General features: G+C 39.0%; 1 protein-coding gene and 1 long non-coding RNA gene across 2 annotated transcripts; one reads left to right on the forward strand and one right to left on the reverse strand.

Annotated features, from left to right (window-relative positions):
* Positions 1-5918: 5918 nt before the first annotated feature.
* LOC136370023 (uncharacterized) lies at positions 5919-6137 on the forward strand. The gene is made up of 2 exons (XR_010745114.1): positions 5919-6008; positions 6054-6137. It is a non-coding gene; the product is annotated as an uncharacterized lncRNA (long non-coding RNA).
* A 4038-nt stretch (positions 6138-10175) lies between these two features.
* Positions 10176-57740, reverse strand: ATP6V1H (ATPase H+ transporting V1 subunit H). The gene is made up of 14 exons (XM_066331045.1): positions 57580-57740; positions 56107-56233; positions 47580-47682; positions 46073-46162; positions 40877-40990; positions 38065-38169; positions 36991-37044; positions 34779-34876; positions 33131-33323; positions 29961-30139; positions 29064-29189; positions 26811-26912; positions 21869-21982; positions 10176-10516 (listed from the first exon to the last, which is right to left on the reverse strand). The coding sequence occupies exons 2-14, from the start codon at positions 56208-56210 to the stop codon at positions 10456-10458; spliced, it is 1443 nt and encodes a 480-aa protein (XP_066187142.1). The 5' UTR covers positions 56211-56233; positions 57580-57740; the 3' UTR covers positions 10176-10455.
* Between the last annotated feature and the right edge of the window lie 8618 nt (positions 57741-66358).

The following is a 66358-nucleotide window of genomic DNA, read 5'->3' on the forward strand; positions in this document are numbered from 1 at the left end:
GAGGTCACTGTGGTGGCACTGATGGAACAAGAATACCTGTGTGATGTGAACAGAACATCCTCGCACTTGGATCGAAAAGAAACTACTCAAAGAGGGAAAACAGCTTCAAGGGAATGTATTTTCAGACAACAGAAGTGACTTCCCTATGATCTTCCAAAGAACATTGCCATGGGAATGGACTATAGCAATAGGGTATAATACCTGAATGACTCAGGATGTTAAGAGGGAAGTGAAGATTGACATTTTGACCACTGAGCTCCCCAGAGGCAAGAGAAAAAAATAAATTCAGGTAATGGTACTGAAGTATATTGTCATATCACAGGATGGTTCTTTTTGTGTGAAATAAAGACAAGCCAACAGACTCAGTCACAAGAAAACGATGAAGCACTACACTAACAAAAAGCAGCTTTTCTCTCCCTCAGAAGCAAATAAAAAATAGTTGTGTGAGTAAACAACTTAATTCAGGCATTTTTAATGCAGATCTAACATTGCAACCTTTCCCAGTCAGCCATGATTCTGCCCTGGCAAAGACAATAAGAACATAGCATACCCATGTGGTAATTGAGGCTCCAGTTACACGCCATCTTAGGAGTTCAGCCTGTGCCCTCATGCTTAAGATTTTTCTTTTTGTGAGGAGGCATCAGCTCCATTATAAATAACAGACATACAGTCATGTGTCATAAACCAGTTATTTCTACCATGGATGTCAGGTTTGTGTCAGGATTTTCTGACACCTCTAACGCATCAAGTCAGTGGAGCTCTTAATTTTTGCATTCTGGCTCGAGGAGGAAAGCAGAGTTTGCAATATTATCAGGACCCATTAGAAACAGAGAAAACAGTGTTTCTGAGTGATTTCTCTCTAATTTACTAGAGGAGGTGTCTGGGGCAGAGCTGCTGTCACAAAAGTTTCAGCAGCTGTAGGAAAATACCAGCCCAAGAATGAGTTATAATACCCAGGATGAGAGCACAAACTGAAGTGCAAGAAGTTTCATTAGAATATGAGGAAAAGCTTCTTTATTTGGAGTGGGACAGCACTAGAACAAGCTTCCCAGAGAGGTTGTGGACACTCCTCTGGTGATATTCTAAAGCCGCTTAGGGTGTGTTCCTGTTGTACCTGCTAGGGACTTGATGGTCTTCAGAGAACCCTTCCAACCCCTGCCATTCTGTGACTCTGTGATCCCTTACCATAGCTTCAGGAGATCTGGAAGCAGGAAGGTTTAAAGCCACCAGAGAAGCAGAGTTCTGGTCCAATCTCCCAACAGGAAGAACAGGAGAAAGGATCAACGTTTAAAACAAAGGCAGTTGATATTGCATTCTCTGAGAATGGGGACCCAGAACCAATAAGCCAGACCTTTGCTGATCTTTCATGAAACTCTCTTATAATCACGAGGCAAACCTCTACTTCCACAAATCCTAGGATTCACAGTCCTTCAAGGATACTGGTTAAGCCCTAGGAAATATTAACAGAGAAGCAGGGGAGTGACTTTGCTTCAGAGCCCTCCCAGCTCACAGGGCAAACCTCCTCCATTCCCTGCTGCACCATCACCTCCTGCACAGACACTTGCACGTGCCTGAACCCTCCAGTTCAGGAGAGAGAGGCACCTCTGCAAGGATCTGTCCAGGGAAATCAGATCATTGAATTAGCCTTTGAAAGGAATGAAATCAGGAATCACTTTTATGGCAGGGTAGTGCACCAGAGCAGCTGAACACAGCAGATCCCTGGTGCCCTGCTCAAGCTGCCACAGCAGGCTGGGGAGGATAGACTGACCCAGCAATGCCCTGCACTGCTCAGGGGGTCTGCTAAAAGAGCTGGGCTCTTCTCATGAAAATCTTCCTGCTCGGTACAAAGCAGGGACCTCCTGATGCCATGCCTCAGGAGGGAGGCTGCACAGCAAGTTGGCTGAGGAGCCTGCTCATTTCCCCTGGCATGAACCCAGCTGTTTTCATAACAAATTGCACCAGAACACAGATTGCTTTTGTTTAACCTCTTTGGCTTATTACACATCCTGGGCTAAAACAGTGCTGATTAAACAGCATTCCCAAGCACTGCTTTAATTAAGCAGCATCACCAAGTTATTTATGCTGCACAGGAGCTCCTGATAATGTTGCAACCTTTAGTTTTAATTTCTTTACTCCAAAGTTGTGCTGAAAAAAAGCATTTTCCTCGACTTTGGTCACCCTTAGAACTCACCAGATACTCATTTTCAAAAATGCTAGGAAAAGGGCATGCACTTCAGCTAAAGTAATGTTTATTAGAAGCAAATTCCCAAACATTTAGAGAAGCTTTTTGCAGACCCCATTGTAAGAGCCTTTCATGGCAATTATTGTATTCAAAGGACAATAGCCAAAAGGTACTTTAAATGGGCAGATGAGTTACTACCTGATCTGGAAGCAGAGGTTCTTAAAGCTCAGAAAAGTCAACAAAACCATTAAGGATTTTAGCCTTCGGTCATTAATGAGGAGGCTCTCTGAAAGCAAACCAGAAATGACTACATACTTCAGGTACATAAGGTATCACTTTAATTTGTCCAAGGCCAATACCAGGAACAAAACCAGGATGTTAGGGCTCGGAAAGGTGAACTTACCAAAACAAGAATCCAGGTAGAAGCTAGAGGAAGCTCCCCATTTCCCCCTAGTATCCCCTCACAGAGCCCAAACCTCCCCATCGCACGGACTTGGATTATTACCAAGGATCTTCCAGGCCATCTCCCTGCCACAACCCCCCAGCCAGGCTACAGGGACACAGCAGAACCCTTTAGCTGCACAGACTCTTTGCTGGCAGGTACTTTTGGCTGGACAACCCACCCATCTCCTCCTGTCCCCATTTGGTGAATACTGACCTCTCAGGCATGGCACACACATCTGCCTAAAGGTGGAAACCACAAGACTGTTATTGGCCCTTTGAGTAAGTCTCAGAAGTATCATTTGATCAGGCCTGACTCTATTTTCCTTGCTTCCCAGGCACTTCAGTAGGTAATAGCTTACCCACCACTTCACAAAATGACAAGTTTTATCTGCAATTTCTAAGAGCATCACATAATAGAAGAAAGAATATAATCGACACTGAAAAACAGTAGCTTTAAAGGAAGTACTAACATTTTTCACTCCTGGAAAAGCTGCGTGAAGCTTTTTAGCCATAATTGCATCAGGAGAAAATACCACCTCTCCTGGTTTGGTGGTGTTTGTGCCTCAGGGGGACCAGGTTTTCCTGCAGACATGGTGGAAGAGAGAAAAATGAAGCTGCAGATCTACTTAGGGAAGGGAAGAGATTGGCAGCAATGAAATACATTCAGCATAAGCCATGACACTCCTGCTGCTTTGCCATGCTCCCAGAGAGCCAGAAGGTTAAGTGGGAATGCAGAGCAGTTCCTCCCTGCCCTTGGAGTCAGCACTTGTATCCAGACACAACACTGAACCAGCCAGTTAGCCCAGCCACGTTCAGGGGACAGTGAAACAGCCTCGTGGGCACTGCACTGAAGCCTCAGCACATTGTCCTCAAGGGGTTGAGTTTGTTGCATTGTTTTCTTAAGGCGAGTCAGGTGGTAGCTACAGAGAGAGGGGGGAAGAGTCAACAGCATCAATTGTTGTACCCCTCTTCAAGGCCATACCAGGTTTTGACAGCTGAAGGGCAGCTCGATAGCCTCCACGTGCTGAGCCCTTTGGACATCCCTTTACCTGACAAATACCCTCACTTGGGGACAAGGGAAAAGCAAACAGCTAGAGATGTTCCATCACAGATATTTCAAATTAAATAACATTTGAGACACTTAAACTCTCAGTGGGAGAGTTAGATAGCACAGAGCAGTCTTGACAAAAACTAAGATTTAACTTCCTTTTGTGTAAGTCATTGGTATAATCTACACAAGCTGAATGGAGTTCTATTCAGTGTTTCTCAAAATGTGGCTTACACTTCCCTGCTAATAATTTATGGTAATTAGAAAACTAATTAGAAGAAAAGTTACCTTTTTATTATTGTTGTTACTAATTATTTATTTCAGAACTTTATTGTATAGTGGTAATACATTACCTAATTCTGTCCAGCTACTGAACTCAGGGCACACAGGTTAAATTTCAAGAATCTGTATGAACTGGCTTTTAAAACCATTTTTAAAACTGTGATTTGCTATATCTGCCTACAACAAAAGTTTAAGCTGTAGTCTCAAAGCCAGCAAGAGATATATGTTTGCATCCCCATTGTTCCAGAAAAAAAAAAAATCCCTGTCTTCTCAAAATACAAACTTAGAATCCCAAATTTTCATAAAATGTGCCAGAGATTATGCAAGAGAAAGGAAGGCCAGAGCAGACCAGAGGTCAGCCCAGTACAAGACATGAAAGTGTTCACTTGTTACAGTTGTTTTGCATGCAGCTAACCAGCTAACAGGAAATTCAGACTGTGCATTGAGAAGAGGGACACTGGATGGAGAACCGAAGACGAAAAAATAGGTCAGTGGTTTGATGGAATGATCCACCATTTGTCCTCCATGCTAACTTACAACATCACAAGAGTTCATGGAAGTTATCAATTACTACACTGAATTAGGAAACAAAGCCCATAAAAGGAAGATTGCAGGAATCAACGAAATTCCTTTCATCTCCAGAAAGGGCACAGAGGCATGACAGGACAAACAAACTAATAGGAAGTTACAGTGCCTGGTCCCGGCAGGGCAGTCAGAGTCATAAAGTTAGGCCCAGGCTAAAGGCTATTCAGATAAGAAAGTTGGAGCTTCCATAGACACAAAATCTAGGAAGCTTAATGTATTCTCTTGAAGATTGCATCCCATTCCAGATTTCTAAGAAAAAAAGAAATCCACACAGCGCATATGAAGTCAGAAGTGATAAAATTCAGGACATTCAATGTCTCTAAGTGGGAAAAAATAAAGAGAACAAGCTTGCCAGATTAAGAAAAAGATAGAAGAGGCATAATTAGGCTTTTCTTACCAGAGGAAAGTATCTATGTTTTTGTAAAACATTTCCCTTATTCTAGGTCTCATCCATCATCTGCTTGACATAGCAACAAAACATGTAAATAGTGAAATTCTACCAATCCTAAAAGAAATTAAGATACAGAAAGAATTAGATGACACCTAAGAACTGAAATTTTGAGGTTTGACATTCAGACAAAAACCACAAGGTACAATTTATGCACTTCCTGTCATAGGACTTAGCCAAGGACATCCCAGATGGATTTTAATATTTCACCAGTGATCTTCTGCCCAGACACTTGGATAGAAAAGCTCCTTTCAAGTGCACCAGCTGAGGAAGCCAGATAAAGTGATTCCTTCTAAAGGCATTGTAATCTTTGCAAATCTCAAAGATTGAGATAGCCTGTGATCTTCTAACAGAAAAAAGGAAAAAAAAAGCTGTTGCCAGGATGTCCACACTGACAGACTCATAATCCAAAGCTGCATTTTAGCCACCTACACCTGACAGAACAGGCTTGTTTTGCACCTCTCCTTACCAAGGAAAATTGCCTAGAGAATGATGACCTTTAAGTCCACAATTTACTATGTCTTCTTCCTATAAAATAGTTCGATGTTGTAGCAGTTCTGTGATTTCCAAATCAATAGGTTTTAACTGTCATTGCTGCAATCAGCTGTCCAGTCCTTTGCCCATTCTTGGCAGAGCCAGATTTGTGCAGCCTTTTTAAAATAGTTAATGAATGACACTGAAAAAGTTATTTTCAACTTGACAGTTTGTCTCTGCACAGAATCCAGATATACCAAACTGAAAAGCCTTGGGAAAAGTGTATCACAAATATGCTGAGAAGGGCACCAAAGATGGCTCTTGAAAATCTTAGTTTTTCCCTTTTGGAGATTTTTTTTCCCTCTGTTTTCACACAGAGGGAAAAAATTGTGCTGTTCTGGGAGAATCTGTGAGATTATCAAGTGTATATATATATATATGTATATACATAAACAAACCTTTCTGTCCACTTTTATATGAAGAAGGATTTTTTTTCCCTTTTTCTGGTTTTGCCTCAAAATCTAACTATTTTCCCATAGTACAATGTTCTCTTGGACATTGTTCTCTTGGACATAACACTTATGTCCAAGTGTTATCTTGGACATAACCAAGAAAGAAAAACAGAAACAAAACACTCAAAACAGTCATTACTCCTTTTTTTTTTTTTTTTTTTTTCTCCTTAATTAGGCTCCTTACTATGCAGTAATTTAGGTTAAAAGCAGCAGTAAGGACAAGGGGAAGGCCATGAAGAACTTTCTTAAACAAAGGATACTGGCAGTTTTTAGCATAACTTGTATTCAGCAATGTCTCATGCATCTCAAAACCAGCTGTGCCAATGAAAATGTGCACCCCAAGGTAAAAACAGTTCTGAGGTAACTCCCTAAATGCAGCACCTAACATTTGCAGGACAGGTTGCTGCTTTCTGTGGTATTCGAATGATGATCCCCTTGGCCATTTGAAAAATCTCAATAGCACTTCAGATATTTTAATAATCATTTTGGAGTCTAAGAGGAAGCAAATACAATTAATAACATACCTGGTCATCACGAGAGCACAAGCTCTCTTCTCAGCTCTGACAAAGAGGAAAACTCCTAACTATTCTGCAGAAGCTGCCAAAGGGAAAAGCAAAAGCTTTTGTATGGAGATGAGTCAACAAATTTCCCTCTGAGCCCTTGTCACTTACTGCACTAAACCAAGTATGTCATATTCCTGAAAAAATACAGACCCAGAAGCTCCAAGTATCAGAAATCAGTGACCATCTTCATTTGTTCATACAGGTGCACAGAGGTATTTTTGAAGCTCAGATGAGATACTAAAAAGAGGTGTGAGGTAGCACGGTACACCAAGGGCTTGGGAAACCCATCTCCTGTTCAGCCCCTGCCTGTTTCCAGCAGAGTATCTCACACTGGCCAACAGCAAAATCTGGCCTCCTCTTCACCTGACTGCAGGCCTTAAGATCCCAACCAGCTTGTGGGAAAAACAAACAGTCAGTAAGCACACAATTAAAGGCATTTTCCTGCCTTAGTTCTAGATGTCAGTACTTCATCATGCATCCCTCCTACAATTGTTACAGGTTTAAGTTCTTTTCACAGTTGCTGTGTCTTGAAAACTTACCCAGATTTATTTCCCTTTCAGATTTCAGACCAAAACCAAAGTTCAAAGAAAATCATATAACCAGAAAAGCAAAAGAAATCTCAAATGCAAAACTTAAAAGTCAGTTCATATAAAGATTTCAAAGCCTCTGTTCCTTTTATTAAACTCCCTTTATTGTTGGATAAAAGATAAGAGTGAAATCAGAAGTTAGGAAAACAGTGAATTTCACAAAGAAAAGATTGACGACCCTAATTTGGAGGATGGTGACTGTATCTCCTGGCTTTAGGAGCAGGTTAATCATTTGGTTCTCGGCAGCTCATCTCCAGCCATCTCTAAATCTTCACGCCACCAGAGGGAACAAAGGAAGCTGCTGGCACACATTTCTCTTCCTGACACGGAGCTCTACCCACACTGTCATCACACAGCCTTGGAGTACCCAATCTGCCACCACGGCATCTGCGTGCCTGCACCATGCCAGATCTTGGGAGAAAGAGGCTGAGCAAGTAAAGCGAGTAATGTGAACAGGTGAAGAGTAAAACAATGCTCGGTAGCAAAAGCTACCACTAGGCTTGTGAGACATAAAACCAGATTCAGCAGAAAGTTTTATTAATTAATTAAAACTCAATGAAAAACTTCCAGCTGATTTTTCTGATTCCAAAGGTTAAAAGCTCAACAGCTCTATGCTCCTTTCTCTCTTGGGACCACAGATGAAGGCTTTTCACTGCCAACAAGTATAGGCCAGCCATGGGATGGGAGATGAAGAACCCACATCTGGAAACTGCTCTGCAGCTCCCTGCTATGCCAAGATTCCCCAGGACCTGCAGGACACCATGAGCAGTCTGCCTCCTGCAGAAATCTCAGCTCTGGCAACTTCAGTCCAAATTACTGGCTCCACAGCAAAGTCCTCCATAATACCCTTCCCTGCAGGTTTCCAGGCTTCTTTAAGGTACAATTGTTGGCAGGAACTCACTCAGATCCAGCCTCTGAGCCACCTGAACGTTACCATAGGCAGCTGGAAATCTCAGAGCTTGCAGGCTTTCACGTTTCACAAGCACCTGGGCATCAATAACATACAGGGATATAAGTGAAATTCAGAACCATTTCTTTAATTAGAAAGCTGTTGGACAAAAGTGGTAACTAAATGTCAGAGAATGCCAGGTAACACACAGCTGAGAAACACACCGCATGAGGAAGAATGAAATTATGCACAGGATAATACTAGGAAAGGAGGAGAGGAGAATTTATTTGTGTAATACATGAAAATAATACTCACATATTTCAGGTCAACCCGTGTAAGCAATTTTGTTTCACATTATGAGTAACTTGGTTATTTCTTGTTCCTCCAGAAATTGAAGAGGTTTCCAGTCGTACTTGTCATGCTTACTCCTGTATTTCAACCCCAGATAATTACCCAGCAGTGCTTTAGTGTTCCCACTGGGAAAGGAAACAACAACACACTTGGTTTTGAGGGTGGAGAGATATTTCTTTCCCATTAATGCCACATCACAGTTCTTGGACCCAAGATTACAGTTGTAACCATAGGACCAATCGTTTATGGCAGTCATAGGCCCTGCCTACATTGACAAGTGTGACATGAAAAGCTGATTTGTAGAGCAAGACATTCGGTGCTAATTCAGCATTCACTCTGTATGCATTTCTTAAGGCCATACTGCAAACAAAACCTTAAATTATCCAGTAGACTGAACATTTGCCATGTAGCCAAGACACACAGGATGTACAGTGTGACGTACATAATGCAGGATGTAGATCCTGAGCTTCAGCTTTATTGCAGAAGAACCCCATTCATGGGCTGACACCACCATGCAATGTAAATTGAAGTGTGAAATGCAGGGAGGACTCAGGTTCAAGAGCATTCAACTGACCTGAGATAAGAATGGCAGTGTAGGTGCACCCTTGTTCTCCCAGCTGTTTCCCACACCACCAGTGTTCTCCACCACTGCAGAATATGCAGTGCTGAGTTAAGATCTACTCAGATAAACTGACTTTAGTCGAAGTGAGGGTTAATTCTTTTCAGGCTTCAGCATCTATCCTTGTGATACTGACTGCAATATTAACACCTTCACTTTCTATATGCAAAAGTAAGCAACAGTCATTAGCTACGCAATCCAATTTTAATTAAGTAGACCAAGAAATCATCAACCTGTAGTCCTCTAACTCTCTTCTCTCTTCATTCCAACAGTGGTCAAATTTTAATTACATATGATGAAAATCTAGGCTGGAAAAGGAAAGTTTTCCCAATATGTCTTTCTACTTGATAACAAAGTACTCTAAGCTTCCTTAGAGACTTGTACCTCAAATTACTACCAACTAGATTAAGGATTGAGTTATGCTCACTTTTTTTAAAAAAATTCTAATAATGAATCACAAGAATATTAACTGCTTGGTGTTGCAAGTGCCTGGAGCCAGCCTTCTAACTAAGCAACAAAACTGTTTTCATGTGCCAAGCCAAGATCACCCTAAATTTATTGATTACATATTTTATACTGTTAGAAAATACAAAACACAGAAAATATTAAGCCAAATTAACTGGCTTAATATAAAACAAACACAATAGATTTTAAAATGATTCCAGAACCTTAACATTTACGAGTATTTTCAATAACTCAAAACTCCATGAAATTACAAGTTCAGCAGTCAGTGTACATTAAAAAAAAAAAAAAAAAAAAAAAAACGCCCTCAACTTGACCTCTGATCTAGAGCCTTAACCATTGGTATTATACAGCTGGACTAATAACCCTGAGGTTATGTTTTTGCTGATGTCCTCATTTTCTTTTCCTCTTCTCATTTCCAGATTTTTTTATGTAGTTTCTAATGAGAGAATTACCTCACACAAACCCCCCCCAAAAAAACCACTCCACTCATACATTTGCCTTTTTTATACAATTTTAACACTACTTTGAGACTTGGTATATATTTTAATACTGATAATCAATATTTCTTAGGCTATTGCCCTTTCTATGAAACACTAAGTCAAAGCTTTATTAGTCTGTCTGAGATATAAGGGGAAATTTGCTTTTTTTGGAAAGTAACACTGATAACCCACTAAAAGAAAAGAACAATTTTCTAGGCTAATTATAAGATCCATTATGGAACAGATATCCTTTAATAATAGTCTTTATTATGAGAATAAATACATCAAACAAATGCAATATATTAGCCACATTTCTTCATTTACATTCAGAACAAGAAGCTAGTAGGCATAATCAGCAGAACTAGTTGAACAAACAAATTTTTAGTAAGCCAACAACACTAGAGGAAAGTTGGAATGTTTATGCACCCGTAGACAAAGAGCATGTGATTTCAGTATTTCCTTTGTATTCATTTTAGGACAAACACACTGTAATTGTAAGCACGAACTGCACAAACTGGTGGAAGTGTTTAGCTCCGTGCGGTGGCCGTTTGAGGTTGTTCTGACTGCAACTGCTTCCCAAGGTATTCCCTGAAATACAACAAAAAATTAGATTGAGAAATGTTCTGGAGAGTGAGAAGTGCAATAGTGGTGGGAGTTATGAAGTTGATAAAGAAGAGAAAGCTTTAAGTTCAGAATTAATCCTTCAAATAATGTCTACTGTCAAAAGCCAACTGTAACAACAGTCACAGCACCCAAGCTTTAGATATCCATCATCTGCCTGATGAAAATAAAGTACAAATCAAACATCAACAAATCTATCTAGAAAAGGAAAGAGCCCAGTGGGAACATTTAGAAGCCCTCACAACTGACACAGAACACCCATGAAGCAGATAAATTTTGCTTGTTGAATATGTATTTTAGAAGCTGTGGCAAAACATCTAAAAGTATCCCTTTCCACAACCCAGCTTCAGGAGCACAAGTAACACAAGGGACGTACTGGAAATACATCCCATAGGCAAGCAAAACAGACACTGACTCAATAACTACATATTCAAGTTGAGAAAAAAGAAAAGATAATAAATCCAGGCCCATTGTATACCAACAACAAAGAAGTGTTTTCCTCACCTGCACTTTGAAATACACTAAGCCACTTATTTTCTCTCTCTCCTTTCAACACTGGAATACCTCCCAGATTATCTGCCTTTGCCCTGAGCCATTTCCTAAATTCCATGGAAAAATACTGCACAGTTCTTCTGAATGTTACAATCCTTCACTCTCTCATGAAAGCAGATCAACACTTCACAAAAAAGAACCACAAAAAAGCTGAAAACGGTCTTTAATAATAGTACCTGGGTTGCTGCTTGTCACAGAAAATACAATAATTGTACCACTGTATCAATTGAAAGAGAGGTTTCAGGACTCGTGAAATGTAGGCGTTCTTTTTCTACTGCTGATCACAGACTTAGTACTGTGCTTTCTCACTACACAAATATTTCAACCTACACAGGTTAAGCACTAGAAGCATCTCAAAGAGATGATGTTCAGAAAGAAGTCTCGAAAAAACCCCACCTAATTCAAGGGTATGTGCTTTTGCTTTTTTAAAAAATAAAATTTAAAAGATCAAGTTTTTTGCACGTTTCAAAAACTAGTTTTCAGCTTAGTGTCCTGTTGAACAGTTATTCCTTATGCATTGCAATTCCTATTGCACAATGAAGTTTATTTTAACACCTCAACTGCATCACCCAAAGTCACTTTTCTCAGTTTTAACATTAAGCATCCAGAAAAGCGAAAGTTCCTATAAAACGTTAACTTCAAACACCACTAGCAAAGAAAATAACAGATAATTTGTATGCTGAACCATATGTTACAATTTAGCACCTTCATTTACAGCTTCATCAGGTGGTGCTGTAAAATCACAGTATTTCAATGCTTGGGCTCTACTTAATAGATACAACTCCTGCTCATAACAGGCAGGTTATCACCCTCAAAGTAGAGGCTCCTACCGGCAAAGAAGGAAATGAGCTGCTCTCTTGTGGTTTTGAAGGACTCAAAACTGTACCACCAAAACAAAATTTGACAGTCACCCAAAAACACAGCCATCAGCTATGGAAGAGCTTCCACACTCACCAAACCTTTTTCTGCACCATGTTTATGGTTGTCTTCTGTTTGTTTGTTTGTTTCACACCTATATGCACATACTGACTCTAGTATTTCTTCTCTGATATCCAGCCTTGAAAGCAACTGACACTTGCTGCATATATGGCTCTGCTTGTCATATTACAAGCCCACAACATTTATTTCTAAAGCCCAGACGAACCATATTGAATGTGAAATTCCCACATTATTACTTCCAAGTAGGAAAATCAATCAAGCTAATAATCCATGACTCTATAACTATTGCAAAGCTTGCACTGTTTCAGATTAAAGGCTTTCAAAAAATCCCACCAGAGTGCAGTGCAGTCAGCAAAAATCTCCAAGGCAGCAGAACAGTAGAACATTTTGTAGGTACTTAGTGCTCTCACAGACATTCAGCTTCTACAGTAGGTAGAACAGAATGTTCCCTACAAAACCTTTTGTAGATGCGAAGTTTAAATCCAGGGTCAAAGAAAAGCTCTAATCACATTTCACCATCCAGAATGAGCACCCGCAGTTACTCTTCTACACTGTTATACTGCAAACCCAAGTGAAAATCCCATAGTGTTCCTACCCCTCACCTCTTTTGCCACCACCAAGGGCCATGAAATGCAAAAACCTTGCATTACAAGCTGTTAGAATGATCACCTAATTTTCTCTTTGAGGGTCACTGGTTAACCCAGGAGAAGTTATTCCACCGTCTAGATCAGAGGAACACGGAATCACAAAATGGTTTGATCTTAAAGATCATCTGGTTCCAAACCCTTTGCCATGGGCAGGGACACCTTCCACTAGACCAGGTTGCCGAGACCCCCCTCCAGCCTGGTCTTGAATACTCCACAGGATGGGCATCCACAGCTCCTCTGGAAAACCTCTTCCAGCATCTCACCACCCTCACAGGAAAAAATTTACTTCTGATATCTAATCGAAATGAGCCCTGTTTCATTTTACAGCCATCATCCCTTGGCCTTGTGAGAAGGCCTTCTCCAGCCTTCCTGTAGGCCTCCCGTAGATCCTGCATAGGTGCTCTAACATCTCCCCAGAGCCTTCTCTTGTCCAGGCTTAACAACCCCAACTCAGAGCTCTTCCTCACAGGGCAGGTGTTCCATGCCTCTAAATCATCTTCATTGCTCTCCTCTGGACCTGCTCCAAAATGTTAGGACCCTGTTCTCCCTCTGCTAAAACACATATTAAAAGAATAAGAAGATTCAAATATATTTTATAGAAACTGGTATTTCACCACATTAGGAAGTAGTTAAGAAGCACTGTAAGCTCCAAATTTCACTCCAACAATAGGTTGGACATAAGAGTCCATCCCCATGCTATGACAAATTAAGGGTCTAAGACTTTATCCTGCACTGATACTTAATTAAATCTTAAGAGAAAAACTGGGATTTTAAGATTACTATTTACCTCATAAAATTAAAGTCACCTGTAAGAATGCAAGCATTCAACACATTGCACTGTAAGAGCATGTATGATGAAAGGATGGATCTTGTCATAAGATAACAAATCAGTTAATAAAATATTCAAAGTAGCATCTGAGATTTGTGATGCATGCTACAATGGAAAGTAATGAGGTAGGTATTAGACTTACTGGGGTTTTTTTTATTGCAAACTATAAGTCCTTGAATTAGACCACTACAAGATACTCTAAATCATTTTCCTCGCACTGTAACAGAAAAGGCCAAGTTCAGCCATCTTCTCACTTCCTTCAACAAAAAACTATCCTTATTAAAAGCAGATTAAGCTAGTGCAAACAAGTTTGCATTTACAGATAAGAGCATTCAAACATGAAATAACTGATTCAGTATAAATTTACAAGAACAAAAAAATATTACCTCTGTATTGCAGAAAAGCTTCAAACATGCAACTGTAGTACACCACTTTTGAGACCAACTATAAAATCCTCCATTTCTCAATTAAAGCCCAGAGCAACAAGATTTGAAACATCACACATTTTCACTTCCCTGGTCACCCAAAAGTCTTACAGTGAAGTATAAGTAATTTCCATTTGGAAATTAATCTCTTCATTCTTACTAGAACAACCAAGTGAGATCCTTTCACACCAGAAATTCCATCTTTTTCAGGCCTCTTTTTAAACACCCATTTTCTGCTGTCTCCAAAGTGCTTTTTCCAAGAAGAAAAGGAAGCTCAGAGGCGAATACATGAATTCATTTTATCTCAAATTCTTATTCTAATTTGTTTAATTCTTATTCTAGTTTGTTTCTTCATTTTAATTTAATCAGTTTTTGTTCCTCTGAGAAGAGAAACGAAAGAGACACTGACACCTTGAAGCAGAGATATACTAAAATGTCATAATTGAAACAAATACTTCAAGTTTATTTAGGAAAAGGCACACGGAACAGATCCAACATGTAAACCCCTAAATTCAGTCAATATGGAATAAGAAGATAATTGCAAACTGGCACAAGACACTACCTACAAATTTTGTACTAATATATACCATATACTACAAGATCATTATCAACAACAAACAATCTGTAATAGAAGGGAAAGTTGTAAGATACATACAACAGACCCCTAGAGGCCATGTGTTAAAAGAAACAAGCCTTGAAGTAATAAGTACTGCTTTCAGTGTTATACTCCAAATTCCAGTGCAGTTAGATTTACCCCTCTTTTAAAGGACATTGAAAATTAGCAAAAAAGAGAAGAAAAGTAGATGAAGCACAGAATAAAGGAAGGGTGAAATTTTCATATTTTTTCTTTCCAAACATTTTACTCTTGCTTTAATAACTCCTGGTTATTAAAGAAGTAAGTTATCAAAAAATATTTGATCGTCTTGAATATCTGTAATCTCTAGCTTGGTTTACCAGGCTGAGGATCCCAAGAGACAGAATGCTCTTCTTTAACAAAAAAGAAAAAAAAAAAAAAAATTACTATTTTTCTCTATCTAAACATAAGCCTAGTGCCACATGAACACTGGTGGTGGCTGGGAGAAAGGCAAGTGGAGCTCCACAGGGGCCACCACAGTGCCTTTGCCTCCCAACAGAGCCACAGTCACAGAAGCTAGGAAAGAAAATAAAGAAGTCAGGCTCAAATCAAACCAGGAGTGATGTTAATATTTGGTTCCTGAAATGTAGTATTAACATGTCTTACTGCTGGGTCCGAAGTTACAATATACAAAAAACACATGCTCCTCATTATCATGTTCTATCAGAAGGAGAACAGTCATGAAAGTAGTAAAGTAAAAAACAAAGAGACATCTTCCTAGAGAGCTGGGCTGGGAAGACTGCCAATGCTGGAGTGCTACCACTGGAGAACTGCTGTTCTCTTTTGTCATTTGTTTACTGAACACAATTTTCTTCTTTGACTCGGTGGATTTATGCATTATGAAATATTCCAATTTAAAAATAGTATTAAAGAATATAAAATGTGTCTACTATATCAATGCTTACCATGAGTAGTTTTGAAGGTAAGTCCTTACAAACCAACAACAAAAAAACAAAGAAACAAATGTACGTAGCAGAATCAAAGTCACTTTGATCAAACAGTTTGAGCTGCCAACACATCAAACTGAAGATTTTTATAAATTATCCTTTTCAGTGGAACCACAGTGATTTTCACCATGTATCTCTTTGACCTATAAATGTTGCTGTGATTTCTTTCAACAGAGAAAAGATACTACAAGCATCTCTGCAATTCTTAATACTTAGTTTAACAGATTCCACTTCATACAAACAACTAGAACAAAAGCCAACTGTTAAGATAAACAAAATCTAGGACACTGTTTCCATATAATTATCCACAGCAAGGAGATGCTCAACGTTCTGATATGCACATAAAAACTGAACAGTCTGAATGGTTGTACAGAAGGATTATGACCATTACATGAGAGGTGCTTCGTGTTTCCAAATGGAGCCCTGTCTTCAGCTGTATGCAGTAACAGTAATAGACAATCTACAGATTAGCTTGTGATTACTGAAAACATTACTCTTAGCAAGGTTTAAAGGCCTCCTTAGGACACGAAATGCAACATTAACATGAGTCTTTAAACTGAGACACTACAAGAACCTCCTTTCCTCTCAGCAGTTTCCTTGGTTTTGTCCAATCTTTGAAAGAGCTATTCTAAACTTCCAGTTCACAACTTCAGATACAAGCTATGAAGAAACAGCAGATCAGTTAGCTCTTATAACAAAGCTATTACTTAAGCATTTGATTTTAAAAGAGAACAAACTGAAATCTAATTCAGTATGTGCCTTTCTATCAGGGAGACAAGGCACAAGCTGTTTTTCACTTATAAGATGAACTATAAGCTAACAGGCAGAGCCATTCTGTGAATTTAAAAAACCCACCTGACTAAACCTTGCAATGTGGTTTGAAAACAGTTTTATGTTTAATCAGAAGATTTAGTTACCACGAGAATTTTGTTGCTTATAACATTTAAAGAGCTTTTTATGTAAGAATGATGAACATCAATAGTGTTTAACTGAATTCTCCTACCAGGAAATCAAATTTTTAAAGAACACTAATCAGAAGTAAATTATCAAAAAGTTACTTCTTTGGTGACATGTTTTTCAGCATGTTTTTTCCTTGAAAAAAGAAAAAGCAAACTGAGCAGAATGCCTGATATTTTCTACACTAACACAGGCTCTAGAAATATTAAAACGTGTTTCTGCAAAGAGTACAGATCTCATCACAGACAACATGAGCACACTGTGAATCCCAGAGAGCATATGCCAAATAAAAAACACAGCCTCTACACCTACATGGAATGAAGTTTTACAAGAATACACATCTATGTGCAAATAAAAAGATGGAACACTCCACTAGATATCAAGTGTGTCAGTAGTTAATTGGATTTTTGCCTAACTTGTCTCATTCTAGCTAGGAACTATCCTCTTTAAAAATATTAATTTTTATCAGAGTCACTATCTTCTCAAACTTTTCATTTTGTTAACTTCTGTTAACTACTGAAAGGGAATTGTAGTGATAATGAAGGCTAAGAACCAGGAAAAATAAATATACTGGAAGTCATTATCCTGTAGGTGTTGTTTTCTAGATTTAAACCTACTAAGCCATTAAGCATTCCACACCTTAGTGTTGGGATGGGGGAAAAAATAAGGGGCGAAGGTGGGTGCAAACTTCACAGCTGCCAGTTAACTACCACTACACCCTCCACTTCTCACTCCCAAATACAGGCATTGTAAAGAAGCTATCTATAGAGTAACAGTTTCTAAATATAGCATATTGCAAATCCTAGGCAGTTTTGTGTCCCTGCAGAATTCCTCATTTTAAAAGATGGAGAGCAAGTAATTTTGTCTCGGCTGTGCATTTAGAAAGTCATGTGTGAACCTGTTGCGTATTCAAAGCTTGTCCAATTTGTTGATTCATTCAGTATGCCCTTTCTGAATTCCACTTCCATATCATAATTCATCATGCTGAAGCAATACATCCTAACTCCCCCTGTTTAGCACCTGCCAGCATACTCATACTCTTCATGTTGGTATCAAGAAGGAGGTCAGAGCCCCACACCCACGCAGGTGAATGTCAGAGAGGAGCCTGTGCTGGAGCGAGGTCCTGACAAGGACCTGCACATCCGTGGAGAGAGAAGCCCATACCAGAGCAGGTTTCCTGGTAGGACTTGTGACCCTGTGGAGGAACACACACTGGAATGGCCTGTCCTTGAAGGACTGCACCCCACAGAAGAGTGACACATGCTGCAGCAGTTTAGGCGGGGCTGTTACCCATGAGATGGACTCATGTTGGAGAAGTTCATGGAGATCTCCCATGGCAGGGACCCCATTATGGAGCAGGGGAAGTATTCCTCTGCATAACCAGTGGGAGAAAACAATGTGTGATGAACTGGCCATTACCCCCATTCCATCTCCCTGCAGCCCTGCGGGGGAGGTAGAGCTGGGAAGGAGGGAGGGGTGCAGACAAAGTGTTTTTAAGGTCTTGTTTACTTCTCACGATCCTGCTCTGGTTTTGTTAGTAATAAATGCAATTAATTATCTCTAATTCGAGCCTGTTTTGCCTATGATAGTACTTGGTGAGTGATATCTCCCAGTCCTTATCTCAACTCAAGGATTCTATGTTGTATTTTCTCTGCCCTGTCCAGCTGTGGGGGGAACAATACAGCAGCATGCACCCAGGGTCAACCCACAACACAGGTTCCTACTATCAGCATGGGGTGCCATGAGTAACACAATTCTAGTCAAATTGAAACTCAGGATTAATTCCCATGTATAGGCAGTAAGTGATGCTAAAAAAGATAATTTTGCTCCTTGCTTCATCAAGTGCATGATCATTTTACATGCAAATGTTACTGGAATATTTCAACTGAACTTATCTCAACTGAAAAGCTGACAGCAGTTATTGCTTTTGCCAACATAGCTTCACCATTTAAGAGAATGCCTGACAGTCTCATTTCCCCCCATTAATCCCTGACTTAAAAACCCCTAAGGGAAAGCCAGTTGAGCAGACTGTAATGAACTACTCAAATTACTTCGGAGTTAATTGTCTCGAAGTTGAGCTAAGGGTCGAATGATACAGCTGTGTTTTAGGCAGAATGCTACTTCAGCTGCCCCATGACACTCCCTTGATTCAAGTCCCACAAGTTTTCCTTACTCTGCTGGCTCCAGGCACAGCACTTGTACCAAGCCTCATCGTGGCAAAACTTTATTTTCTAATCCTTCTCTCAGTTAGCCTTCAGGAAAGGCCTGACTACCTCTGTCACACATGTCACAGACAGTTATGCCAAATTGTTCTGTGCCAGTTAAACTCAAGGCAAGAAACACAATTGCTTTGAGTGAAATAACTGTAATTCCAGAATAAGTGAAAGCAAGAGGAAAAATGTTTATTGTTTCCCCAATTCTGAAGAGCAAAGGAAGCAAAACCTTGAAGTTGCTGAATAACATATGACAATGCAAAGCTTAGTAAGCAGGCACTTAAACCACAGTGTGCAGCCATCAGGGGACTCAGCTTGTGTGGTGAGAAGAGACAGCAGTGAAATAGAAGAGCTTCCAACACTCATCAAAAGCCAGATCTACAAAAAGACAGATCTAGCTCCCCACACACAAACAGTAGTGACATTTCCTTTGCTTAAGCTGTAAGTCCATGCCAGGGGAAACACTACTTTGGCAAGTAAGAGCCAAGGACAATGTGTCCCAGGGGCATGTTCCACTATGAATTAAACAAGAAAACATTCCCTACAGAGATGACAACAAGAATGTGGAAGTGGCACTAACTTCACAGATTCTTTTTACTGACACCTCTGAAGATCTGAAACTAGGTACTTTCACCATCTCCCCCTCAGTCTCAAGTCTAAAGGTTCACAAACTGTGAAAAGCAGGCACAGAAATGTTTATACCATTAAAAAACCAAAACAAATCCAGAAAACCAGATGTGATGTTTTTACAGCCAGTATTCTCTCACCGAAAGTGAGGAAAAGCCAGGCTTGGCATTCAGAAAAACTTTTACTACCAGTGAGGTTTGTGCTGAAGAAAGACCAAAGGTCTTCCTACCAGATTTTTAAGACATCAGAAGACACATGAAATAAAACCTGTCCCTACTGCAGAAGGCATGATCAGTAATTAAATTTTCCATGCTGTAATCTCTATCTAGTTGCAGCTGGTTTGTAATACCCAGAATGTTTCAAATGTATCAGAACAGCACAGTGAGAAAAGAAATGTATTAAACTGAGATGCAGGGTGGAGCATAATATACAATAATGACCAAAAATTAGATTGAACATGACCGTGTGTTTAGACTCCATCTCCACACACTCAGAAATTCCACATATCAAAGTACTCCTTACAGGCGGGGAGTACTAGCTGGATTTTTCATAGAAGGGTATTTAAACATGTAACTTAAACCCTTTTATAGAAGGTTCTCACAGTATGTGAGAGAGGGAGTAGGATAAAATGGATATAACATTCATGACAATTAAAACCTTAAAACCCATATTCTTCAGCAGGAAAGCGAGAAAATTAGTTTTGTTTTACCTGTGATACACTGCAGAGAGAGACAATGGGAGCTTTTTGTCAACTTAGCCAGCCATCACAGCAAGGAGATGACTTAACCTGTCAGAAGGTGCTTGATAGACCTTGTCCCCCTTCAAGTGACCTTGTTCACTTTCACACTACTAGCATCACTCCTACTCAGCCTTTCAAAAAGTTTACATTCTGTCACAGGTGAGAAAATTGACAGAAGTTATAGATATGTCCAAGCACTAAGCTTTTCAGAAATAAAAGGTTGTTTAAATTCAAAATTAAATTAGCTTTTTGTATCCCAACACTTATGTCCCAATATACTCAGATGTATTCCTGTATTTTATCTTCCTTTAAGGCAATGCCAGACTGAAAATATAAGCTCTGGTGAACTCATAATTAATAACCAGATTAAAAACTCCTAATTAGTATTTTTAACTCTCCATGCTTTATGCTTAGCATACCTAATTAGTGTGGCAAATTATACAAAGTTGCTGCATGAACGTTGAAGTTTTTCAGAGCTTCAGTCCTACAATGCTTCCCTATAAAGGTCCTGAGTTCTGTTGGAAGTGCAGCAGCACCCACCAGCAAGCTCTGTGGCAGAACTTGCCAAGACTTCAGGGTTATTAAAGAACTACTCAGTCAGCCCACAAACTTCTGCTATTCCACAAGCAGTTCAAATAAATTAATAGAATCATTACAGAACATCCTGAGCTGGAAAGGAATCACAAGAACCATGGAGCCCAATTCCTAGCCCTGCACAGGGCCAGCATAAGAATCACACCCTGTGTCTGAGAGCATTGTCCAAACACACTTTGAACTCTGTCAGGCTGGGGCTGTGACCACTTCCCTTGGGAGCTGTTCCAGTCCTCAGTCACCCTCTGGAGGAAGGACCTAATACCCAACCAAAGCTAAAATACATTGTTTGAGTGAATTACTTGTGTGACATCTCAGGGAGGGTTTCCTCTCCCAAGATTTAGGTGGTTTAAAGTCCTTGGCCCTCTAGAAGCCCCGAGTCACGTCGGTATAAAAAAGCAGAGGCCTCAAGGTCTGTTTTCAGGTTTCTCATGTTGTTCACTATTGGTATCTCAAAATTTTCTCTGCTCCCAGCTGAGGTTTGGACAGCAGCTGGGACACGAGGCAACTGCCTCCCGATGGGAAGTCCCCTTACATTTATACAGATAACTACGTGTCAGTTATTTACTGTTTTGTACCAATACCTAGTGCCCACACCAAAAGTGCCATTTCTACTTTGATCCAATCCACTCTAACTACTTTGTGCCATCACCACCCCAAGAGATGGAGGACAAGGAAGACGGAGAAGTACATGAGGTACCACCCAAATTCCACCATCTTGTCCCCATTTACCTCTATTCTATAAACTCTAAAACTACTGAATTCTGTATCGTCTACTGTAGTAAACTACTGTTTTCACATCCCGGTGGCTTGCAATTCCTCTCTCTGTGTCGGAGGCCTCTCCCATGGACTAAAATCAAACCCGGTGTTTTCCTGGGCTCTGTGCCAAGGTCTCCGAGCCCCCTGGACTGGCTCCACACCCCCCTGCCCAGGGCTCAAATTCCCTTCCTCGGGTCCCAGGTCATCCAAGGGAATGTCCTGGACTCCAACAGTGACATTCAACTATGTAAGGTAGCTAGCTACTCAGTTCAACTGCTTCCAAAATACACAAAATACCTAAGTTCTTACCACAAGTACCATATTAATCTGCTGTTTAAAAAATGCTATCTTCAAACATAAAAATGTTACTTCTCCCCTAAAAGAAATCTACCATCTTGAATCCTCTCTCCACAACAAAGATTTCTCATGGTTAGTAGTATGTTAAATAATCTTCACATACCAGTTGTGAACCATCAGCTTCTGCACAGCCAGTAGTGCATTATAACGAACTTGCTGGTCTTCATGATGCATGTGGTTCATGACCAGCTGCTTACCACCAAGCTGTTCAATCACTCTGAAAAACACGAGAGGAGCAAGTTTTTTGACATTACTTTCAAGTCTGGGTAGCTATCCTATGCAACCTTTTCATGTTCAAGGCATTAAGAAGCTAAGTTTAAATTATATAATATTTATTTTATTAAAATTAATTATTAGCCAAGATACACGTATCACCTGATATGTTACAAATACAGATTATCTCCTGTAATAACTACTGATTTTTTTTATAAAAAGACTTTTTAAGAATTCACAACATCAGAAAGTGCTTACACTAGACTCCTGTTTGCTACTTTGAAATAAATAATGAAGAAAAGAACCCTTTTCAAAAAGGGTTATTTACTTTACAGCTGTCTAAGAGGGTTTGCACAGTAGAAGAGGTAGTGCCATCCACCTCATAAATTGATGACAACCCGGTCACTCCATTTTTTGCAAGAATAAAACCTCAATCTCTTCTGGCACTGTCTAATACAGAAAAATGCTTGTAATCACACCAACATCTATTAAATCACCCACCTCATACATATAGTGCTTTTTGACATTTAAATGGTACTACAGCAACAGCTACTTCCTGAACACGATGCAGAACTGGCTGTTAAGGTACCATTCCCAGAAAAAGGATATGCTTCACCTACATCTTTCAAGACAAACTTCACCACCATAGTCAGCCATAGCTTTTTAACAGCTATACCAAATCCCCTATAAAATACTGATGAAACCTTGTATTGCATGTCATGAATATATAATTTCTTAATAAAAATAGTGGAAGCCAACACACTTAAAACCTGAAAAAGGATCACCATCACTTCACATGCAGCATTTCAGTCTGCCATAACAGTAAGTCTGGAGGGAAATTGCAAGGAATATATAAGCTGATTTACTCATTGACTTTTGTATTTTTTATATCAGTTCTCTCACAGGTCACTTAGTAATTAAACATGCTATCCTGTGAAGACACTATCATTTGCTTCAGGCTTAATGTGATGTTGTCCTGCCATTGTAAGCTTGCATTAGCTATCTGCATGTAGTACTGCTCTTTTCATGGCCAGATTAATGCATCGCTGTTGCACAACGCAATGTCTTTTTGCAAACTACAGAACAGGTATGAAGACATATCATGGAGATAAAAAAGAGAATTTTCAATTTCATAACTCAGTCAAAACAACCCTTAAGACCACAGCGAATATTATTTCCCAACAATATTAAAATATTTATTTCACAAAGCAAGAATGGATTCAGAAAAGTGCAGTTGTTTCAAGCTGGAAAATCCTTGCCAAGAACTCAAGAAGTTATTAGTAATGTTACAGATTCAAAAATACCTTTATGCCTGCCTTATGCTGCCTCACCTTTTAAATGAGTTAAATATAAAACTACTGCACACAAAGGCAAGAGTATGAAACACAAATAATAATTTTTTTTCTTTATTAAAGGATTCACTTAAACCACTGGATTTTCAGGAATTGAAAGGATGTGAAAAAGACATTAAACTCAAGAGCTTCCTTATGCTAGAAGAATGCAAGAGCCAAAATGAAAGGTTAAAAGCCTATAATCACAAATGGTAATAGGCTCTTTCAGATGACAATACATCACTGAAATTATGGCTGAGAACATGAAGAGTTGAAGAACAGCATTACCATTCTTGCATAATGCTGCCTACAGATAGAAATCACTTCCCAGCCACGGGTTTTCAACCCAAAGGTCTAAACAGTGAAGAAGGTTCATAGTGAATAGTGAACCTGAATTCCTTGAAGTTCCAAATGTGTCCAAAACACTACATTCAGTTTCCCCTCTCCTCAACTGCTGCTTACTTTCCAGAAGTAATAGAGCCCAGTGGAACAGTTACATGTACACATCTTCTGCAGTGACTGCTCCCCATAACATCACTGCACTAAGCCAAAATAGTGGCATTTCGAAAAAATTCCTGAATGCTGAAGGTTCAGGTTTTAACACAACCCATTTAGACGGAGAAAGAGGACACAGAAGATAAAGACAAATTAATACAATTTAGATTATTACAGCAGAAAACAAATAAAAAATCCATACTACTTATGTGAAAGCCAGGGTGAAAAAGGGAATGGAAGCTTTTTTCTGAGTCCTGGGCTAAGGAAAAGAATGGCTCTAGGTGTCCATACATGTAAAACACAAAGCCCACATTCATAGCATTCAAGAAATTCTAAGTGTTGATCGTACATAACAATAACCCTCGGGCCACATGGAAGGTGTGCTGGAGGCCTGCATTTATTTTTAGTGACAGGAAGCACCAGTGCTATACTTTATTTCTGCTGCTACATTCTCAAAAATTGCATCTTGGTGAGCCCCATCAGAAGCCCATAGTGCTACTGTCTCAACAATTTGAGCCACAATGTGTAATTTTAAAAGCAACTTAAGATTATTTAAGTGTTGAAGAACAGCCATGCAAAAACACAGTATTTCATCAACAAACATTTCTTTTGTCAGACAAAGGGAGAGGTGAGCCAGAACTGTAGCTCTAGGTCTCCTCTGTGAGCAGCAGGTGAAGTCAAGTAGTTTTAGCATCCAATTAATCTCTGCAACCTTCAAAGGCTAAAGGAGATTCCAATTAAGAGTTGACAGTAAACACTTAACTGAAACAAAACTATTTAGGACACCTGAATTCTTCTGCTCTTCTAAACCAAGCAACAGTATCCATTCTTAAAGTGAGTCATGCAATGAGAGTGTGAAATACCATTCACACGTGGGAGCAGTACACGACTATATAATAGAAAACCATAAGAAATGGACTATTATGCCAGAACAGATACATAATCCATAGGTATTTTAAGCTCTTACTTAGTTCCAAAATTGCTGAAGTCATATTTGGTGAGAATAACTGGATTACAAATTAAATTCTTTAAAAGAAAGAGACTGAAACATTTATTTCAGTTCGTTCAATGGAAGGAAAAGTTAAATAAGCCAAGTCTGTAAACAGAAAGTGGCTAAAATATTAGAATTTGAGATAAGAATGTGGGTTAGAACAGTATCTAGGACACTTTATTTGCTGATGACCACTCCTTTTAAAGACTGGCACATTGCTGAATAGGCTTAACAGCCTGGGAGCTGAGTGCAGCTGTAGTCCTAACAGCTATACATTTTCCCAACTACAGACAGAAGGATACAGGTCTTTTGATTTCATAGCTTTGGTCCAGCAACTGCATGGTCATACTAGCCCACACATTCAGGTAAATGCATGTAAGCTGCTTAAAGATTATGGCAGAATAGAATTATTTCATACAAAGAGTAGCTCAAAGTAAGAACAATCAGTATTAGTTCTCCAGCTTTGCCACTTGCAGGCAGCACTATTACTTTCCACCTTACTGAAGGATATCTTGCCTCTCCTCCAAATACCATTTCAGTTCTTACAAGACTACAAGGGCTGTGAGTATTTCTGGAGTCAACAAATCTTCCTAGCATACATGTGGCCTGAAGTTTCAGTCTGTTGTCCGTGATTCTACTACTGTCAAGACAGCAGTCTGCACAAGAGTGTTCTTGAAATTCCCAACAAGGCTAGAAGGCCATTCTCATATTATCTATTGAGCTGGTTTTAGCTGAGGTAATTAGTTTTCCTCTTTGTACTAAAACTAGTGTTGATTTCATGATTGCTGAGCAGTATTTGCACTGCATCAAGGTTTCTCTGCTCCTCACCCCACCAGCAAGGGGGCTGGAGCTGCACAAGGACTTGAGACAGGATACTGCCATGGCAGCTGACCCTAGCTGACCAAAGGGATATTCTACACCACATGGCAACATGCTCAGTGCATAAAACTGGGAGAAGGGGGTGGAAGGGGGGCACTATTCAAAGTGCTGGCATTTGTCTTTCCAAGTACCCATCATGCATGATTAAGATCTGCTTTCCCTGGGATGGCTGAACACGTGCCTGCCTGTGGAAAGTAGTGAATTAATTCCCTGTTTTGCTTTACCTATTCAATTGTCTTTATCTCAACTCACATATTTTCTCACTTTTACTTTTGTTTCTCTCCTCCATCTTGCTGTGGGGAGAGCAAGTGGCTGTATGAACCCTGAGTTGCCAGCTGGGGCTAAACCATGATACCATACCCTGTGCAGGAACCAGGAACAGACTGCTTCTTTGCTACAAAAATTAAGTCACATGTCCCTCTGTATGAGTGATAAGCCAGATTCCTGCAAAAATCAAAGGCTTCTTCCTGCTTCAGTGGTCTCTCTACCTTAGAGGTGCAATTTAGTAAATATATTTGCTCACAGGTTTTTAAAGCAAGCAAATATAGCAATGTCTGTGTGTATTTCAACAGGAATTTGGGTTTATAATGAAAGCTTTCACCAAAATGTATATTTGTGCAGCTAAAATATGCTTAAATGGAAGAGTGACAACTGAATCTGTGCATCACTGAAAACACAACAGCAACTGTTTGTGGAAAAAAACTTCTCTGTAGTCTAAAGTCACAAAACAGTCTTTATCATTGCTGGAATAGTCCATGTCTATCCTAAGTCAAATAATTGCAGTCCAATTACTCAAAACAGAGAGGAAAAATTATATGTTGATTAAACTCTTGGTAGTTCTTCCAATTTCTTCTGGTGCCTGCCTTATGCTTTAGTCTAAATACAGTGTTCAATATTACCTTAAACATTGGTTGCCTTCACAGTTAAGATACATTGAAACATATTAAGTCAAAGATCCAGTTCACAGTTTCTCATCTGCTCTAGTTTGTGTCTTCTTATCTTCCGAAAGAATAAAACTTAAGCATAACCTGCAATCTCTTTGCAGCATATTTTAATATAAATAAGCAGAAAACGTCACAGGCACAGTCCATACCCCAGCTACTCTCTAGGATAACAACATACTGGCATTTTCCTACCGTTTCCCACGGGGGTAGTGTCGTACATATTCTCCCACATCATGAGCAGCTACAGCCAGCACCTGTGGATCATCAGACACCTCCAGAAGTTTTGTCAGGATTCTAGGGAAGAATTGGAAACAATCAAGTCCCAAGTTTTGGGTTGGTTGTTTTTTTGTGTTTTTTTTTTTTTGTTTTGGATTTCTAATCAGTGATAACTTAAAATAACAAAGCCCAGAAGCACAAAAATGTTTTACAAGTCACCCAAATAGTAAAGCTAGAAGTTCTCCCAAATGTGCAGTTATACTTAACAAAACTGAGAACCGGCCTTAATTAACAGAATTATTTAAAGTATTCACTAGAGTCAGTTTAGTGAGCTACATACACAAATACCTATAACCAAGGATTACAAAAATCTCTCCTTTTTTTATACCTTGGCTTCAAGACCAACAATTCTGAGTTCTAGATAAGCTCCATTAAAAGGCAGTTCTGTCCTAACTCAAAGACTGAGATGAAAGCTATACTAACTTGCAAATTATTGTCACAGGTTATTTTCTTAGCATGTACAGAAACAGAGCTCTATGAAGCAGAAAACAGCTTCTAGACTCTTAATACAGTCTGCATTTTTTAATTAAGTAGTTAAACCACCTTTACTGGAAAACAGCTACAAGTAACACCGTTCTCTAGCCAACAAAGAGAAAGGGGGGGAAATGACACAGATTATGAAGGTTAGGCACAGTTGAAAAGGTTAAACATACAGATCAGTGGAAAATAAGCATACTCTGTGCTTAGTGAGATGACAAATGTGTTCTAATCAGAGAAAGTTAGAAACCAGTTGAAATAGGTAAGTTAAAAATTCGACTGGAATTAAAAAAAAGGAACATTCTGGTAAAATTAAATTACCACAGCCACTGCCTCCCTAGAGGCCAGGAACTGACAGAAAAAGCACTTCTCAAATGAAAAGAACAGAAGTTCTTTTGACAAGAAGAGGAAGCAGAAACTTGAACCGTAACACTAAGCAGAAGATACCAAAGATCCATATATAATGTTGAACAAAATACAAGCCCAAAATAAAAGTAGGCAATAATGGCAGAAGGTATGAAAACAATTCTGTGTAACAATAGTCTGTTTAACAGTAGTGTAAGAGTATTAGATTTAGAAAACTAATAAGCAGGCAGAGAAGGAAAAATAAAATTATATGGCTCAAAGCAAATAAGCATTCTCTGTCAAATGCTTTACAAGGCAAAAAATAAAGTTCTGAGGTGCAAAAATCTCCCCATTATGTTGGGAGGATGATGGGTGGGTTTTTTGTGGATTGATTTGTTTGGTTTGGTGTTGTGGCATTGAGTTTTTGGGGATTTTTTTTTTTGAGAGTCGGGTGTGTGTTAAAGGAACTACTGAAGATCACTGTCTTTGTAGCAGCACGAGCACAAAAAATTAAATCCCAGAACCAGGAGAAATAAATATAGCAAAACATTGTAATTGCTACAAGAAATACTACCTCAAAATCAACTTCATGCCGCAGTTGTCAGCATCTAAAACTTTTAAGTCTATAATCCTACATATTCACCAATATGCATTGGGGAAGAATTTATCAGACAGTTTTGGTGAGGTGTTAATCCAGTTCAAATGCACATAAAGGTCAGGGTCAACTTGCTCTTGCCATGTCTTCTAACATCTCACATGCTCCATTTGACCTCCTGATTCCTGTTAGATCAGGCACTTATTAGCAAGCCCTGAACTGAAAGAACTAAGAGCCAGGCATCATTTCAGGACATAGTTTCATATGCCAGACAGCCAGGCCTTGACTGCAAATAAATATGAGTTCAGGTTTACTTGATCTAACAATCTACATACCCCGAACACAGTCCCAACACAAAATAGACACACTGCAACATAAAGCATTGAGTCACTTTTTTCATGGAACAGTACCACAACTTTCAACTTCCAAATATCCAAGATAGGTACTCATTACTCAGATCAACATCACCACACACTACAAAACTAAAATTAGGATACAGTAAAAACATTTTTAATCAAATCAAACCTGCATGAAAGTTAAGCTAAAGATATTCTCTCTATCATAAATACATTTTGACCATTAAAAGCAAACAAACAGTCTGGTGTTGAACGGAACAAACCATACATTCTAAAATAAGCAGGATATTTTGACTTGCTTTCATTCTTGACACTACTTTGTGTTAAAATGTAAAACCTGTATTAGATTCAGGCTCATTTAAACACAAAATATTAAAGGATCACTCAAAAACTTACTTGAGTAGTTCATAATTCTTCTCATTTAGTCTTACAGCATTCTCCCGCCAAAACTTCTCAGATTTGTGCACAGGACTCCACTCCAGTCTTCCTGACTTCAGCTCAGAGCTGTATTCATCAAAGGAGCTGCAACACAAGACCTAAATGAGATATTGGCCAAGCTTCTAGGAACACTTTGAACCATATGGCCAAGTCTGTCCCTAACAAAGCTGGAACTCAAACTGCTATGACACATTTGGAAGCCCAGTGCTCTGCAGATTATGATAATTGTTCCCTGTCTCACCATTTTTTAAGTCAGAAAATGCATGAGAGGCAAGAAGAAAAAATTGTTTTCAAATACAACCCTCTATCTGCCCCAAAACACCATTCCCAGGAAATAAAGAAAAAATAAAGAAAGGAAAAACTCAAGTCCCACAAATGCAATGTTTTGGAATTTCTCTCTTTTTCTGGGTTTTTCGGTTTTAACTTCCCCTGTCAAGGATTTCAGTCTTTACCTTCCATCCATTTAAACCTTTGACACTACCTACAATACGCACTTCAATTTAGGCACAAGACCAAAAATTAGGTAAGCAGCAGCAAAACCTTGAGTTAATCTGGACAGTAGAACTTATTCTAACCAGGTAGACTTCAGTTTTGACTGGAATTCCTTTATGATCACTTTTGAGTCCTTGAACAATTTCTCAGTTACAATTTCTCAGTTACAGATTTATTTTCTATTCAGCCTCTAAATACTGACATACAATAGGAAACTAACAACCAACACATCTCTGTATGCTCTATCTTACTAATTAGCATTTATAAATCATAATTCTGTAGATATTTTAGCCTTACAAAACAAAAAGTTCTACCAACATTCACATAACTGCATTTTTTTAAAGTGCACACTGCAAAGCATACCTAAGGTCCTGCACGCTCTCACCAAGCTTGTCCAGTAGAAATTTAATATCTTCACTGATGTCTTCATCATCATATTTCTGCTGATCCAAATTCTCTAGCTGCTTTAAAACTTTACACTGAATCATGGCAAGAGCATATTCTTGGCGAGTTTCTCTCTCAGTAGATTTCTCTAACAAATTCTAGGGAAGTAAAGATGTATTTATTTTGTTAAGAACAGACTACTTTGAAACAAAACACTATTTTAAAGACACTTTTACTGGAACTTTTTATTTATTAAGTGACAAAACTGACCATATCCTGAAATGACCTCTTTCTTCAATAATAGCAAGTACTAATTCACCTGTTTTGAATATTTTCCACATGAAACTGAGGTGACTACAAAGACTATTCAAAGAAAAAGGGAAGGTTTATTTCCCAAATACCAGAACCTCCACCATAAAAGACTACTTTTATTTTGGATTATCATTTTAGCTTTCTGTGTAGCAATAGCATAAAGCAGAGAGCCTTAAAAAAATAACATGAAGTCTTATTTCCAATTCAGAATTACCATCTGGATTAGATCAGCTCTTTTCAAGTTTGGGAATATTCCAACTAGACATTTTTATTTAAACAGAAGCTTGTTGGTGAGATTGGAATTATAAGCACAGAATGCAGTAGTCAGGTTCCAATGCCATTTATTCATTGCATTTCTACTCAATTTAATCAGCTTCCAATTACATTTTTCAATCAGAGCAGGCCACCTGCACTTTTTGATAAAGCTGAAAACATAAATTTCATATAAAAGTCAAAGTCCTTAATAAACAGAACATGTGTTCATATAAATAAAATTTAACATCTGCCAGAAATAAGCAGTGAAACTATGTAGAAGGAATTTGACTGCATCACTCTTGTCAGAGAATATTACACTTGAGGTTTCTTAGATATCAGACATTCTATTAGTTACTGAGGCAGAACACTGCAAATCAATTTTGAAAGTTGCAAACTAAAAATAAGTCATATTACTGCTTTTAATGGCCACATACAATTAGCTTTAACGTGCAAAAAAAAGAGCTACCCCAGTTTCTACTTCAGTAAGAGAACTAAAAGGTAATTCACAAAAAGTAATGTTAATTTACTTAGAGTTAAAACTGCTAATGAGAGCAAATGAAAAGATAATGAATCTTAAAGAAGACAACAGGTTCAAGGAGCAGGTGGATAAAGGTTCCAAAGAACTCCTAGTTAAGATAATTGCAAGCAGATGTAGAAGCTATTCCAAATATTATTACCTATCTCATACTATAGTGAGATATTCAAGCTTTTTGTAATGAATTTGAAAGGATATGTTAACAAAGTAAAAACACAAACATGACTATACAGAACAGATCACTAAACTACTCAGTAATAAAAACCAAAATCTGAAGGTAGAAGACTAGTTCTAGGCAGGAAACAGACACAGAAGGGAATAAAAGTGTGAAAAATTAGGAGATAAAATAATAGATAGAGAAAATAGTCGATTCAAAGAGAGAGGAGTGCCCAGTACTTGTTGCTTTATAGAAAAAAATTATTACATTTGCAGATATATACTTCAGACAATTAACTTGACATGAAAGTGAAATATATCAAATTAGGAGAAATCAAGTAGTAGAGAAGACATCCAAATTGCCAAGACTCATGGAGCACCTTCAGTAATTCACAGACTGATTTGGAGAATCATCAAGCCTAGTTCTTTTACTCAATTCCCTTCCCCACTCCACCCCATAAACTGATACTGTGGCATCTCACACAGGAAAAGGACTACTTTGCCTCTGCCATCTATATTAATTTTGCTTCAGAACTCACAGCTCTGATGTCTAATTTCTAATCTATTATGTTCCTGGCTGCCAGCTAACAACTCATCTTCACGCCAACACAAGTCCTTAATGTCGGAGAAAGGAAACAGCTAAGTTACACTCCCCCAAGCCTGTTACAGAAACAACTTATTCTTTCTTAGCCTTTATTTTAAAAAGATAGCTTCATTTTTGTCTCCTCTTGCAAAACACAGTAAATCGAAGAACTAGCAATTATTTCTCCTACTTTTTATGACCTCAGAATAAGAAGAAACTGGATATTAACTGCTGAGCTTCTCAGCTTCTTTTTCTCTTTTAAACTTTTTTTTCCAATTTGTCTTGCTACGTGTCCCTGCTTAATCCTAACATTAAGATCTTTAAGAACCTTACAAAATCTACAGAGTAAGAATAGTAAGAATAGCGTCTACTGAACACTTCATACCACTGCTCTCCTTCAACAAGACAAACAGCAGATTCTCATGATCTGCCTTATCCAGAACTCTTTCAGTGGTAGACGTTTTCAAGATAGAGAGACAGAGTAAAAGTACCTTTACACAGCTTATCATTGCTAATCAGCAAGTCAGTTAGCAAAAATTTCCCTCTCCCCATTCTAATGTGCTTGCAACACTTACTATTGGAACACAATTCAGGTCCAGGAAAACAAACAGCCACAACTTACATTTCCTACACAGGATACCAAGTGCTGCTTGAAAACAGCATTACAAGTTGTTTCCTGTATTACTCAAAAGACACTTGGCAAGCACACACATAAAACTAGTAGCATCCATGAACACAAAATGGTACTCTCACGGTGAAAACATCAAGCCTAGGTACTCAGTTCTTCCTAATTATCTTAAATAGGACCAGAAATTTTCAGGTAATGCAGACACAGTAAGTCAACTAATCACTCTTAGACAAATATTCTCATCTGCATTTACAGAGCCACCAAGAAAAGGTTTTTGGACTAGTAAACAAAAACAATTTCTCAGTTGGACAAACATTATGTATTCAAAATAATACGTAGTTAATTAAAGATTTGTAAGGTAAAATTTATCAGCTATTAGTAACTCCGAGGTTTTACAGTTGTACCAACAGGATAAAGAATCTTGAATTAAAAAAGAGAAATCATTAGTGCCTGTGTTAATACTGTTTTTTTAGTAAATCTTATTTTAGGAAGGCATTGAATAGCAATTATCTATTACTAGTAATAGCCTGTATATTACCTGTAGCAAAAACTCAAGTTTACAGAAAGAAAAACCCAGAGAATTAAGCTTTCAATCAGCTTATTGATATGGTCCAGCAGAAATAGCTGTGCATCATCAACATTTGAGACCTATTTGAGACCTGTAGCCAACAGATACTCACCCGAAATGCTGCAAGGATGATCCTGGTTACTTTCTCCTTGACAGATTCCTGAAGAATATCCGACAGCACAGGCACAATATTGTACCGACGGAGATATTCACACATTTGAGGGCTAAAGGCCAGCAGCCACACGCAGAAAATCATCTGATACTGGAGCTGGAAACCGCATTTGTTGCTCAAGACACCCATGATGCTAAAAATTAACATAGTACACATGTCATTTTAAATAATGACTACATAGGTTGCATTGCTCCAATCTGAAAGGCTAAAAAAAATGGTAACAACAACTTATTGGAAAGAGCTGCTAAGGATGAAAATTCAACACACACTTCACAGAAACCTGCATCACTACTTAGCATTGTATAAGCAGCTTGTTCAGAAAGCCATCTTTTAAAGAGATGGTTATTTTCTTATTAGCCTTAGAGCCATAAAGCAGCTTTTTCCATGTGAACTGATGTGGGACTGTATCCATCTTCTGGTTCACCAAGACAGTTTTTCTACTGGTATGTTTAAAGCATTATTTGTCATTCTGGAAGAAACAGAGAAATCTCAGCTATTCTTTCAGATTTAAGAAGAAATAAACAGAACAAAATCTACACAAATTCATCTTTGTTCCTTAATTGTACTTATCTACAGGAGTGTCTGAAATGAGTGGAAGTATTCATTATTTAATTCATTATTCATCATTAATTATATTTATTCAAGTTCTTAGAAAATGGCTCATAGATACAAATATACAAAGTACTGCTAGAAAAAAAAAGTATCACAAGATCTTCAAGAAGACATCATGCAGAAGGTTTGCTCAACCAAAGTTTTGAGAATTTAATAAGCAATTTACAGGTCAATTTTGAAATAGCTAAGTCAATTTAAAATTTAAAAAAGAATCTACATTCAAAATCATTCATATCAAGTGTAAGACCAGTTCAAACATGGTGAAACACAGACGTATTGTAATGCTTTAATACTTGACTGAAAAGCTTCCTTGGTTTCAGCAGTGTCATCTCAAGCATTACTCAAAATTTCACTTCACTAAGAATTTTGACTTTTCTCCATTTCAGTGTTAAGGGGTATCTTTCATTAAAGTGGAAATTATGTACCAACCATCACCAGTAAAGGCATTGATGGCAGAAAAATTATTTGTAGGCAAGCATTTTTAAATAACATTAGTGCTGAAATCCTAGCCTAATGCAGAGCTATTTATTAGGAGAATTGGAGGAAAGAATGACCTACTTGAAGCCATATGCAGAAAAAAATTGGTCTTAGCTCTAGAAAATGTTTCTCCTTTCACTAATATTTTCAGACAGAATAATTGCAGACTCAAAGACTAGGATGATTAGCAGAAACTCATTTCATTAATCCTTGTTCTATTAAAAAATAAACAGAACACCTTCAGCTGAAGACAAATGGTTATACTCCTGTTCAGATACATATTTGAGCAGTTCTTCTTGAACAGGAAAGTTGCAATAAAGTCTCGACAGTGCAAGTTTCATTTGTCTATTTGACTGGGTTAATGTTTGAAAACAAATCTCTTTTGTATGCAAACAGAACAGTTGTCTATTACAAGACAGTTCTGTTTCACAAAAAGGTCACTTTGGAATGTACTACTGTAACTGGATGTATATCCACATAAACTGAAATAGGTGCTCACCAATTTACTCCATCTGCTTCTACCCATGCAAAGCGGTATTCATTGACCCTGAGCATCAGCTGCAGACATCCAGCAACACACTGCACATACTGGGAACTCTGGGCGAAAAGAACAACACATCACTTCTTACCACAGGAGTCAGGTAGTAAGTGCTGAAGTACAGTTTCCCTAATTAGGCTTTACTGGCATAAAAGAAGAGAGTTCTGAATATTAAAGAAGTGTTATGCAAGTGATACCACTTTACATTATCAGAACATTTAAACATGCCTTCCTTCAGTATCTATGAATGAAAGCTGTCTTCTGTTTGAATAAATTTGCCAGAGCATGTTTTTCTCTCTTCTTGCTCAATTGTCAGCACTACCTTCACTAATACATATATTAATCAGATATGCTGCTGATAAAATGTTGTTTGCTTTTTTCCTCCCTATAAGCCTTTTCCTTGAAAGTCTCATGGTAGCTCACTCACATAATGCAAGATCAAACCTTTCAAACATTAAATGAAGTAAAGAAGTTAGGCAATCCCATATGAAAAGAAAGGAGGCAATAAACAGAATTGAAAATAAAGAGTAACTCATTCTGTGTGCCTCGCAAGAGATTTAAGTCCTTTATATAAAAACTAAGTCTGTGCATCTCGGCTCAAATCATCTAGAACATCAATTTCCCTGTGAAAGTATTCATTTTCACACCCCATGCAAATAAAACAGCTATAAACACACAGACAGCTCTCCCACTCCAAATAATGCATTAATTTATCTGCATCACCAACCAATTGAACTTGAAGTTTTGTTTTTAAAGAGTCTGTCATAAAAGCATTGTCTTCCAACACCATTATAATTGAAATTTCCTAAGAGATTTCAGCTCTCATTTCCTGTATAAAATGCTACAACTGCATCTCTAATATATTCTGAAATTAGCCAGGACTTGCTTGAAAATCCTGCATAAGCTAGATCTGAAATCCAAACACTAATGAAGTTAAGACAATACTCACTCACTTTAATTATCCTAAAGCATATTTGCCCTCTGCTGCTCTGGGACCCTGCCATGACACAGTACATCCATGCAGTGCCTCAGTGCAGTGAATACTGATTTAGGAGCGAGTCAGAGGAGCTCATGGCTGTAGAACTATTTACTCTTCTATGGTTGTATGACAGAGGGTTGTCAGTCTAACAAAACTTAACACTATGGAACACAGATCTGCACATGGAATACTGAAATACTTCCACTCACATGCTCACACCATTGTTTTACACCCTACCCATGCTCATGTGTAACAGTCTTGCATCTTTTCTACCTTGAACCCCAGACAGGGTAATTTAAGAGACTTCTCCTTTACAGGAAGCTAACACTTTAATGCCATGACTACACTTTGAAAAGCAACAAGTTCCAAGTTAAGTCTTCTGAGAAACTGCGACCACTTTCAGGCTGCAAGAGGAACAAAAGACCAAACTGAATTCTACTCCACATTCAAGAACTATGATAAACTGCCTCATCATGCCACAACACCACAGAAAATTCATTTAGGATGATCATTTGCATTTGCTATACTGCCACAGCTCATCTCCAAGCTTACCTGCTATTATATCTACATGAGAACCAATATTTAAAAAAAAAACTAATGCAAAAAAGGACAATCTATTTTCCTCTGAATTCAAGCTATTCAAATATGAAAGGCTTACAGCTTTGAAAGCACTTTTGCAATTTCATGCTACAGTGGTTTAGGAGCAATATCAACTTTAATATCTGATGTGCCCTTTTCTAAGTTCTGCACAGCACGACAGTCAAAAGCTTCTCTGTTTCAGGTTTCTTCTACAAGTCCAACAGCTCAGTGGTAAACAGACAGTACTGAATCACAGAATCATCTGGGCTAGAAAAGGCCTCCAGGATCACCAAGTCAGGGACTTAAAATGGCTTGAATATTAAATCAATTTTTTATAATTTTTTCAGGCTTTAAAAAAGAGAATCCCAGATACATCCACAGCTTTAACAAGACAACCTAACTTGTAAAATATACACTTCCACTGCCAACATTCTATGTGAAATCAGAGTTTAAAAATACTTCTGTTTCTTGGCGCCATCACCTGGCACTCTGTTGTACAGTTCTGATTCCAAGTACTTCTTATCACTGGCACCAGAAGAGATATGGACCTTAATCCAAGGAGTGAACATCACCTGCCCAGAAAAGCAGATTGACAGATTTCAAAGATATACTCACATCACTTGTGGAGACCGCTCCTGTATCCACAGAACCCCCTGTACCGCGTAGTTTCTAGGAAAGGAAAAAATAAGTTTTAAATCAAAGTTGTTCTTCACTCTTAAGGACAGTTGTTACCAAGCTTCTTTTAGGTCTCCAATCTTTCTAGTCATAAAAAAAATTAGACTTTATTAGATATTTTCCTGCCTAATATATTACCATAATATATTGTAATTATTTCCCACACACACTTCATGTCTAGAAGAGCATGCTTGGAGCTGATCTGGTACATCAGTATTTTTAATTACTTCAGTGTGGATTTATTCAAGACATTTATTTATCTTAGAAGTTGCAAACTTGCATCTTTCTGAAGGAAATTCCAACTTTAAGATTCTCATTCCAGAGGAAAAAAACCTCCTTTTTAATAAACCAAATTTAGGAAACTATAAAAATATACCATTAATATATCTACTGAATGTTTCTCAGCTCTCCAGAACCCATTTCTACACAACAATAAGAGAATGAGTGACAAATCATTGTGCTTTGAAGGAAAAATGTCCAGAAATTAATACAAAAGAGAACAATTCATCTTTGAAGGACAAACCAGAAGAAAGTAGTTCAAAGTGAGCTAATACCAAATAAGTTGGAATTTATTCACTGTCAAAACACAGGACTAAAAGTAAGGCTTTGTACTACAGTCAACTGGAAAAAGATTTTGATATTCAGTTTCTGCTGCCATGTGACCTTTCTTCCCAGCAAAAAGCTCCGATAACCAAAATAGTAGAGGAAAGACAAAAAAACCCCTCATCTCATATTTTCTCAGTGTTTAAAAGAAAAAAAGTGGTAACCAACAGAAAAGGCAAAAAGTTTTATCACTAATTTACATTTCAAGGACTGGAGTGAAACACTTAAAATACTAAGGCAAAGACTAAGTGCTTGAACAAAGAACATTTAGCTATAAAAATTATAAAGTAAAATTTCATTTAAAAAGAAACAAAACCAAAAATATACCGCTTGTTTGCATATGTATACATTCGTATTCTTGAAAAGAAATTCCGAAGTTACTGCAAAGTTTAAACAAAAGCAGCTTTTTACCTGTGAACTAAGCTGTGTTTTAATCCAGTTGAAATAGTAATTCAAGTCACTGCCTTCCATGAGCTCCCTCCCCCAAGCTGCCAGTTTGGCAATAATTCTTGCTGCCTGAAAAAGAATGCAATAAACCAACTTTTCAAACCCAGCAATTTCAGAATTCAGTGAGAAGTTCTGTAAACTCTGGAAACCAATTTTAGATAAAAGATAATCCCTTACAGAAATCCACCTATTTTCTACATAGGTGACTCTTTGTGACTGTTATCAGTTACCTGTAGCTGTTGAAGTTCTCAAGGCACCAACAAAGAACTCAGGAGATGGAGGGAAGCTGTGAATGGGCTGGCTACTGCTGTAGGACACCACTACAGTGAAATCAATCAAAAGCAAGACACTTGATAGCCTAATACATGCAGGCTTGATTAAAGCAACTATGACATATGCCACACAAATGGTAACATAGTCTTGAAGGGGTTTTGTACTTAAACTGAAGGAAGTCACCTTCCAGAAGGGAGAAGTTTCAAGCCCAGAAAAAGAAGAGCAGAAAAGTAAAACGGAATGTACAGTTTAAGAATGAATTTGGGGAGTAATAATGTGGCCAGGTTAAGAATTTTCATGAAGCCTATGGCTTTAAGAACAATTAAACAAGAATATATTTCGACATCAGTCTTTCCAAACTATATTTGAAGTAAATATACATTGCAGCCTGCAGTTAATTTCCAAAAGCATTTGAGCCAGCTTACATATAAAGAGGCAGTGTAACCAAGAAATGACTGAAGCAAGGGTTCATTTGCATGCACACAGTTCCATGATGCAGTGAGGACTCTATTCTATTCCAGTCACCTTTCCACATTACTGCATTAACATGTGCAGCACTACCACCACTCATTTCTAGAGAGATTCCAAGTGTGAGTCTGGAACAACAATCACTAAATTGACTAAAATGTATCAAATCCCCTTCTGAATGCAAGTAAGTCACCCTGTAAAATCCCTCCAGCTTTAAAACACAAGATATTAGCTCTCTAGTCAGCCATTCTGGGCCCTGAATGAGAGACCAGTTATGCTTAGCAGAATTTGAGCCTACACAGAGGATTTTTATCTGCCTTGGCAGATGTAATGATGTGGCATCAAAAATCTTCCAGTGTGCACAGTAAAGAGAAAAATAAAATAAACCCAACAAAAATAACACAATCCTAAAACCTGAGTTTGAAAGCATTCATGTCCTTTAAAAGAACATGCACTGAACTAAAAGGTAAAATAAGGCAGTAAACTTAGTGTATCTTCTTTAAGTGGATTCACTTCATGTAAAATATTGTCTTGTTAAATTATTTGTATATTTTTGCAGTACTTAAAGAAAACAATACCAGAATAAAACAAATCTGAGAAGAGAAATGCTGACCATCAAAATTTCTACACCATGTGTTTAAAAACCACCATTCCAGGGAGACTAGATAGTTTGTACTGCAAAGGTCTAAAAATTATGCTTTACTTGCATATTTGGGCAGTCAGCATTGTCTGACTGCTCAAACTGCAGTTTTGCAGGATGGGTCTTCAGTAGCACTACCACAAAAAACCAAAAAACAAACAAAGGAAAAAAAAAAAAAAACCCCAACTCAAAACAAACTGCATTAGGCAAAAAAAAAAAAAAGAAACCCAGCCACCCCTTCCCTCAGCTAGACTAAGAAAACTGATTCACATCCATGCAGTTAATGAATTAGATTAAATAAATAAGTCAATAAAGCCTGACATTTTTCTTGAGACCACGCCAGCTCACTGTTTAAGTTGCAGTAAAGTCCCAAACACAGTTGCACTGGCCAAAACCCAGGGCAAACAGCATGGCTTGCTCAGTGTCCTGGAATCCTTGCACCAGTTTTAGCTCCACAGCCTAATGCAGGCCAGGTTTCTAGTGGTTTCTAGTTTGAGTCCCTGATTTGACTCTACCATATCATTCCAGCACAAATATATGCAGTGTTGCACAATTCGTAGCTGGGCAGTTTTCTCTTCCTCAAGCCATAATATAAGTTTGTTTCACTGTTGGAAACTGTGCTCTCCTCTAGGAATTTACAGGAACACAAACATATTTTTGTTCCACAAGAAAAAGAACCTGCTGAGGCAACATGGCCAGTTCTCACCACTGACAACAGCAGAATATTAAGATTCCAGAAAAGTTACTCCATATACAGGAGCAGCAAACAGTAGTTAAAGTACAGGAGAAACCATACACTGCATACATGGCTGTACTGGATTTGGCTGGGATGGACTTAATTTTCTTCACACCAGTCCATATGATGCTGTAATTTAGATTGGTGTCCAAAACAGTCCTGGTAATATATCAGTGTTTTAGCTGCTCATGAACATCACTTGAACAACATCAAGCACTTCTCTGTTTCTCACTCTACACTTCCAGTGAGTCAGCTGATAAACTGAGCATATGAGAAAATAAGGTTCATCGAGGTAAAGATACTTCCTTTCCACAAGATGAGAACTTAAATTCTAATATTTGTATGGCATTGACTGCCAGTTGTGATAAAAGATTTTCAGGTATGTTTTACTGTACTTATTGTTCTAAAATCCCTGCTTCGCTAAATCTTTAAAACCTGCCCTGATCTCCCAGAAATAAATCAAGCCAAATTAACAATGTAACTTTGTTTTTTAAAATGTGGTTAGGAGAAGCTTGTATTAAGAATGACTCTCTAGGCTGCAAGATGAAAACTTTCCAGTCCATGCAGAAGTTTAGTTTCAAATTCCAAAATCTCCTGAAGAAAAACAGAAACAGCATTTTTCTCTACCATCTTCAGAGACAGGTTCATTTAAAACTTACCATATGCACAGTGAAGAGATCTTGTCGATTCAACATTGGCAGAAAGTAGGACCATGCAGTGTTTTTACCACGTTTTGCATAATCAAAGAAGATGCAAACACGCTGATGATTTTCCTGTAAAAATTGAGGGAGAGGAAAAGATGACAGACTTGTAAAAGCATTTGACATAAAGCAGTTATTTGCTCCTTGGTAAGTTGGCATAGATCCTCAGAGTGTATCCCGGCTTGTAAGAACCCATGGAAATTTTTCAGTTAGACTCAAACATTACTTGTGGATACAGTAATTTCATTAAGCATGGAGATTTGGGGTGGAGGAAACAAACCTTCAAGTCTTAATTGTATCCCTGTACTGCTTGAGTAAAAACACATATATTCTTTTGAACATGCAAATGGAGTTAGGCAAATGAGAAACAAGCTTAATACTGTCATTTTTTTAAGAATAACACTAATCTTCACCTAATCAAACTAATTATGTTTGATTAAAGTCCATACAAAATTTCCAGTGTACTGATACTTCCATACAAGAGTTTGCTGTTCAGCTTCTTCTATAAGTGAAACTTTGGGGGTGTAAATGAGCCTTTCCATTCCTCTCAATGGGAAATGAGCTCTTCTCTCCCAGATGAGGCTGCAACTGATTCAGCAGGCAACCTACATATCTATAAGAAGACACTGCCACCAGTTCTCCAGGGCTCCTACCTTGAGCCACAAGAGACCACAGTTACCTGCGCCTGGGCACTGGGGACAGCCTCCTTAAGTATTTCCCCTAATAATCACAATGCAAAGCAGCTATTACAGCTCTTCTTACAGCAGGCCAGAGAACAGGCCATGCAATCATGAAGGAGAAAGAAAAGTTCTTCTGTTTCCTAATACAGACAGACAACTCAAAAACTCTCACATTTGAGTTCTTGCTTTCCCTCAAGCATTTCCATATGGTTTCCACCTAGGTGGATTGGAAGCTTTCCTTCTGAAGAGATGTCTCCCCACTGAAGTCAAAATATTACCACCAAATACACAACTCCTCTCAAGGAAGGCAAATGAGAAACTCACAAAAAGGACAGTATCTCAGCCTCCACTATCCAGACATTTTAACTTTCAAACCCCCCTAGCTAGAAAGGCTTTTCTCCATCAATTCTGCATCCTGTTATTAACTCTAGGGGTGAAGAACCAGCTATATAAGCTTGATGTAATATGATCCATTAAGCACAAGACGACCTGAGTATACCCATGATTCGAACAGCGGCATCTTACTAAGCCTTAGGGCTTCAACCTTGAAAGTAGCAGTCCTTACCTCAAAATACTAAAGCTAATTTAGTATTAATAATACAAACATACGACTAATAATACAAACATACTAATAAAGTTTTCTCACTTTTACTCCTCTGATTCTCTTCCCCATCCCCCTGCTGGAGGAGTGAGTGAGTGGCTGTGTGGTGCTTAGCTGCCAGCTGGGGTTAAACCACAACAGTATTGTACCACATGGGCTGCAAACTGCTGCCCTGATCACTGACCAGGGGAGCTCAGATGTCACCAGCTATCTGCCAGCCATAACCATTACAGTGATCCATTCTCTACATGGCACGCGTGAAAAAAGCACCCAGAAATGTTCTCAAAATTTGTTGTTCAAACTATGAAATAAATAAAAGTAAGATGTCAGGGACACAGAGCCTTTGGGGGAGAGCTTTTACTCTGTGATGGCTTGCTTGATGAGAAATGGCAGTTCAATCAAATAAATCACTGCTAGCATCTGCATGTGCTAAACAGTCTGGCTAAGAAAGATCAAAACTTACCAGATCAATGAGTTGGGTTTACAACATAACTAAGCAGGAGACAGACAAGTCTAGAAGCAGAAATGCTGAAATAATTTCAACATGCTGTCAGTCAGAAGACTCATCTGGTTTGCTGCTAAGGTGCAGGATCAAGAGAGAAGGGAAGGAGTGGAAAACTTCCTACAGCCCTGAAATAGGCAGTGTAGCACCTTCCTAGGAAGCTACTGACTACACTGATAAAAAGAAAACTCTGAAGCTCTCACATCAACAGCTGAATAATTTAGTAGCTGTCATTTCTGAAGAAGCATAATGAAGCTCGGGTGGTACTGCTACCTGCACCAACTAAAGATTTCACAAGTAACAGACTGTACAGTGCAACAAGGTCACTAATCCAAAGAAATTGTTCCAAGAATTTATCAGATGAAGACAGTAAGAAATGTTTCCTCAAGGATGGCAGTATGCTAACACTCTCCACCTTCAAAAGGAAGTAGAATGGCAATAGTCTTATATGGTAAACACCACACTAATTTTATGTTTGTCAGTGTTCAAAAGCAATCTTTCTTAGAAAGGTCACCAAATCAGTAAGTACTGCTGGAACAATCTTAGACACCCAAGTAAGCTTTTGGTGAGCTCAAAACACAGTTGACATAATTTTTACCACCTCACAAGCAAAGCACAGAAAGATAATAGAAGAACCACAGTCAGTCATTATCAGACAAAAGCTGAATACTGCTGCCTGTGATAGTTTCTAAAAGTTTCAGCTATCAAAAGCAGCTTGAAATATTATTTGTTTGTTTCACAAAACTGCAGTGAACATGCTTTCTCAAGGCAAATTTTACTCAAGGTCACCATGACAGGCCATGTCCTTGAACAATTTCTTGCTTAAAATTTTTGAATGTACTGAATTAAGACAAGTCAGGCAAAGACTGGAGACTTCATATCCACAAGAAAAATGGGGCAAGACTATTCACATGAGCATGTACTGACAGGACAAGGGGGAATGGCTTCAAACTGGGAGTAGGTTTAGGTATTAGGAAAGATCGTGAGGCACTGGAACAGGTTGCACAAGGAAGCTGGGGATGCCCCATCCCTGGAGGTCTTCAAGAACAGGCTGAATGAGGCTTTGAGCAATCTGTTCTAGCTGAAGGTGTCCCTGCCGAAAGCAAGGGGGTTGGAAGCAGATACCTTCAAGGTACCCTTCTAACCCAAGCCATTCCATGATTCTGTGACACTGTGGGTTCTTGTGCCCAGGCAGTCTGCAGAGACCCTGCCCTAAACTCAGAGTCACACCATTACTGGCCAATATGCTGCTTTCTGACAAGCATCTTACACCTTGAAAATGTGCAACCAGGGGTTCATAAGGCACCACTGACTGTGCATGGCCAAAACAAATCCTGTTTCAGCCTTGCTAAATGGAGATGCCACAGGTTAGGAAACTCTGAGATAATGCCATGTGGATGTCTGCTCACAAGCCTTCTATGCCAGCATCCCTGAATCCCTGAATAATGCAATCACACACAGCGTTGCAAAAGTCAGTGCAGCCTTTTAGATACTGAAGCAGAATTTCTAAAGTGAAAAAGGTATTCAACTTCAAACAAAAGAAAATATGTAGTGTGCACCAATATCCCTATTCTACTGTATTCCTATAAAGCCTGAATAATTTAAAGCCATTACATTTAACATTAAGAATTCCATACATGTCACTTATAGAGCAGGGTAAGGCCCAAAATACAGCCATGTCAAAGTCAAGAAAACACATACACTTATGACAGAAACAATAGAGCAAAAAAGAGATTACTCAAAACTACTTTCTGTAGCTACATAGAACTATTCCATGTGTTCCAAAGTGGGACAGTGAAAGCATTACCTGCGAAGCATTAATTCCACAGCACAGGAGACATCATCAGCTATCATATACTGTAGCTGCAGGCTATGCGCTAATGCAAAAGCACTTTAGCAAAACAAGACCTACGAACACTCACAAGTTCTGAAAAAGGGCAAGTGAAATGACAACTTCTCTGGCCACTGATGCAAAAATACACAGAAAGCAACACCCATTCCTCACAAAACTAGCCATAACAAACAGAGTTCTCACACACTGAGCCAAAGTTTGTCATCCAATGGGTAAACCAAAACAAGGTATTCAAATAATGGCACTGAGGATCATTTTCATCTTCTCTGCCTCTCAATGTTTGTGTCACACTTGAACAAAAGTAAAACTAAATGAGAAAAAGTCACCAGGCTACAGATGAGTAAATTGCTGCCACCACCACTATTATCCCATTAGCCTAGATGTCAGGGCACTCACTCAGGGCTCTCTTGTGCAGACAGGCACATGAAAGAACACCATGGTCCTCATGTCACACAAACTGTGGAGAGGTTCATGCTTTTCAACTTGCCTGTTGAAATACTGAATACTCAGAGCTGGAATTGGAACACACATCGTTCACCTCCTACGCCAATACCCTAAACCAGCAGCACTAAACACATTTCACTGTAACCTTGGATCAAATATATCATAAAACAGGAGAAGAGAAACTATCAAACACAGAGAGTTTATGTGAATACTACGAAAAAGCCTCACACAACTCAATCCATCTTGTTACATCACTCCAAATGTCTTCTCTCAGCCAACGTCAGAGCAAGAAAACATAAAAGCAGGATTACCTGATTGAAAGAAGCCTCTTCTTGAGTTGTCTAAATCAGCTCAGCAGTCCTGAGACTAAGTTTAATAGCCTACTGCTGTCCACAGCTACAAAGAGCTGTATGTTACACTGAATTAAAAGTTCCTGGTTAGAATTAAACTATGCAGAATTTCAGAACATGTTGTCCCAAAACAACCTAACTTATGTTGGAAACCTGAAGCTGCAGAAACTACATCTTCTTGCTGAGGGTGGCCAAATTAACACCTTCATATGAAAAGATTCAACAACTTCAAGTGATAAGTCATATCTCCCTATACCATAGGAAAGGGCTGAAGCTACAAGTCACTGAATTTTAGAATCATTTAGGTTGGTAAAGACCTTTAAGATCACCGAATCAAACCATCAATCTAATACTGGCAAGTCTACCATTATATAAGCTGATATATCAAATGTAAAATATTTAGAAAAAAAATCTGTTAATTAAGATCACATAAAACGAAACCACTATGCAACACTACTCTTAACAACCAAGTTTTGAATTAAACATAGTTGAGAACCAACAGACGAGCACAAAATTTTGTTTTACTTCCAGAATTTCAACATATTACAAACTATGTTATCCTTACATCTTTAGGTCTAACATTTAATCTCTGAAGACAGGATCTGAAAATTTAATAGAATATTTTTAACACAGTATGACAAACACCTGAAAATACATTAATTACACTAGGGAAATATTCAAGCATGCATTTAAAGACTTAAAAATAATACAGATTATTGACCTACTTGTAGCATATCATCAACCATAGTCAGAATGTACTGAACAGTCTGTTCCTTGGAGATATGAGTCATCAAGTTTATAAATGTTTTAGCACACTAGAAAAATAAAAGAGACATTAAAATTAATATTAGCAATTGTCTTTGTTCCTTTTGATAATATAAAAAAGGACTTTATTAATTCACAGTTAAGTCTTACATAAGCATTGAGCATCCTAACATCTTATTCAATTGCAGTAAGAGATAAATACATTTGACATTATCTCACAAAACTTTCTGTCACATTGGATGCTATCCTTTATAAATTGTTTTACAGCTTTCAAATTAAATAACTACTTGCTAGTGAAAGTCAGCAATATGCTTGGTTGAAAGTCAGATTAGAAAAGCCTCCCTCAGAACCTCTTTTTTATGGTAGTGAGAAGATCAAGTAAACTGACTGAACAGCTACTAAGAGTATAAAAAGTTTCAACAATTTGAACTGAGAAAGGAAGACTGGTAACTCCTCTGTCCACTTACTATATACCTTGTAGAAAAAACTTTGTTCATGTTTGAAGAATGTTACAATTTCAGCAACAGGCTGAAATAGTCACAACATTACTTTTTACACTTCCTCCTTCCCCTTCACCACATTCAACTAAAACAGGAAAAAAAAATCCAATTCTGAACTGCTACATTGTAATTATATAACAACACATAAGGTACACCACATACGTTTTTGTTACTACGCAAACTATTATCCATTAGATAACAGTAACACAGTACAATTTGGAGAGAAAATAAATACAAACCTAAAAAAACCCAGCCTAAACTTAAAATAAAAAAAATGGATAGAAATGTTTGTGTGTTGAAAGCATCTAATCCTCACCTTCCTCCCTGCTTCTCCTAATTCTCTTGATGTCTGATATTCTGTGCTAGAACCTCAGGCTGAGATTCTACCAATTCAAATATTATTAAAAGTCTCTTTGGGCATCCCGCCTGGACTCCATAAGAGCAAAGGGCTGATTCAGTCCTGAATCAGCTCTGTCCAATGCAAAGGTCTCATATCTTACCATGCCTAAAATGACATGAGACACCAATAACTGAATACACCTCAGCAGTCAATGGACTCCATGCTGTAACTAAATTATAATTGCTTAGCTAACTAAGCAGCAATCTTACAGGTAGCAGCTGTCATCACCAAACTATAAAGAAAAAAGCTCAAAAAAAAGAAGAGACTCAAGCACAAGTGTGCATGATTAAGTAAACTGGGATGAGAGAAGACCTGAGCTATCTTGTCCCACAACAAGTCAAAGTCAAAGATGACAAAGAGTCAAAGACAGACAACATTAAACAATTATCTAGTAGGTTTTAAAAACAATGAAATAACATCCAACCCATATCTAAGGAAAAAAAAATCATGATAGCAAGCTTTATACTTATTCCATAACATCTTAACTGTATACAGCAAACAATAAAACAACAGTTGATATGAAAATTTCCTTCCTCCCCAAAAGAGACTTCATTAAAAGAAAGTTACTTGATTGCCTTCTGTTTGCAACAACTCCTGTTTTTCTTCCGGATTTCTTTTCTGTTCAAATCTTTGAATAAATTCACAGTCTTCACCTGAAATCATCTGACCTCTGAAAAACAAAACATTAAACTGTAAGTAATATGAAGAGTAAGTTGGAAATAACCACCCTGGATTTGCATGGTAAGGTTTTTTTAGCAGGGGACCGCTTGAGTGACTCCTATGAGAAGACACCAGAAGTGACCCCCTTGTCAGACAGAGCCAGTTCCAGCCAGCTCCAGGAGAGACCGACCCACCACTGGCCAAACCCCTGAGCCACTCAGTAACGACAGCAGCACCTCTGTGATAATATATTTAAGGAGTAAAAACTGCCGAGCAACAGCAGCCATGAGACAGGACTGAGAGTATGTGGAAGCAACAACTCTGCAAACTGCCAGATCAGTGCACAGGGAGGGAGAGAAGGTGATCCACATGCCAGAGCACAGATTCCCCTGCAGCCTGTGGTTAAGGCCATGGTGAGGCAGCTCTCCCCTGCAGCCCAAGGAGGTCCTAGGTGGAGCAGAGATCCACGTGCAGTCCATGGAGGACATCCATGCTGGAATAGGCAGATGTGTATGGGCAACGGCAGTCCCATGAAGGTTTTCTTCAGGACCTGTGATCTCAAGGGTGACGTATGCTGGAGCAGTCTGTGTCTGGAAGACTGGAATCTGCAGGAAGGATCCATGCTGGAGGAGTTTGTGAATGACCATAACCCACAAGTGGGACACCTCAGGACGGAGCAGGGGAAGAGTGTGAGAAGGAAGGAGCAGCAGAGACTGAGTGCCATGAACTCACCACAGTCTCCATTCCCCTACACCACTCAAAGCAAACAGGCAGAGAAGTTGAAGCAAAACCAAGCCTGAGTAGAAGGGAGGGGGTAGGAGGTGGGTTTTAGATTTTTTTCCTATTTTTCATTAATCTACTCCATTTAATCAACAATAAATTAATTTAATTTCACCAAGTAGAGCCTGTTTTGCTCATGACAGTAAGTGGTCAATGATCTCCCTGTCCTTATACCTCAATCCCAGAGCTTTTTGTTATGTTTTTCCTCTGTTCTTTTGATGGACCAAAGAGAGTCCTGTCCTAATGGACACCTCGTGACCAATCAATGACAACCCATCATACAAACGTTGTTTTCTTCATCTTGAGCTATCATAGAATCATAAAATGGTTTGGTTTGGAAGCAATCTTGAAGATCATCTGGCTCCAACCCTTCTGCCATGAGCAGGAATATCACATAAAATCAGATTGCTCAGGGCCCAATCCAACCTGGCCTTGAACACTTCCAAAGATAAAGCAGCCACAGCTTTCTGGGCAACCTGTTCCACTGTCTCACCAACCTTACAGTTAAGAATTTCTTCTTAACATTTAATCTAAACCTGCCCTGTTTGAGTTTAAAACCACTGCCTTTTGTTCTGTCACTATATGCCCATACAAAAAGCCTCTCTCCTTTTTTATAAGCCCTGTTAAGGTACTGGAAGGTCTCCCCAAAGCCTTCTCTTCTCCTTGCTGAACAACTCCAACTCTCTCAGCCTGTTTTGGTAGGAGATGTGCTCCAGCCCACTGGCCATCTCGGTGGCCCTGCTCTGGACCTGTTTCAACAGGTCTTTGTTGTGCTGAGGAGCCCAGAGCTGGATGCAGCATTTCAGGCAGGATCTTGCAAGGGCAGAGTAGAGAGGATAACAGTATCAACTATATCACTTTACCAATGTTGCACCCCACAAAAAAAATGTAATGGGCTCCTTCCTGCAAAGGGTCTCATGCAAAAAACAAAAACTAATGGTGGAATAATCTCTCAAAAGTCTTCCCTATGTATCGCCTCTGAACAGCATTCTCTAAATAATTTTTTAAACTTCCAGGAGCTGAATGAAATGTCAGTGGTAAGAACTGAAATATGCACAGCTAGCATGTTATGCCAAAATTATAACACATAACATGAATAACAGCCTAATCCAACCAAGAAACAAGTGCTGAAAAACAAAATTGTTACTTTAAGTTTGCCATAAGCACTGAAGAAAATTGTAAGGAGAACAGAGATCATGGTTCCTAATTCATTTTTAGCTTTCACAAACTACATTTGGGGTTTAAAAACTGATATGCATGCAAGTTCATCCAAACACATAGCAAGTGAGCTTGATACAGTGACCTGTTGTGGACACCTATAAGATAACAGATGTCTACTTAATCTTCTCTTCAACTTAATATTCAAGTGGTTACTGCCCTCCCAAGTGCTATCTCAGAAAGCTGTTGGCTCAGCTGAAGAGTCAGACAGACTGGGAGAACACTACTGGGTTGTTTTTTATAATACAAAATTTCACATCACAAGAAATAAAATAATAAAAAAAAACCTTGTCAAAATAGTACAGTCAGGTACTCTTCAGGTAAGAAAAGTAATTTTAAATCAAGTAGTCCTAAAAATATTCAATATCTTAATAGGTGACTAGCTTTACTAGGTAATACCAGGAGTGCTTCAGGAAAGAAGAAAATCATGCACAGTCACAGGGGATGAAAGCATTAGACATTCCTGCTTCAGTTATTTCCAAGACTCATCTCCTCTTAACATTTCCACTGAATGAAATGCCTCTTCCACTTTGCTAGGCTATGTAGCATGGACTCTCCACCCATCTTTTCCATATTCAAGGTCAGTTTCCAGATGTTCCATGACTACAGATTACATTAAAACCATTGTAAACTTTACAGGAAATGTTCACTTTATTGGTTTTTTTGTTTTGTTTTGTTTTTGTTTTGTTTTTTTTTACTGGTTCACCTGGCTTCTTGAAATAGAAAAATAAGATCTATGTGTTCTTTCCTTTCCTCTTACTTAAATGATTATGTCTTGAGTATGGCCTCATCACAGAGCCATCTTTTATCTATTTTCTATTCAAGCAAAGAACTTAAGTAGTCCAGTGCCATGTGTGCTATTGCTGTATTCCAGCTGCTTTGTTACAGATATCCTCATATGCACTGAGGACAGGCAATCAAGATTTGCCAGCTGGAAGCTTCCTGAAACCAGTGGTAGGGTGGTCCTTGCCCAGCTTCTGCAAAAACTTAAACTAATTATACATGAATCATATGTGATTAGCCAACGACGACCATGCTGCTACCATGCCTTTTAGACTGACCCACCTTCTTTCCTGCCTATTAAGGATGGATTTGAAAAGTTATGGAAAGAGGTGGACAATTCATCTGCCACAGATACCGAATTTAAAGACCCATAACTAAAGCCTCTTCTGTTCCAAACAGTGCTGACCAAGCCAGGGACTCATGGATCATACTGATACAACAGTAACCAGATAAGCTGCTTGTTTATATGACTATTGTCACTTACAAAACACTTCAACGACAACATAAGATGAACTCTTAATTTTCAGCTTTAATGTTGGAAAAAGCCTCAGCCCATGAAGAGAGATAGTTCTTTACAGTCAAGCTATTAGAAGAGGTCAGCCAACTGCAAAAGAAAAAAGCTTTCAAGCTTTTGCTTTTATCCTACATTATGCCACAGGGAAAAAAGAAAAAAGATGTGGGGATTGATATTGCTGTGTGAAAAAAAATACATTAAAGTTTATTCTTTATCGCTTTGTTAGCACCATTCAAAAATACATCTTCCAACCCATGTAAAACATTACCAGGGATCTGAGAGCTTTTTAAACAAGCTGTTAATATTTTATCAAGGAACTCACATACCTGATTAATTGTTTTAGTAATTTCAAATGTATCTATTTCCATTCACCTCATTTTAAAACTGAAGTAACGGATTACACAGTAAACCTTAACCAGTAGTGGGGGGCAGGGGAAGAAAAATCAACCAAAAAACATGAGAAAGTGCAGAACAGCCCCAGACAGCTGATACTGAGTCCCATGATGCTATTACACATTTTCCTCACCCCCTCTTCAAAGCAACAGAAATTTCCCAGCACCTTTTAGCAAACAAGCAACCAAAGCCTCTCTCCATCCCCCTTCCTAGCAATAACAATTTAATTTGTTATTTTCCAGGATGTGTCTACTGTCTTTTGTCCAAGACAAAAGTCACTTAGAGCTTCAGCTGTGTCTTGGTTTCAACTAGGATAGTTAATATTCTTCCCAGTAGCTGGTACAGTTCTGTGTTCCAGATCTAGTATGAACCGTTTATTATTTTTTTCACTCTTCCTTTTCTGTCCTGTTAAAGTTTCTTTATCTCAATACACAATTTTTCCCTTTTTATTTTTTTCCCCTCCTGTCTGAGCATATCAGGTTTAGGCAGGAGCTTTGTAAGCACCTTTCAGAGCTCTATGCCTGGGATACCAAGAGCTGCCTTTGAGAGCACTAGCCAGGAGACAAAACTGAAACTCTGGGATTTAGAAAGCGTGAATTTGCAAGACCACCATTTTTATATCCTCCTGATGGCTCAATATGATTCAGAAACTTGTGATTCCTTCTTTTAATTATGCATTTCCTCCAGCAACTCTTGTTCCTTTTTTTTTTTTTGTTTGTTTGAATGATTTAATAAAAGACACTCTGGAGGTTATGGTATTTTTGATTGTTTTTCAGTTTGTTTTGGGTTTTTAATATTAAAAAAATTGACTATACATGCAGCACATACAAAGCTCATATGAAACCATCATAACAGGGCATAATTTCTTTTATCCAGGTATCTACAGTACTCTCCATGTACCTAGGAACACTAAATTTATCAAACTGCTCAACAGTTTTAGCTTTACAAAATTAAAACAGTAAAACAGACTGAATGTACTCTACTTGACTCAACCAGACTTGAAAAAAAAGATAAAAGAAAACGCCCTCCCACACACACACACTACAAATTAGGAAACTTCTATATTTCCTCCAAGATAAGACTGACTTATAAAGTCAGCAATATTTAACCTGCTTTAGAAGGTTCTTCCATCCCCAGGAAAATAGAAAAGATATTTTAGCATCAGAATTCACAAACATGCATGTGAAGTATTTGAAAACACTCAGGAAACTATGTACAAACTAGCCATCAAGTATCTCATCTAATTAAATATAAAGCATTGTCAAATGCTGTGTATCTAGAAAACCTACAGTGCAGCAAGGTGCAAGTAAAACTCTGAATCAAGTTCAATTTTCCGCAGAACTCATTTACTGCCCTAAGAAAGCAAACCCAAACCTGCTTCAAGCAAACCAACACACCCAGCCCTGACATTCTGACACCCCGAGGCAAATGCTGAAAGCAACCACACGGAGCAAAACAGCAACTTGCCTTTTCACCTCACCGAGGGCACCCACACCCCTAAACTGCTAAAAGTCTCAAGATCCAAAAGCAGCAAAGTCCATTCAGAACTAATGGCCTCCACAGGCAGACCTACACATCACCTCCACTGCTACAAGCTTTGGTACTTTCTTCTCCCTCAGATACAGACCCTAACCGGAATCCAACATAAAGAAAGGATAAATTTTAGCATCAGAAAACAAATTATCTTTTTCCATAGCCTAATTTTGTAAGGAGCAGTGAACACACTAGCAAGCTGGTAATACAGACAATTGTCATATCTAACCGTATACAGAAAAAACATCAAAAGTCAGCAGTCGTGTGTTAGTTTAGTTTGATATTTAGTTTACAGTTACAATCTTCAGAGATGGAATAAACATTGTGTCAGTTAATCTTTAGCTTGAACTGACTCTACAAGAAAAGTCAGGCTACTGACTTCTGACCAGCTACAAGTAAGCCATTTTACTTTTGTACTGAAGAACAGAGAGAGCATAAAGGAACCTCAGAATGCCCTTCTGTGTGACCCTGAGTCCAGTGCTGTTGTAAGTGATGCAATTTTTAAAGCACATAAAACTGACACAGCCAGAGGACAAAAAACATTTCATCAGAATTTCTTGTAAAGTTCTTTGATTTCAACCACATAAGTACCATCTATAGTTTCTTCAACTACATAAATACTGTCTCTAGTTTAAGAAGCCTAAATCATGTCACACCTGAGTTGATGTGTTAACTTAGGGAAAACAAAAATATTTCCTCTAATTAAAAAACATCTGATGACTTGAAGTAATGCCTTCATATATTTATATGCAAGTTTACCACAGTAAGTGCACACAGTCAGAGCAAGGAGCTCAAAAGAAAGAGAACTGTCCTTTCAAGCACCTCATTTTCCTTCTGCTCTACAAGCCAGATCAAACCAAACCACACTGACCTGCCCTTAACAGGTGTATCAAAGAAAGTACTTTCCACTCACTTAATAATGTGCTTCATTCCAGAAATGAATCAATGTAACTGACTGATTTTCCAAGAAATCCCTTAAAGCTCAGCCTCAAAGACACCATCACATCCAAACTTGTCCATTGTAAAAAAGGACATATCCAAATCAAAGTATGAGTTTATTCTCTTTGGAAGCACCAGAAGTTCTGCTGATGTTTTTGAATAACTCATTATAAGATAACTCCTCAGCCAAAGAAGTAGTTATCTTCAAGATGCTCCACAACCCCTCTGGCACCATTTAAGTCAATCCTTGAAACCAACTTAGCCAGACAGCCAGGCTGTTATCAGTAAATACAAGACACAAAAATTATACTTATTTCAGAGTACTAATAAAGAGGACACACTGTTATTGACACACAAAGGACACCAAGCATCAAAAAGTCACACTCGTCCTCTCACAGGATCAAAAACAATAGCCAGATACACTACAAGAGCCTCCAAAACCTGGCTAATTCAAAGAGGAAATAACTAGTTTATTCTTCCTTCATAGATTCCACAACAAAATCAAGTCAAATTCTACAAGTAAAATCCCAAAAAGAACCCTACCCTCTGGTCAAAAGAAGCTATATAAAAATTAGCTGTCAGATTTACAAACAAAACTCCCCATTTCTTACACTGCACCAGAGAAAGAGAATCCCAAGAATGAATGAAAATTATGAACAGCAGACCACATAGTCAAACAAGTACAATGTAATTTTTACAAATACAATGTAATTTTTACATGGTATTTACAAATACCATGTAAATACCACTTCTTGTCAAATAGAACCATCCCCTATATCAACAAAGGTACCAGATTTTTCTCACCAGCCCTATACAAACACCAGAGAACCAGTGAAAGAATCTCAAATTCACTGCCATGAGCAATGAACAACTGTATTCCCACTTTCATCCCAAGTAACTGCAAAGCAGCTGTTCACTGCCCTAGGATAGCACAGGAATAGCTGTCAGGTATCCCTGGGACACACTTCCTATCAGAGAGACAGGAACAGTATCAGTAACACTAACAGCAAAAGCCACTTAGATTGTTTGAAAAGTGCTTGGGAGCTGCCACCATCATCTTATCACCCCAACCTTTTTCTTTTGCCTTCAAAGCCATTGAGCAGCACACTCAACCAGGAACTGATCCATCTTAAAAACAGCCTAGCAAAGAAAATAGTTTTCTCAGAAGATCAGTTCCTTTATGCAGATTTATCATGCAGATATACAATCACATAGAAAAGAACAGTCCAATCCAATTAATGGAATAAGCCAGTTTAAAATACACAGGACAGGGCAAAGCAGGCAGTAATTATTAATAAGCTTCCACTAAGCATTTCTCAGTTTACATGTGTACAGTTTTGCAAGGTTATTTAATATAAGACATATTTATATGTACCACAGCAATCTGAAAAAAAGCCCCTTGGTTTAAGTGGTATAATGTTGAAAACCACAAAGCATCATCAGTATAGTTTGTACCTCTACAATCATGATGATTTCTGCCACTTTAGTTACAAAGCAATTAACTATAAAGTAATTTGCTATTATAAATAGCAATTTACACTCTGTCACTATTTCTCTTACCTACCTGTCACAAGGAACAGGCTGCAAGAAAGTTGCATTTCACTTCAGGTTTCAGAGGACTAGTGAACGTCTGTTTCTTCTCCCTGTTTCCTACCTCACCCACAAAACTTTTCCTCATCCTGCCTCTATGTCCTCTCAGGACAATATTTCTCTTGCTTTTCCTAGTGTCATCACATCCATGCCAAAGCAAACCTTGAGCTTGCCTGCAACAGCAGCACACCTCTTCCCTGACTGAAGTACTTGTTTCAGCCTTCTCTCACATTTACTTGCTTAAGTTGTCCTCCAGTATTAATGCTCCTTTACTTAAAGTACAGCTATTTTCCTGGACTACCACTCCAGTTCTGCTAGTACAATCTGTATTCCCCCAAAGAGCATCTCAGCAATAGACATCCCATAACTACACTTAAGGCAATTATTACTGTAAACTCTTCTTAATCCAGCAGTCATCCAGAAAGGCTAAAATTGAGCCTGGTGCTTGAACTATCAGGAAAAAAACCCCAATATTTCCTATTGCAGCATTCTGTTCACAAAAGTAGAGTTCCCCTTCTGGTAAAAAGTCATAAGAAAATTTTCCACAGCCACTTCCATTTAATGTAGACTTTTTCCAACCACTTCCATGTAGACAGAACATTTTCACCACAACATAATGCTCCACTGTAGCCTAAAATCTCAAAAAGTCTAGCACTTAAAAGAAGAAAAGAATACTTTACTTACTGGAGATATGACTGCCAGTTTACTTTGTTTGCCCTAACTTCAGCAGCTTTGGCAGCAATGATGTTTGTTGGGACAGCAGCATCTACAGCACCTCGGATATCCATCTTGACTGGTAATTAAAATGTACCTAGAAATGAAAATCAGATTTCAGACCACTTATTAAAGAGCAGAGTATTTGTCCAATATTTTCAAGAAATGAAAAAAAAAAAAAAATCTGTTTCCAGGTGTCCCAGTCCTTAACACCGTACTAGTGAGTGTCTGAAAAAGTCCAAGTTTTATAAAGTTTTTAAAATGTGGCTTATTGGAAATTAACAAAAATAAGCCATACCTACGCACTCAGCTCTAGCCAGTCATAAGGTTACTACAATAAAAGACAAAGACCATTACTAAAATAACTCCCAGTCTTGTGACTACTTAAGCAATGAAATTAAATTATTCGAATTAAGGTGGCTCTTCTGTGTCATCCAAGAAGCCCTACAGATAAGAGAACCACTTGTCTTCTTTCCAGGGTTAAAATTCGGTGCATATCCTCCCCACCTCCACACATCCAGACTGATTTACTTCAGGTATTTGTCTAAGAGTGTTTAGACATTAGAAACATGCAAACTACAGGTTCAGGAGAAAAAAAACCCACCAGTATATAAATTCAAACCATGATACATAGACTTAACAGGAAAATAAAGATCATTAGTACAGAAAGCAAATTGAAAAATAAATATGAACAAAAGTTCTTTATCAGGATATACCACATTACCACAGACAGTGACCTTCACCACTTCTTTCCCCTTCCTTTATGGTTTCAATCTCCACCTGACTTTGATGCCAAAACAAGAAGTGTGTTGGCAGAGACTTCAGATCCAGCCAGAGCTGGAATTCCTTAGAGCCTGAACTGTACCCAGCCTCTCCTGGCAGCCTATTTCAGGACTGTTCTGGCCTCCCTCACAGACCAAGCAAGAGCAAACTGGCACATTCAGGCCTATCCCTAGCAAGCACACCTAGCTTTTATGACTGAAGGAAAATACAGTTCTAACAAAAAGAAAGGGGAAAAAAAGAGGAACTATCTGAGCAAAGAGCAGAGGACAAATGCCCTCCCTTTGAAACCACTTCTATGAGCAGACACGCACACAAACGGCACCACTACGTCCTTCAATGACCACTGAAGGTGTCCAGGCTCTTACTGACCCACCCGGAGCCATTCAAACGCTGCCCGGGGGCAGAGTCGGTAGCAGCGGTTTCAGGCGCTGCAGTTAAGCCGAAGAAGCAGACAGGCGCCTGGGGCAGAGAGAGACCGGGCACGGTCCCGCCGCTCCCTGCACGGGCTCCCGGGCACGGCCCCGAGGGGCCCGGCTGAGCCCACACCCTCGCGAACCCAGCGGAGCCCTCCGCACCCCCCGGGCCCGCCGAGCCCCCGCCAGAAGCCGCGCGGCGACCCCGGGACCCATCGCGCCAGGGCCCGGGGCAACCCCCACTCACCGCAGGGGCGTGCCGGGGAGGAGGCCGCGCAGGGACGGAGGGGAGGAAGAAGGGAGGGAAGGAAGCAGAGCGAGAGGAGGCCGTGGGCGGCCCTGGGCAGACCGGGCAGCACCGCGCACCGACGGCCCCGGCGCTGCCGCCGTCATGTGACGCCGCTCACGTGAGCGCGACGGCGGCCTGCGAGGGACAGCCCGCCCCACCCGCGCCCGTGCGCGGCCCGGCGTGTGACTGCGCGGGTGTGCTGGGCGGCTGTGTGCGCGTGGTTAGGGCACAAAAATATACACATTTGTATATACCTACACATGTCATAGAGCCATAGGGTGGTTCGGCTTGGAAGGGATCTTCAAGATCATCTGATTCCAACCCCCCTGCCAGGGATGCAGCCCAGGACAGGGTTGGCATTCAGGGCTGGGTGCACATTGCCATGTCACGTTGAGCTTCTTGTCAACCAACACCCTCAAATCCTTCTGCTCAGAGCTGCTCTCAATCCATTCTCTGCCCAGACTGTATTTGTGCTGGGCATTGTCCTGACTCGCATGCAAGACCTGTGCATACGTGAATGATTTTATACAGGGGGTCTCATCCCGTACTGAGAAGACAGGAATAAAGCATGTGCCCACGGCTGCCCACCTGTGCTGTTCGCAGAAATGGCTCAGCTTTTCCACACAGACACTGCGAGTCTGCCTGGGAAGGAAACTGGACACTAAAGACCCAAGTGTTTCAGAAGCTTTGGGCTTAAACTTCTATGTTTCTGAGGGGGAAAAAAAAAATCTCACTATATTATTTGCTGAGTGAGGTTTTCCAGTCATACCGTGCTGAAGTGCACAGACATGCCACTCGCGGTCAGAAATGACCCCGAAAAGTCATTCTGCTAACACATAAAGAGAAAACAAAAATAATCAGGGGTTTGTGTGTGAGCAGATCAAGACAGCCAATGTAGAGCGGCCTTAGATCTGGTCTGCTGCTAACTTTGTTTTTCTAGGGTCTCTGTATTTTCCATTTGGAGGATACACTGTTTTTTAAATTATGCTTGGCCAGTACTCAATAGCGGGGAGTTTAACTCCAGGACAGTTGTCACTGTGCCACTGATTTATACTTCTTCCATAGAATTTTTCTTTTAAAATAGGTTTTCCTTCATACCACCATCACAAAAAAATACATAAATAAATAAATAAATAAATAAATAAATAAATAAATAAATAAATTGGTTTCTTCATAATACAAGCATAAATCCCAGGTACAGTCCAAGTAACAGCATTTGCATGTTTTTATGCTTCATCAGAAGAAAGTTCCCTAAGCCCTGTGCACACTCTGTGTCATCTAGTCTGTAATAAATACATCCATGAATGTGATTCCATGGATTACCAAACATGTGGGACATGGAGGCTTAATCTAAGAAATTTGTGTTCTTGCACATTGCTTACTCACAGTGATAAGAAGTGCTGGCACAGCTCCTGGTCTCTAGCATGGAAATCTCCACATAGTTTTGAAAAACCTGTTACTTTGAAAATTTATTTGAATCTGATTTTTGCTTCATAGCTGACAGTTAGAATTTGGCCTTTTTTTAACCAGTTCCCCTTTTAAAAGAGTGTTTATAACTTCTGTCCTGTGGCATTCAGTATTTCCTGCTTCTGCTCTGCCTTTTTATGGCATGCCTCACTTGCCACTCCTTTTGTGTCCAGCATCAGGCATCTGGAATAAATATGTTCACCTTTTCCACAGTCATTTTAAATCACATTACCAATGATGATACATATGGCTCTACCCATTTTATAAAGAAACCAAAAGCAAAGATCTTGAAAGATAAACAGAACAAGGCTTGAAGCTTTTTAAATGCAATTTGCATGAGGAGGGCATGTACTGATTTAGACTGGGATTGAATTAGTTTTCCCTACAGAAAACTTGCATGAGGCTATGTTTTGATTTGTGCTGAAAACAAGGATATTTTCATTACTGCTGAGCAGTGCTTGCACTGAAGAGCTTCTGTTCCTCCTCCCACCCCACCAGTGAGAAGGCTGGGGGTGCACAAGCAGTTGGAAAAGACACGGCCAGGACAGGTGACCCCAGATAACCAAGGGGATATCCCACACTGAATGGCATCATGCTCAGCATATAGAGTGGGAAAAGAAGAGGAGACAAGGGGAGATATTCAGAGTGAGGTTGTTTGTGTTCCCAAGTACCTGTGATGGAGCGTGACTTTCCTGGGGATGGCTGAACACCTGCATGCCAAAGCGAAATGGTGAATTAATTCCTTGTTTTGCTTTGCTTGCATGAGCAGCTTTTGCTCTCCCTGTTAAACTGTCTTTTCCTCAAACCATGAGTTTTCTCACTTTTACTCTTCCATTTCTCTCCATTCCATGGGGGAAAGTGAGCAAGCAGCAGTGTGATGCTTAGTTGCCAGCTGGGGTTAAACCAGAACAAGGCTTCAAAGGCCTGTACTTGATCCTATAAGTTACCATTCAGCACATCAGGCTTTGCTTCCATGAAACTGCCTCAATTGTCCACAGTGATACTTCTGCCCAAACACCAAACTGTCTCAGCACTGAAAACACTGATGACTTTGTGCATTCTCTTACCTAGGCAAGTATGGCATTCTTCCATCTTCGCCCTTCCAAGTTCAGTCCAATAGTTTAAGTAAACCTTTGGAAACTGGATCAGCACCTCTTAATGTACATTTCCAGCTGCCAGTTTTAAGATACAAACAGAGTTGCTCCTTACCATATGCCCCTGTGTCTAGCAGGGTAATGTCCTGAATTCTTGCTTAGACATGCAAAGCCATTTCTTTTGCCAGGGATCACCTATTTCAAGGAAATCATCCAAAATGCTGTAGTCTTCTTTGCCCAGCACTTTTCTCCCAACCCTTTAGTACACTTCTGGCTTAATCCAAGAGTACCACAACACTCTATCTGAACCCGTACAAGTATGCACAGGATCATAGTTCTCTCACTTCTAGTTCCTGCTTCCAGTATTGTTTCAGTACCTTAATGTAAGCAGAAAATAATAAGTTCATGGTTTCAGTTTGGTTCCCAAAGTGATCTCTTGTTTGGAATATGTATCAGGTCATCAGTGGCCTTTTTTTATATAGCAGACTATTTTTTTGCCTAATTCCACCACCTGCAAGAGTTTATCACCATCCATTCAGCCTGAAGTCTGGCTAAAAAGACATGGATTGCTATTTGCAGTCAAAATTTTGATACTACAGCAACATAGTAATTTGTAGAAAAGAAATTTTAAAAGGTGTGATTTGGCATGTTGACTTCATCACAAATTTCAGACTCTGGCTTTACTATTCATTTCCCAGGCTGTTGAGAGGCTACAGTAAAATATTTCCCTGTAACTTTTCTGTAACCTTGTAGTGAGGCATACTGGTTGAAAGTATGCCTCTACTAAATTAACAGAAATGCAAAGAGGAGATAAATAATTGTAGTAGTGATTACTTTTTTTTTTTTTTTTTTTTTTTAACACATATTGCAGAGAGTATTTAAGGAACTGTGAGAGTAAGCATGACAACTGTGTCAAGCAATGCAATAGAATCTCTAGCAGAGGAATCAAAATAGTAAACCCAAGGTGCCATGTTAAGGATTGCAAACAATATATTGTTCTTGAATATACCCGGATACTATATATATAAAATAGATATATTTAATTGACATATTCTTCTATGCCAGGCAATGGAATAAAGGCAAACCATTAACACAAAGTTACTATAGCTCTGTAAGGGATAGTCATGTCTCACATCTCTTCATGAAGGGTTCTTCATGTGTACAAACAAGGTGTGTGGGGTGTGGTACTCCATCCAACAACTCTCCTGGGTTAAGAGGTCAAGTCTGGGCATTGGTTCATAACTCTTGAATGATACACATACAGCAGAGGGTAGGAAGAAATTAGCAGCTTTTGTCATACAGAAGGGTCTTCAACAGAGCGCAAAAAGCATCTGGTTGGAGTCTCTTCTGTTCAGCACACTCAGAAATGTTTGAGAAAGAAGATGAATAGTGTAGTGGAAACTGCTGGTGACAGTGTTACTCCTTTGATAAGTGCACAGTGGAATTGTGAACTGCCTTGTCAGAGGGTGGTGGGTAAGCTACCAAGATGTGCTCGTATTCCCCATCTCACTGGGGCACATCTGCAAATTTTCACCTGTGTGAGTCCCATGAGGCACTCTCTGTGTGAAGGAACTTCATTGCGTTGCAAGGGAAAGCTTTGAGAATGGAAAGAATTGTAAAGTTATTACAGGAGCCTGTCTTGTGTGCCTGTCACCACTATGACAGCAAAAGGCAATTCTCAGCAACCAGTGTCACCAACCCATCCTGTGTCACCAGTTTGGAGCCTCCCATGGTGCCTTATTTGTGCTGGTTGATTCTCTGGATCTTGCTGAAGGTAATGACTGTATAAGTGCTGTGTGCCTGTTTTTTGGCAAGCATCTATCCTTTAGGAGTCAGGTGGGCAAAACAATTCTCATTTAGCTATTTTTGGTCACGTCAGTGCTTGTCCATTAACTTCTGGCAGTGCAGCTTCACTTGAAGTTGCTATGTTTGGATGACTTTATTGATGTGTGAAACAGAGTGAAAAGTGAAAAGCACATCAGCATGCAGGAATAAAAGTCATCAATTTCCTGGATCACAAAGAATAAGAATGCTCAATAGTTTAATGCTAGAAAATGAATGCAGATGAGTCATTCTCACACAAAAACTACAGACAGCTAGATCGTAAGAGTGTTTTTTGGTTCTCCTTTCTTTTTTTGTATTTAGAAAAATGTATCATTGTCTCTCACATATTATCTAAATTAGAGAGGTGTTTTGCACACCTGTCATTTAACCTTTCAACACTCTGTACATTACCTGGCTTCTGCATGTCTGCACCAGTATTTAACATGTATAGAAGTAAATGCTTTGGAAGTTTATCCAAGCAAAACATACTTAGAGGGTTAGGAAGGTGAGCACACTTCTCTAATTCACAAAATGTTAAAGTATTTTTTTTTTCTCTCCTTACTAATTGTGGAGGGTTGAAGAGACCTCATTGGAGAGGCCTCCTTGCATGGCAACAGAAGTGATTTTTCAGTATGAGAAGATGTGGAGTACTCCATTAGATGTTTGAATGAATTAGATATCTGAGGAATTATAGCAAGATTGGCCCAATGTGAACTGGATTTACTGCTTAATCCGTCTCTGTTTTCTCTTCTTATTTTATCTTCATTTTATTGTGTGTGTCATGGTGGGAAAATGTAGGAGATGGCTGGCGGCAAGAGGTCACATAAACAATGTGGTGGATAGCAACAGGATGCCAACACTCTTATCTTTACTGCAGCCCTTTTCCTTAGACAGAGACATTGTGTCTCTGGGGTCCTTGAGGGTGCTTCTGGACAATATCAAATGTGTATCAGAAGCCATAGGAATGCAGAGGTGGGAGTCAGATTCACGCTTCTTCATTTAACCAATAATATGCTTACTTTTAGTTTTATGCATGAGCTTATTAGGTGTGCTATAAATTCTGTAAACGCTTCTAAATAAACTGAGTCTTGCTGATTCAATCGTATCGATTGTGGCAATTTCTCCTGCTAACTGCGACAGGAAAACATTATTTTGTGAGTATTCTTTTTAACAAGTAATACCTGCTTCATGCAGATGATAGAGACTTATCTGACTTCTAGGTCATAGATCATTTGACAGATCATAGATCACTTGGATCATTTTTCTTTTAAAATAATCAGATTCTGGCCCAAAGGATCTGGCAAAGCTAATATGCCACAATTGTGCATATGTTATAATATGCAACCTTCTGATTGCTCCACCACCTCTCTTAAAGTAGTTTTTACGAGCTCTGTGAAGGAACCACACATAATTTATCTGCAATAGGAGTGGTCTTTTTGAAAGAAATATAATATATTTGATGAACATGTTATAAAATGAACTTGTTATTGTAATAAATACATCTTCTTTTTCTTTTTTTCCCCGTAGTTTAATGGAACAATGCTGTAATGCCAAAAAATTGTAAGTGAAGTGCTATGCAAAAACAGAACAGAAAGGCCAGTGCAGGACTGTTTGTAGCCTTGAGAAACAATGCATCTGGTGTTAAAATAGTAGAGTGTGTTACTTTAGAGAGCAGGGACCTTCTGTCTCATGTACGTTCCCTTCTCTATTGAAAGCTGAAGGGTCTCCAGCCACTCTTTGAGCCTGAAGCATCTCTTCTTTTCACCATCAGTCTCTGTTGCTTTTGTCTCTACAAGGGTGTCCTCAGCTGGGAGTGCAGAAGGAGTGCTCTTCCTTCAGAAATTGCTGCAGTACCAACTGAAATAAAGCTCACCTCTGGGTTAAGTTTTTAAAAAGGGGGGAGAAGCGATAGATCATTTAACTTCATCCTCTCAGAAAAAAAGTAATGTCAGAATAGTAGCTTTTTTGAGAAAAAAGGAGATTCTGAGCTACCCAGTGCTGCTAGGTAAGCCTGGCTAGAGGACAGGAAAAAAATTGTTTTCCTAAGTCTCAACAACAACTCTGACAAAGTTAACTTATTATTGGAGCTTATGCTGCAGCTTTCTGTAATGGAGTTTGCTTTACAATTACTTCTAGTGCAATTTACCTCATCAAGCCTCATTGTTCTTAGTTTTTCTCCTCGGCATTTACTGGATTTCTCTGAAAAGAAGAAATGTGACCAAGGCAGCTCTTCTTACAAGAGATGCTATGTGAGCAGATGTTTTATATCTACCTTGTATCTTAAATGCTGAATTGTCACAATTTTGGACTCCGGGTAGAAAAAATTGTTGGGTTAGACATAATTTTCAGGTTGAAAAAAGATGTAAACAATAGCAAGTGAAAGTTGGCAAAAACCTGGCAGCCCTCTATACAGCTGAGAGAAATAATCTATTAATAATCTACCTGGAGCCTTAGTTCTTATATTTAGTGTGTCTCTATCCTGAGGCACGGCTGTGGCTCTTGTGTTGTTTTCACTGGCACTGCAAGGATTAGCCATCTGTTCAGCCAATGAGGAAAAACATGTGATTGGCATGTACCACTGACCTAAGACAGACATCTCCATTTGGTGCTGCCTGCTTCTTTCAAGTTGTAAATGAAATACATTCACTCTGAGGTGGTGGAAAGTGTCTCATCATTGTTAGAGCTTGTTTCTCTGTCGTGTCACCCTATGCCAGTCTTTCTCCTTTGAAATTTACTAAAACCTATAGAGTTGTAAATCTAATCTCTAAGCTGGCACATGCTGAAGGGATGAGACACTGGAGATATCTGAGGGCAGATAATCCTGTTTGTCTCCAGAACTGCAGAGGCTGCAGGAGGAACTGGCAAGCTGCAAGAGGCCTGGACATTCATCCATCAGTGTAAGGACAAGCAATCTTTATGTTATTGTCCTTCAGCCCAATGTCTGGGATTTGGTTTAGTTTCATCATTAAATATAAGTGGTGTTTTTCCAAGAGAGGTCATTGTAAAATTTGATTCAAGAACAGCCTTTGTATTTCTCAATGTGGAGGCAAGTTGTGCTCTACTTCAGGACTCACAGCTACCATGCAGACAACTGTCAAGCAAAAGAGAACCTCCAAAATGAAGATGAAGCAGATATTAAAGCTACCCAGTGGATTTTCAAGGTAAGAAAAAAATGCAGGGTTAGTTATCCAAATCTCCTGTAGGAGGGGATGAAGTGGTGTATCTGGAAAAGAGGAGAAAGAAAATATTAATGTCATGAATAACAGCCATAGGCTGGTTATCACCAAGACATCACTATTCATGTAGTTTTCCTTTTTCCTGAGGCTCATCCCCTGCCCTCTGTTCCTCAGAATATTACAACCACGGTGTCAAAGGAGGTGATGATCTGCTTTCCTACTAAGTGTCGGCTTTTAAAATAATATAATGAACACATCCATCTAACAAAAATTATTCATATTTTGTGAAGCTAATCTGTTGCTAAAAAGGGGAAGGAAAATATGTTGTTTCATGGTGTTTAGACACTGAGGAGTTCTGCAGTTTTTACTGCTACTGTGTCAGATTATTGATAGTTCACAAAAGATATGTCAAAGAAATCAAACTGCATAATACTGAAGTCTACCAGGGAGTTATAGTAAATCCCTTTTAGTAAACCTATAGAGCTTTCCTTAGTTAAAAACAACAGTCATGTATCTTCTAGATTTTGCCAAAAGCCTGAAAGCTGCCGGGGGGGGGGGGGGGGGGGGGGGGAGGCAGGGCGGGGTTTGAAGTGATATTATATATTTATTTATCCATGCTCCTGTGCAGCACAGCAAGAGAGACAAATGCAAGAAATTGTATCTTATTATAGCTTTGGGGCAAAAGTGGTGCACTATTGTGCATGGTAGGAAAAAGAATGTGATAGCAAAGTCCTGCACTCCTGGCACCACAAAGGTTGTCTTTTTTCAGACTTAAAGCCAGCCTACAGAGGGGCTAAGGTAGCCAGCTGAGTTTGTTGGCAGGGTTGGTGAAAGTTAAGATAGGGGAAGAAGCCATTCCCAAATCCACATCTGCGTTACAAATATTCATGTTAAAGCTAGAATTGATCTCTCCCTCACATTTCCTTAGCCAAAGTGTATCCATTTCTAAGAGGCCATTTCATTTGAATTATAGGAATGCACTCATCAGAAATCCTAAATTACTCTCATTGATTTTGCTGAGAGGAAATAATCAGCCTGGTTTGTTGCTATCAGAAAACTGTTTCTGATAATGAATGAAGTACAGTCTGTTCAGAATTTCATGTCATTCTGTCCTGTTTTCTGTCCATTTGGCACATGAGCCTGGGGACTTCTTGACCCTCTTGAAGGCAAAAGGGG

The sequence above is a fragment of the Sylvia atricapilla genome, chromosome 1 (genome assembly GCF_009819655.1).
Source record: "Sylvia atricapilla isolate bSylAtr1 chromosome 1, bSylAtr1.pri, whole genome shotgun sequence".
NCBI lineage: Eukaryota > Metazoa > Chordata > Aves > Passeriformes > Sylviidae > Sylvia > Sylvia atricapilla.

Bases quoted from the DNA above. Each gene is read 5' to 3' on its own strand.
- ATP6V1H (XM_066331045.1), bottom strand. From the start codon at position 56,210: ATGGATATCCGAGGTGCTGTAGATGCTGCTGTCCCAACAAACATCATT. The intron at 46,163-47,579 runs GTAACTTTCTTT...TTATTTTTCTAG, and splicing joins TGCAAACAGAAGGCAATCAA to TGTGCTAAAACATTTATAAA. The intron at 21,983-26,810 runs GTAGGAAAATGC...CGTGTTTTTCAG, and splicing joins CACTACCCCCGTGGGAAACG to AGTGATTGAACAGCTTGGTG.